Consider the following 60948-nt stretch of genomic DNA (forward strand, 5'->3'; position numbering starts at 1 on the left):
AAACCCAATCGCTCACGCTAACTTTCTCTTTTCTGTCACGGAAGAAACGTATATTATAAATACCTGATCAAAACAAAGTCAACCATCGATAGAGTAAACGCAACGCACAGGCATGCGCGACCGCGCTACGCAATCAGCTACTCGCCAATCAGCCGATTGAAAATCGTATCGCGAATGGCAATTCGACACGTCAGATGCCTTGATCGCAGCGCCCTGAGCTCACCGCTAAATTTAAGATTTATTGGTCCACGTGGAAACGAACTTCGAAATCATGCTTAATAAAAGGGAATGAAAATCCATGTAGACTCCAGTCAAACTTTTCAGTCTCGCAGTTTAAACTATTAGAGAACCTTGTCTCACCACTTCAGTAAAACCGCTCCGATAAAACCGCTTAATTCTCATACTCATTTTATATTTAATTTTTGTGACTTTTGAATAAACTTATTTTTACATTACGTTATGTGACTAAGATTTCACTCGCGTATACGTTTCCTCAAATCCTGCGCTATCGCGATACACCGCTGTCTCTCGCGAACATATATACAGGGTGTCCCATTTTACTTTTGTCAGTCAAATATCTCGATATTACTTAGAGCTAGAAAAAAATGTTTCAGACAAAAGTTGTATAGCTTGAAGGGGGCCATAAGATGGTGTCATTGGTTTGACGTTGAAAAGTCGTTTGAAGGTCACGTGAAGGTCACCTTCAATTTTTTAAATAGAACTGCCTATTTTTTATTGCATATTCTTGCAGCTCATCTCGAGAGCTTTCAAAACACTATAATAAAGTATTTTTTCGAGTACTTTTCGAGTTATGAAGCTTAAAATAATATCTTAATTTTACATAAACCGTAAAATATCTTGTAAAATATTCATTTTTCGATTATCTTACCTTAATACTTTTATGCACAAAATAATGAGAGGAATCAATTGGTGTAAAGAAAACACATAGTTATTTCGAAGAAAAAATATGTAATTTGCATTTAACAATTACATATTTTTTCTTCGAAACAACTATGTGTTTTCTTTACACCAATTGATTTCTCTCATTATTTTGTGCATAAAAGTATTAAGGTAAGATAATCGAAAAATGAATATTTTACAAGATATTTTACGGTTTATGTAAAATTAAGAAATTATTTCAAGCCTCATAACTCAAACAGTACTTAACAAAAAAGTACTTAATTATAGTGTTTTGGAAAGCTCTCGAGATAAGCTACAAGAATATGCAATGACAAATAGTAGGTTCCATTTAAGAAATTGAAGGTGACCTTCATGTGACCTTCAAATAACTCTTCAAGGTCAAACCAATGGTACCATCTTATGTCCCCCTCGAAACCATACAACTTTTGTCTGAAACATTTTTCTCTAAAATGCTTTGTTTTCGAAATAATTGCGTGCGTTAATTAAAATGGCTCACCCTGTATATGTATATATATATATGTATGTATGTATGTATGTATATATATTCATTTTTAAGAATTATACGATTTGATTTTTTAATATGAAAAGATATATCATAATATTTTCTTACGATTAGCAAATATATATAATATATTTACCAGTTATAAAAATATCTAATATAACAAGCTAAAAGAGAAAAACGTTTAACACTGTCATACGTATCGAGATATCGAGACGCAAGCAGCGTCGAAAATTTATATGCTCGTTATGTATCGAGCGGAAAGAATGAATTGTCAACTAACAGCGTAGCGCAGTGAGTAAGGCGCCTGATTAGTACGCTGCCTGTCGCTGGTTCAAATCTTACCTTTGAGTTTTTTTTATCTTATTATTGTGCTATATATTTTTATTATTTTAACAGACAAATTAGTATTTTAATTATAAAATATATTTAAAAATCATTGAATTAATATTTTTTTATGAAATAAACATTTATTTATAGTTCTCATTGCATAGCAAATAAATTATTTCAATGATTTTTAAATATATTTTATAATTAAAATACTAATTTGTCTGTTAAAATAATAAAAATATATAGCACAATAATAAGATAAAAAAAACTCAATGGTAAAATTTGAACCAGCGACAGGCAGCGTACTGATCAGGCGCCTTACCCACTGCGCTACGCTGTCAGTTGACAATTCGTTCTTTCCGCTCGATACATATCGAGCATATAAATTTTCGACGCTGCTTACGTTTCGATATCTCGATACGTACGACAGCGTTAAACGTTTTTCTCTTTTAGCTTGTTACATTAGATATTTTTATAACTGGTAAATATATTATATATAATATATTTGCTAATCGTAAGAAAATATTATGATATATCTTTTCATATTAAAAAACCAAATCGTATAATTCTTAAAAATGAGTATATATACATATACAGGGTGACCCATTTTAACTTAGGCAGCCAAATAACTCGAAAAATAAGCAAGATAGAGAAAAATGTTTTAGACAAAAGTTGTATGGTTTCGAGGGGGCCATAAGATGGTATCATTGGTTTGACCTTGAAGAGTCATTTGAAGGTCACGTGAAGGTCAATTCAATTTTTTTAAATGGAACATCCTATATATTTTTGTACATTCTTGTAGCTCATCTCGAGAGCTTTCCAAAACACTATAATTAAGTACATTTTCGTTAAGTACTTTTTGAGTTATGAGGCTTGAAATAATTTCTTAATTTTACATAAACCGTAAAATATCTTGTAAAATATTCATTTTTCGATTACCTTACCTTAATAGTTTTATGTACAAAATAATGAGAGGAATCAACTGGTGTAAAGAAAACACATAGTTGTTTCGAAGAAAAAATATGTAATTTGCAATTAACAATTCCATATTTTTTCTTAAAAACAACTATGTGTTTTCTTTACACCAATTGATTCCTCTCATTATTTTGTACATAAAAGTATTAAGGTAAGATAATCGAAAAATGAATATTTTACGGTTTATGTAAAATTAAGAAATTATTTCAAGCATCATAACTCAAAAAGTACTTAACGGAAAGGTACTTAATTATAGTGTTTTGGAAAGCTCTCGAAATAAGCTACAAGAATGTACAAAAATATATAGAGTATTCCATTTAAAAAAATTGAAGTGACCTTCACGTGACCTTCAAATGACTCTTCAAGGTCAAACCAATGATACCATCTTATGGCCCCCTCGAAACCATACAACTTTTGTCTAAAACATTTTTCTCTATCTTGCTTATTTTTCGAGTTATTTGGCTGCCTAAGTTAAAATGGGTCACCCTGTATATATATATATATATACACACATTTGTTTATAAGAATTATGTCATTTAATTTTTCACATGAAAAAATATATCGATATTTTCTTACAACTGATAAATGTATAATATATTTATCAGTTAAAAAATATATTAAATAGATTAAGGCCCTACGCACAATAGGAAAAATATTAAATATTAAATATTAAATAATAAATTTATAGAACGAGAGAAAGAGAAAGGAACTCTTCTCTTCTCTTTTTCTCTTTCTATAAATTTATTATTTAATATTTAATATTTTTCCTATTGTGCGCAGGGCCTAATATTTATTAGTTAAAAAATATGTGTATAATATAAAAAGCTATAAGGGAAAAACATTTAACGTTGTCGCACGCATTGAGATATCGAGAAGCGAGCAGTGTCGCGCGTCGCCCGTCTTTCGTTGCCAGCTTGGTAGGAAGGAGACAGAAGACTGTATTCTGTCCTCTTCTACTATCCGAAGCTAGCCGAAGCGCCGAGCTCACATGTACGCTTACGCTCACATCCTCATTACCCCCTCCACGCTGTGTTGCATGTTGCTTGCAGCGGAGATCTGGCAGCTTTGGTCGGAAGCCAGCATGCAATGCACGCGAATACTTCTACCGGCACTTATTTGATCAGCGAGCGACCTTTCAAGGATCCATGGCAATCAGCATTGCATCGAGCGAGATACCGACATCGCTCTGGAGTCGCATATCACTGTGTTAAAAAACAGCATTAGGTCTGGATAGCTCAGTGGTCTAGAGCAGTTGCCCGGAAAGCGAAAGACTCGGGTTCGATTCCCGATCCAGCCACTTGCGCTTCACATATTTTTCTAGTCTGCGAATATTGCTTTCTAGCAATTATCCGTTAGGCTGAAAAATGTGTGAATGCTCTCTCCACAAGATATGCGTCAATGCCGTTGCCATGGATGGATTCTGTCGCTCGTTGATCAAATGGGCGTAAAGACACGTCCGACCACCTCCCACATACATCCCTATCTTTTTCTGGAGTTATAAGAGTTATAAGAAAATATATTTCTTTCATATAAAAAATTAAATCGTATAATGCTTATAAATGAACGCATATATATACAAGGTGTAACTGAAAAAGCGCCCACGAAGCAAATAGCGTTATACCTGATTAAAAGTCGAGTCGAAAAGTCCTGAACCATTTTTTTCTATAATACTTAATAAAGCGGTAATTTTTTAGTAAAGTTGCGCCAATAAGCACCAACCTTTAGCCTCCTTGTCGAAATTTTTTTTAAGGAAACGCTTTTAACGGAAGAAATATGATTTTTAATGCAAAATAAAGTTTCTCGCATTATAAAGACGCATAAAAATATTGTACGATAGCGACATGATATAGCGCCGTAGCGGCGGAGCGCTCACGCAAACTACCAGGCGCGCGGCTCACTACGTGCGTCCGTCTAAAGATCGGTGCTTATTGGCGCAACTTTACTCAATAATTACCGCTTTATTAAGCATTATAGAAAAAAATGGTTCAGGACTTTTCGACTCGACTTTTAATCAGGTATAACGCTATTTGCTCTGTGGGCGCTTTTTCAGTTACACCCTGTATATACAGGGTGTCGCTGACCATCCGTATCAGCTGAATATCTCAAAAACTGAGCGTGGCAGACAAAAATATTTCAGACAAAAGTTGTAAGGTTTCAAGTAACGTATTACACAGCGATATCAGTTTGACCGTAAAGAGTGTTGTCAAGGTCGCGTAAAGGTCACCTTGAATTTTGTAAATAGAAACCCCAACTTTTTATCGCATATTCTTGTAGCTTATCTCGAGAGCTTTCCAAAACACTATTATTAAGTTAGTTTTCATTAAGTACTTTCCGAGTTATGAGGCTTGAAATCGTTTCTTAATTTTACATAAACCGTAAAATATTAATTTCAATCTTGTAAAATATTCATTTTTCGATTATCTTACCTTAATACTTTTATGTACAAAATAATGAGAGGAATCAATTGGTGTAAAGAAAACACATAGTTATTTTTCAGAAAAAATATGTAATTGTTAATTGCAAATTACATATTTTTTTTCGAAACAACTATGTATTTTCTTTACATCAATTAATTCCTTCCATTATTTTGTACATAAAAGTATTAAGGTAAGATAATCGAAAAATGAATATTTTACTAGATATTTTATGGTTTATGTAAAATTAAGAAATTATTTCAAGCCTCATAACTCGGATAGTACTTAATGAAAACTAACTTAATTATAGTGTTTTGGAAAGCTCTCGAGATAAGCTACAAGAATGTCCAAAAATATATAGGGTGTTCCATTTAAGATATTCAAGTTGACCTTCATGTGACCTTCAAATAACTCTTCAAGGTCAAACCAATGGTACCGTCTTATGGCCCCCTCGAAACCAAACAACTTTTGTCTGAAATATTTTTCTCTCCCGGGCTTGGTTTTCGAGATATTCGATTGGATGGATTAAAATGGGCCACCCTGTATATATATACAGGGTGTTCGGAAATTCAATCAACAAATTTTCAGAGATTGTCGGGGGCACCATAATAATCATTTTTTGCAAATGAACCTGGGGTCGGAAACGTGTCATTACATCGCTACGGCATACGGAGTGTTCAAAAGAGTCGGGACCTCGAAATATCACAAAAAATAGAAGTTTTACAAAAAATTATTTCAAACAAAAGTTGTAGGGTGTAAAAAGGTCTATTTACTCCATACTTATCTCCATAAACAGCAATCATGTCAGCATCCTCCCCGTGGGAGTCCACCTTGTCGTGGTGGGGAGGCTTGGGGGATCTTGGTCGCTGGGAGACTGGTCGCTGGGAGACTAAGTCCGCAGTTTGCGGACCCTGGAGAGAGACCCCAGTGGTTCTCAATCCGGGGCTCCCGGCAGGCGGGATCCCGAACTAAGTGACTCCCAGGCTCTTTCCCTCCCGAATTTGGGGCTCCGGCCCCCCGGGGTGCATTGGTACGGCATTGCCGGTCTCTGCGGCCCGGGGGGGTGGGGTCCCTGGGCGGGAATGGGCATTGCACTCCCCGTCTCCGGAAGGAGATGGAAGAGGGGTTCCGCTCCCTTCGGGCGCCTTGGCCTGATGCGGATAGGGGATGGCAAACCCTGACTTCAAATGCCCGGCCCACCGAGTGCCGTTAGGGGCGGCAAAACGCCCCGACTCATTTCTCTTCTCTCTTTCTATTCTTTCTTCTTTTTGACCCCATCTACCTTACCCGTATTCCTTCCAACTCCTGGTGAGTGAATGTGGGTGTGAATGTGTGAGTGGCGCATCTTGCGCTCCCCTCCCATCCTTGTTTCCTGCCCATTGTCCACTGTAGCCCCCCTCTTTTTTGCTTCGGGGTGGCTCCCCTCTGTCAAACAGCCAAAAAAAAAAAAAAGATCGATTATGGCAATGAACTCGGATAGCGAAAATGAACTTACGGTGTCCGAAGGTGGTCGGAGCCTTCAGTGCCGGCGTAGTGGGGATACTGTCCCGGTCTCTGCTTCGTCGATATCGGACTATCGGACTACGGACTACCCGAAATGTGCTCCGCAGGCATGACGGGTGAAAAAACGTCTGCGAGGATGGCTATGGACCCTTTGAGGAGTACTGATGAGGTTAAGAATGGTCCTGCACCTGAAAAGGAAGAGGAAGATAAAGTCTTCAGGAATGAAGATGGAGTGACTGGTGATGATGATACGGTTGTGATGTCATCTGCTGGTTCGCTGAGGGATAGTGCTGCGGAAGTTGGTCCTGTGCCTGAAAAAGGAAAGGAAAATATGTTAGCTAGTGACGTTGAAATTGATGGAGATACTTACGTGTCATCTTTGGAGGATCCGCCGACTCCAATTCCGATAGTGAGGCCTGGTTCGTCAGGTCGACGCGAGGCTGTTTCCTGCCAAGTGAGTTTGAGTCGATGTGATTCTGATGTAGATGTAGTTGTGCCTGGTCCGAGTGGTGAAAGAAACGCGGTGATTTCTGGTCGATCAAGTGCGGATGTCGCGATTGTAGTAAACGATACGAGACTGGAAGTTGATGTGGCAAATGTGCGTTCTCGAGATAGTTGGCCGGGTAAGCCTAGGACAAAAAGAAAAGTGATTGAATCAAGCTCCGAAGCGGAGTATGTGGGTGAATTCACGGGGAGTCCTAGGAACTTAAGGCCCCGTGGTGTGAAGACATTTAGTAAGTGTGTCCGGCCCCTGAAGAAGAGGATAAAGTCGTCATATACGAGAAAAAGCTCTGACACGACGGATGAGCAGCCGTCAGATGGGCGCCAGGAGGGACATTCCCAGAAGAGTCTGCCGGATGACCATGGTACTTTGGCTGAAAAGAAAGGTAAGATGGTTAGTAGAAAACCTTTCCTAAATAAGGAAAAGGTATGTAATCGACTAGTCAAAGAGCTGAGGAGGTACCGCAAGACTTCGATGAACTGAGGGATCGTTCTACCCCAAGTCTTGGCGCTATGGCGCAGAGATGGATAAACGAAATTGATTTTATCAAAAGCAAATGTAAGACAATGCAGGGTCCTCTGATGCGACGCATTACCGAGAGAATGGTAGCACTTACAAACTTAGTACAGCTGTTGGCTGAAAGGGTGCAGGATAATGGTGATGGGAAGATCCGATGGATCCAGTTGTAATGCCTGGAAAAGAAAGGAAGAATCTAATTAAAGGTAGAAAAGACAACGGAGATACTTACCTGGATAACGAAGAGTCCATGTTGCCTGGATCGTCGATGTTGCCTGGTGAGGTCTGTATGGAGATGCCTGAAGAGGGTACTCTGTCGGAGTCCATTGATGAGTCTAAAAAAAAGAAGAGGAGAAGGATTAGGAAAGAGTAAAAGAGTACAAGAGGATACCTACCCGAAAAGAGAGAAGTTTCCGCCGCTGGGTCCGTCGCTGAGTTCGCCGCTTCCGTTGCTGGGTCCGCCGTTGAACGATGTCCGCTCTGGGATGTCCGAGAAGGATGGTCCGCTGAAGTCCCGCGATGAACCTGAAAAAGAAAAGGAAGAATTAATAAGAAAGATAATGGAAGAAGTGACGAAACAATTACAACCTACCGAAGAGAAGAGATTGTCGCCTCAAACAGTGAAGTTGGAGGATCAAGTAAGCTCTCCCCTCCCTCAGCGTACGCCGAGGGTAAGGGTGAAGAGTAATGTACAAGTGGCTCCATCTCGTGATAAGGCTCCTGCTTCTCGGCCTCTGCAGACTCCTGGTGCCCCTGGGAGCACCGGTAAGTCTGGCGGGGATGTCGAAGATACTAATAGCGAATGGAGCGTGGCTAAAAGAAGAAATAAGCGGAGGGAGAGACGAGTGGGAAGGGTGATTCCCCCATCGCTGTCATCTATAGATTCTCCGCTTAAGATTGGTACTCCTGGATCTAGCGAACGTGGGCCTCCGCTGGTGGCCTCGGGAGAAGCCCGATCCGCTGTAAACTATAGAGATAATGAGGTAAATAGTGTAAATAGTACTAATAGGAATACTGCAGGGACGCGAGAGAGGATCGACAAAAGGATCACACGTCGAAAAGCCCCCCGAGGTGCTGCAGTCGCAATCAAGGGCGTTGTGGAAGGGTTCTCATATGCCGACGCTATGCGCAAGGCGAAAGAGAACATCTCGCTAAAAGAAATGGGAATTAAAAATACAAGGATTAGGAAGACGATAGGAGGTGCGCTTCTTATAGAGGTGTCAGGTCCCGATGGTGGTGAGCAAGCTGAAAGACTAAAGAGTGAACTTACCAAAGTGTTAGGTGAAACGGCATCTATGACTCGTCCGGTTCGGCAAGGTGACTTAAGGATAATCGGAGTTGATGAGTCGGTGACGTCTGATGAGGTAGCTGCCGTAGTGGCGAATGTTGGCGGTTGCAAAATGGAGGAGGTGACGGCCAGTCCCATGAGGCCCATGAATAATGGTCTCTACATGACTTGGGTCAAGCTTCCTCTGTCTCTTGCTATTAGAGTGGCTAGTCGGAAGAAGATCCAAATTAGATGGGCTACTGCCAGAGTAGAACTTCTCGATGCTAAACCCATACAGTGCTGGAAGTGTTGGGCGTTCGGGCATAGACAGCAGAACTATAGCTCTAATATTGATCGGCATAAATTATGTTTCCGATGCAGTCTAGCGGGGCATGTGGCGAAGAATTGTTCCGCGCAACTTAAATGTGTATTGTGCGCGACGTCGGGCAGGGATGCGCAGCACCGACTGGGTGCAGTGGGCTGCGGGTCTTTGCCTGGAAAGGATAGCCTGAATCGGGGGCAGGCTGAAATGACTTCCTCAGAGAAATAAATGCGTATTATACAATGCAATTTAAATCGGAGTTGTGTTGCATATGATTTACTCATGCAACACACGAAAGAATGGAGTATCGATGTGTGCTTGATCTCTGAGCCGCCGTACAGTCTTCAGGATGGGCCTTCACTGTCCTTGTGTAAAAAAGGCTTGGCTGCTATTTGGTGGCATAACCGTGTCAACACCGGTCCGGTAAAGGTAAGGAAGAAGTGCGATGGCTTTATGGTCGTTGGTTTTAAGTCTATAGATATGATAAGTTGTTATTTACCTCCGAGCAATTCTCTACGACGAATGAGCCGAAGGCTGGATGAGATGGCGGACTTCCTTCGTTCTACTGTCTCCGAAGCAATTATAGGTGGTGATTTTAATGCCGCTTCTATACTATGGGGCGCTCGGAATGCGAATATAAGAGGAGACCACGTTGAAATCTGGGCGGCTGGTCTAGATTTAAGGATTTTGAATGTCGGTAAAGTGCCCACATGTGTACGTCCGCAAGGTTCGTCGGTGGTAGATTTGACATGGTGTACTCCGAGACTTGTAAGCAAGGTGTCGAAATGGCGGGTAGCGCTCGATACGGAGACCCTCTCAGATCATAATTACATGATGTTTGAGTTTGAGTACAGTATATCCTCGGCGCCTCCCGGTCGATCTCCACTGGGTTGGAATTGGAGGAAAATGGACGCAGATAGGTTTCAGGCTTCCCTGCTTTGGAGTTGTGCTACGTGCTAGTTATCGTTGGAAAGTAACTCTGCAGATGAATACGCGGACTGGATAGCCACCGCGATGCGTAATGCCGCGGACTGCAGTACACCTAGGCTAGTTAGACCTGTGGGTAAAAAATCTGCATACTGGTGGTGTGATGAGATTAGGAACCTGAGGTCAGAAGCTATCGCAAGTAGACGTAGGTGGTGTCGAGTCGCCACTAGGAGTGCGCGATGCCTCACAGATCAACGTGATGCCGATATTTGTCGGCAGTCTTACCGACAGGCTAAAAAGAAGTTGCGGGTGGCAATTATCGCCGCAAAGGCTCGCGTGTGGGGCGAACTGCTTAACCTCATTAACGAGGACCTCTGGGGCCTTCCTTATAAGTTGGTCCTGGGCCGCTTGCGACCGGCAACCGCTGCGCTAATGGAGACAATGGATCCACCTCTAGTGCGAACACTAATAGATGGACTCTTTTCAAATGGTACGGAGACAGATCCGCGCACAGTCTGGTCAGTCCCCTTCTGGGACGATCAGTGTACAGTCGATGTCACGGAGATATACCGCGCTATTAAAGATAGTGCTCGTAATTCGGCGCCGGGTTTGGACGGCATTCCTACGAGAGTGTTGAAGATGGCTCCTTTTGAAATGATGGAAAAGGTTGCAGAATGTTACACCACGTGTCTTAGATCAGGTACTTTTCCGCGATTGTGGAAACGAGCTAGGCTCGTGTTAATCCCGAAGGGAGTCACCCCTGAAGGTGAGGCGCCTAAGGTAAGGCCGATTTGTTTGCTTATGGATATCGCAAAATTATTGGAGCGGATTATCGCCAGTAGGATTAACGCATGGATGGTGGAATCGGAAGATGCAGCCTTATCCGAGGACCAATATGGGTTCGTAGCCGGTAGATCTACGTGTGATGCCTTGATGAGACTGAAAAATACGGCGGAAATGGCGTTTCGAGAAGGCGGTGTTGTTCTAGCTGTCAGTCTCGATATTGAAAACGCCTTTAATTCAATGCCGTGGCCAATTATCAGAGATGCGATGTCGAGAAAGGAATTTCCCGATTACTTGAAGCGGATCATCGATGGTTACTTATTTGAGAGATCTGTGGAATATGTCATATCTGGCGGCGTTGAAGTCAGGCCGATGACAGCAGGGGTTCCCCAAGGCTCTGTCCTTGGCCCCCTGCTTTGGAATATTGGCTACGATCGGATTCTTCGAGGCGGAGTTGAATATGGCTGTCAATTAATATGTTATGCCGATGATACACTTATTCTTGCGTTGGCGGATATGGTCGATACGGCAGTGAGGCGCGCTAATCTGCAGGTTGCGAGGACTCTGGATAGAATCGACTGTATCGGAATTAGAGTTGCTAGTCGGAAAACGGAAGCGGTTCTTTTGTCGAGACGCAGGGGAGTGAGATCCTACCCCGATATCCTCGATAGAGATGTCATACAGACTAAGAAATGTATGAAATACTTAGGTGTTATTATAGACGAACGGCTCAATTTTAACGAGCATTTTGTACAAGTGGCCGAAAAAGCGAGTAAAGTCATCAGAGCCCTCTGCAGATTGATGCTCAATCTCAGAGGTCCAGGCGAGGCTAAAAGGCGTTTATATGCTAACGTTGTATTATCCGTTATTCTTTATGCGGCTCCAATATGGTGCGATGCATTAAAGGCATCTGCAAAATCGCAACGGATCGTGAATAAGGTGCTCCATACGGTAGCAGTGAGGGTTATTGCAGTGTATAGAACGATATCTCTCGACGCTGCGTTGTTGCTCGCGAGGATTCCCCCGTTATCCCTCATGGCGGACGAGCGGCGAAGAACTGCCGAGCGGGTGTCGGTTCTTAGGTCGGAGGGGACCTATGACAGAAGGTGTTTGGTCGGGATACGCGTGCAGGAGAGCGACAAGACCCTTGAAAAGTGGGCCACCTATTTGGCTAGCCCGGGTCTGGCAGGTACCAGAACTATCTCGGCAATTCTTCAGTGTCTTAACGAATGGATGAATAGGAGGAGCGGAGGTCTTACTCAAGTGCTCAGTGGACACGGGTGTTTTGGATCTTATTTACATAGGATCCGACGAGTTCCTGATCCAACATGTGTGGCATGTGACTCGATACGCCTGAGCACACACTGTCCTACTGCAGTAGATGGCAGGCTGAAAGGAGTCAGCTCATTAGAAAAATAGGAAGAGCTTCTTTCATTCCGGGATCGGCCCCTGCTCCGACGTGGATACTGGGTGGCAGTCTGGTGACGGCAGATGATGACCCGGTCTTGGCTATCGGCCCGATGATGGGCTTGATTGATGACGAGGACATGGATCCCGACCTTGCTGATCCTGCGCGGCGAGCTGCGAACATGACCCTCGAGCATATGGTTGTGGTGATGCTTGGTTCTGGCGAGGCATGGCTAGCGGTGACCGAGTTTACGGAGGCCGTAATGGCCACGAAAGAAGCAGATGAAAGGGAGCGACAAGCTCAGGTTCAGCTCCTGGCGGTACCCCCTCTAGGCTTGCCTACCCAGGGTACTCCCCCCCTCCGGTGGGGAGGATTAGGAAGCGAAGGGGAAGGCCCCCGAAGACTGTTGATGATGACGATAACGTGGACGACAATGGAGTGTAGGACCAATATCGTTATCATCATCATTATCATCACTATCATTATCATCATCATCACTATCACTATCATCATCATCATTATCATTATCATTATCATTATCACCATCATCATTATCATCATCATTATCATCATCATTATTATCATCATCATTAACATCATCATCATAATCGTCATCATTATCACTATCATCATCACTAACATCATCTTCATTTATATCCTACATCCTCAACTCAATTTTCTTCTCACTTTCATCTTCATCTTCATTTAATCCCTTATGTCCTATGTGCTATGAATGATCATTGTTACTGTAGAACGTTATAAGCGCAGACTCCGCTCTCCCGGGAGAAGTAATGTGTTAAACGGTTCCTCCCGGAAGGGCGTATGGAGAAGGATGGATTACGGTGGTGACTCTCGGGTCCCCCCCCCAGGGGGGTGGTTTTAGCGGGTAACGTACGGGAAGTGAGGGTTATTACCCCCACTTTCCCATTGCACTCCGTCCCGCAGTACCCCTGGGCCGACCCAGGGGTCTCCATAAAGGATTTCCACCTCCCGGCCAGCGAAAAAAAAAAAAATCATGTCAGCATACTCGTTCCAAGAGTATCGCTCCATGTCGCATTTGGTCAGAAAGAAATAATATCAGAAATCGGAAATAAAATACTTTATTTTCTAGATGATGATTTCAATCGGATACGTGCTTTAACAACAGTGCAGTAACAGTACTGTTTGGAGTACAAACTCAAGTCTACAAAAAAATGAAGGTTTTTATTTGCTCGAATGTCTATAATAAAAAATGGCCCAAAATATCATACGCATCGGTCAGTTATAAAAGTAGATCCACCATCATTTACCACTTTTACCTTCATTCGCGGATAATAATACGATAGCTACAGTCGTCGACTTATCCGGAAAAACTTTATAACTTCAATAACTTCGAAACGGCTTACTTAAAATTGATAAAATTAGTGCGTTGAAAAGGTTTCGAGAAGGGCTACAAGAATATGCAATAAAAAATGGAGGGTTCCATTTTAAAAATTCAAGGTGGCCTTGTGATCTTGGCGACGCCATCCAAATAATGAGAGGAATCAATTGGTGTAAAGAAAACATATAGTTATTTTTAAGAAAAAAAAATGTAATTGTTAATTGCAAATTACATTTTTTTTCGAAACAATTATGTGTTTTCTTTACACCAATTGATTGCTCTCATTATTTTGTACATAAAAGTATTAAGGTAAGATAATCGAAAAATGAATGTTTTACAAGATATTTTACGGTTTATGTAAAATTAAGAAATTATTTCAAGCCTCATAACTCGGAAAGTGCTTAATGAAAACTAACTTAATTATAGTATTTTGGAAAGCTCTCGAGATGAGATACAAGAATGTGCAAAAATATATAGAATATGGGGCATTCGCCCCACGTAATCGCCTATATCGCGCCGTCCCTGCCTACCTCTTGTACTCCTTCCGTAAGTAGTTAACTATTTTCCTATATAGTTTAAAAACTAAGCTCCGGGCAAAATTTTGCAAGAGGAAAAATCGTCTTAGAATTCATTCAAGAATTTGATATTTTAAAGACAAACGTTTGTTCAGAATCTTTTATATGTATATATATATATATATATATATATATATATATATATATATAAAGGAGAAAATAAGAGCTAAAATAAACTTCCTTAATAATAATAACACAGGTCTACGAAATTTTGAGTTTAGTTAGTTACAAAAAACAGAGTAGGTGAATCTGATATTTTTTGACGCTGAAAACAAATCTGACTGCAGAATTTCTCCAGCACGCTAAATTTTTGAGTAATTTGTGGTTAAATAGTCCAAAAATGGCTATTTCAGCAAATTTTATGAATTTATTACGAGGGAACCTAATTTATTTAAATATTTCTGCCAATGGCATCGTATAGAATTAGTCTTCACCTTTCAAATCCGTTTTTGATTGCTGCCGCACGATTTTTTTTCGTTGAGATACAAGTTATAAGATTAGCATAGTGGTCCAATAAGTCATTCTAATTCAACCGTGTTACTTCTCTGTCTTATCATGAATCTGTTACAGTCCGAAAGACTAACTTTATTTTATTTTACTGTTAATATAAATGCGATAGAATGTTAGGGAACCGCATAAAACCGCCATCTTAGCGAACCACGCGCGAGTTCGCCGGAAACGCGAAAATGCTAACGAAGGGATTCGACTTTGAACTTCCTTCGTTTGCATTTGGACTTGACCGCCACGAAAATCTTCCATGACCATATATGGTCATGTCGCTAAGCGATCCCCTCCAAATACCCCTAAAAACGAGGTGTTAAAAACCGTCCACCGCGAGTCCGCGGCGGATAGTTGTTAATAAAGAATCGATTAAAGAAGAGTGCGAAACCAGGGGCTAACCGCTAATTCACGTATCGAACGCTAAAGAAATCTGTTCAAACTCGATATCTAATTTATAACGAGGCGACTTAACGGTAATAAGGGAGAAGGCTTAATTGAAATCGAGCAAATTACTATAAGTGAATATATTTGTGATAATCATAATAAAAAAATAATAAAAGGTGTAAAAATAAGTGACGGCCCGAGGCTTATTCGGAATCTCCCGGCTACCCCACATCCCGTGCCGCTCCTGGCACAACAAATCAAAATTAAAGGGTAAAGACAAATTTTTGAACGCCGCCTGTCATTTTCTGAAATTAAAAGTGGCGGATCCAATATGGCAGCAGAATCACAATAAAAAGGTATAAAATTTAGAAAAATTTATCAAAATGTGTAACAACTGTATTAGATCTATTTTTACAGGACCTTTTTGACAACCAAATTTAACATATGTAAACTTTTTCAGATTTCAAGATGGTGGCTATGCCATATTGATGTTTATGTATATAAATTTTCTTTAACATAAATTTTCTTATAACTTCAAAATTGTATATTTCAGCAAAAAAAAACGTGCAACAGCAATTGAAAATGGATTTTGAAAGGTGAAGACTAGTATTATACGATGTCATTGGCAGAAATATTTCAAACAAGGATCTTCCATAATAAATTCATGAAATTTGCCAAAAGTGTCATTTCTGAACTGTTTAACTATAATATGTTTACATATAAATGACTCGAAAACTTGTTGATAACATTCTGCGGGCAGATTCGTTTCAAACGTCAAAAAGTCTATCAGATTCACCTACTCTGCTTTTTGTAACTGATCCTCGCAAACCAGTGTAATGTAACCAATATTAATTATTTGTAATTTATTACTTACGAGACATGATACTTGTATCTAAAAAATCTCACAACTAACTGATGTTAGATTAGGTTAGAGAAACAGCAGCTTGGCTCGGATTTCGCAAATTTTCGGCTCGACTCAAGCGATTGTTTGCCTTTGAGTGAATGGAAGGGATAAGAACGTATTACGTGTATAACCTGATAACTCTGAAAAGGCACTTCAGTATCTTTCCACCCTATGAAATACAATATTCGTAGAATATTGTATAAATATTAACAGTTAATAATATATTTATACAATATTCTTCGAATATTGTGTGCTTATAGGGCATTTATTTCGTATACCGTGCATCCGTTTCGCTATTCACTTGTTTCACGCGCTTCACTTGTTAAGATAATCTTGTTGTTTTGTGCTGACGAGTATTAGTTAATATATTTTATAGTTATATAATATATTAATATATTTTATATTTTATTTTGTGTGAAATCTTGGTGTCCAAGAAGCTGAAGCAATTGCGACTGTAAGTCCTGATGGTTTAAAATTCCTAAATATTTTCATTTTCTTTAACTATCTTTTCTTTTATTCTTCTTTAATTCTTTGTTTATTTTTTGTTATACAAAAATGAGTAATGAATTAAGAAAGAAACCTAAGCGAAGCTTTTAAGAAACTTGGCTTAGTGATGATAGAATTAAGTCTTGGATACGTAAAGTATCTTCTGATGATAGCTTTTATCATTGCATTATATGTAATAAAAATATTTCGTGCAATACATAAGTAGTGATATAGGGAGAGTTTTAAGTTAGGTCCTCTCAGGGGGGATCCGGCGCGCGAGGGAGTGACGTCACGCGCGGGGAAGGGGGAACCGCGTCGCGCCGGGTGTAACGTCACGCGCGGGGAGGGGGAACCGATAGACGAGGGGTCCGTGAGGTAGAAGGGGTCCGCGAGGGCCCGCGATGCGGCCGCGTGGGAAAAGGACGGCGCGATGCGTGTGAGAAGGACAGTGCGAAGGTGCGAAAAAGACGGCACGATGCGTGGGAAAAGGACAGTGCGAAGGTGGGAGAAGCATGGCGCAAGGTAGAGCGTCAGCGTGTGACGAGGACAGTGCGAAAGTGCGAGAAGGAAGACGCAAGACGATGCATAGGACGACACAAAGGTAAGAGAGGGATAGCGTTGGACGCGAGGTAAGTGTAGCGTTGGAAAAGGACGGCGCATAGGTGTGTGAGAAGGATAGCGCGATTAGACCGTATGGCGTAAGAGAGATAGCGCGAGATTTAGGCGTAAAAGAGAGATAGCGCGAGATTTAGGCGTAAGTGAGAGAGATAGCGCGAGACTTAGGTGTAAGTGAAAGAGATAGCGCAAGGGAGAGGGGCGTAAATAATTATACATTTCTTTCCTGTTCAAATACAAAATATAAGTTTATTTAAAAACGTGTGAGTTTTACATATTGTGTGTGTGTGTGTGTGTGTGCTTAATAAATTATATAAAATTATATAAATTATATAAAATATGATAATATAAAAATATAAAAATATAAAAATATAAAAATTGAAAACAAAGTTATAAAAATAAAAGGATAAAATTATTATTAAAATATAATATTATATATCAGTGCCGCTCCTGAAACAGGAAAAACGCTACATTAATTTTAACTTAATAATTAAAAAAATAAAATTTGATACATTAGTATGCTATCACACCTCCTCCTCCTCGTAGGGTTCCTCGTAGGGCTCCTCGTAGGGCTCCATCCCGAAGAGCCGCCGCAATGCGAATACGTCGTCGTATATCCAAAGGTCCGCGTTTTCGCGGCCCTCCGAGGTGTTACCCCACAAGTCGTCTAAATCAGCTCTTTGAAAATATCTGCTATCTCTTACGCATTGTCTGTGTTCTATGTTTATGAAGCCATCAATTTTGACTTCATGCTTAAACTGTACAATACAAGTATTATAAATTTAACATATACACACAATTTTTTTTACAAACACTACTCACCTCACACATACAAGTCACTTCGTACATAATTCGATAAAGTTTATTTATAAAATCCTCTTTCGAATGCGAATTCTTACAATCTTGTACAAATTCGAAAAGACAATCCATTTTTTAATTCTTCGCACTTGTTCACTGTTGCCTCGCTCGAGACTTTGTGGTAAGAATGTTATGGTTAGGCGTCACGTAGGTCCAAGACTGTAGAGTAGGGGATACATTTTATCAGATGTATCGCTTTACAAAAACATATAAAATACAACAGTTCCTCAAAACTCTCCGCATCACTATCAAACAGCATTGAATAGCTATCGAACGATCGTTGAACGACATTGACCGACCGTTGAATCATTATCAACTCCTGATCAACCACTATCGGACCACTATTGTACTTCTATCGAACCACTATTGTACTACTATTCAACGATAAATCAACCAATTTATACATTTAAATACATTTATAGAATCTTTATCAAGCGTCATAATATATGATAAGATGGCAGACGCTGATGTCTACTGAAATATGATATTCGCTCGCATATAGAGGATATAAAAGGGGAGAGAATAGAGTTATATAATTTTAACAATTGTTTATTTAAAATTTAGACAAATCTTTATGATGATTCGACCACTAATTGAATATTTTAAATACATTTTGTAAAGCGCAATTTTTTACATGATTTTCGCAACGCATAGTATTCTTAACATCTAACTTATTTAAAGACGCTACATCCTCATAGTCTGCATCCAGAGTTTCGACAAAAACATCGTTTCTCGCATCATCACCCAGTATATCGGCTAGCCATTTTTCGTGCCCTTTAACGTATACAAGAGGTGACGCACCATCTCCTCCTCCGTCGCACTCATCACCGCCGTCATAATTAAACATTTAGATCTCCAATATGAAACGTTTCCAGCCTCCCACGACAATCCGTGGTAATTTTTAATCAGCCATGAAGCCTGAGATCTCGCAGATTTTGTGAGCGTTTGCCATGGTACGGGACTACGGATGTAAAAATATAATGTGAAAGTACAGATTCCTTTCTCAGAATCGCAGCTTCTTTCACGATAAAATTCCACCCGATAATAAATCCTTGTAAATCCACAAACGTTGGCGCAGCCATGATGACAAAATTCGATCGCAGACTGATGTCGATCGTCAAACATCTCGATTTTTATATTTTTCTTCATGTGTTTATTGGAGGGGATATTTGCTGATTTATGTAATTTTACGGACTATATTGGTCAATGGATTATATTCGACAACCCGATCGTGCAAGATGAGACAATAGGCGGTAGTATTTGCCGGTATGTTCTCTTTGCATTCAAACTCTATTTTCACGTCCACGGTAGCAGTTTTGACAGACTCGTTTTGTCAGCGAGCAATCAATGACCGCGAGAGGACCGCAATGTAGAAACTTTGGAATGGTTAGTAGCGTCGCGCCATTATCGCAATAAGATTTGCGAAAACGAGAGTACATGTCGAATAGAACGGCGAATCTATTTTTGTCAAAATCTAAATTTAAATCATCGTAAGGATAAAATTCCGAGTTTAGATAGAGTTTAACGTTGGTCAATTTGCAGTCGTCGAACAATGTAACGTCTTGCGATATCGCATTCTTTTTACTAGTTTGCAGTGCAAAGATCACGTATCGTGGTTTCTCTAGCTGGGAGGCAGCTTTCACGGTCCACGAATGCTTAGTCGTGCTATGTAACAGAGGAAATTCGTATAGATCCCAAGATCGAAAACTCATGTTCAAGTATCGTCCGCTTTCCAATACTCATAGCAATGACAATTTATTAATCTCGTTCAATATTACATGAGGCATACACCATTGTATCTTGGATAATTCAATCTCAGCTTCCGACGATGGATGTCCGAGTAGACAATTATTATCGTTGCGCGAACGTATCAGAATCAATTCGTGACAAGCGTTAATCACAACGCGTTTATAATCTTCGCAAAATACCAACATTTTGAGCGGCATGCAATAGTTGAAATAATCTTGGTCACCGTTGTACGTCAAATCCCACGCAGCGTTCTTCAAGTTTATACTTTTCTATGCGTTAGAGAGACATAATTTTTGATCGTCGAAGTTATTCTAACATTTCTGTTGTGATCAACCTCCACGCCATCGAGTTCGTATCGAAGCTCATCAAACATGAATGCAACGCAATTGTTTCCCAATACCACCTTCGTTTCGTCATTCGCTTTACGTACATTCAACTTTCCCTCGATGTAAAGAAAGCTTTCGCACGGTAACGTGTACAAATCCTGATGTTGTATAGGTATTCGTATCTCGTCGCTGTATCCAAACGTCGTATTGGCGTACGAATTGTACGTATGAGTCTCAATCTTGACGATGCGATCGTCAAAGATTGGCTCGCCTCCAATATACAAAATATCAATCATTCTTTTCGTACGATGAATCCCAATGATTTAAAAAATTCACGGTTTAAAGCATTTAGCTTCTTCTTAGCGGCTATCTTATTATTGTCACCCGATAGCGCTCGCCTTCCCGCAATAGTATTGTCCCTCATAAAAGTATTGTCTCTCGCGTGCTCCGTTTCGTTCAGCACGAGCATACTATGTTTGTCGTCGCTGTATATGCAATCTTACGGTAATTTCCTCTCCTCGAAAATCGAGCAATCGATCCTCTTTGATCCACAATGCGTATCGTTAAATCGGTAATGTTCCGTACGATGATCGGCAGGGAAATGATCAGTGCCGGCATTTCCGATATCTTATATATATATATATATATATATATATATATATATATATATATATATTCTTATACAGGGTTTGTCAAAAGTGTGGAAACCCCTAAATATCTCACAAACGGTGCATTTTAGAAAAAAATGTTTCAGGCAAAAGTTGTTTGGTTTCAAAGGGGCCATAAGACGGTACCATTGGTTTGACCTTGAAGAGTCATTTGAAGGTCACGTGAAGGTCACTTCAATTTTTTTAAATGGAATACCCTATATATTTTTGCACATTCTTGTAGCTTATCTCGAGAGCTTTCCAAAACACTATAATTAAGTACCTTTTCGTTAAGTACTTTTTGAGTTATGAGGCTTGAAATAATTTCTTAATTTTACATAAACCGTAAAATATCTTGTAAAATATTCATTTTTCGATTATCTTACCTTAATACTTTTACGTACAAAATAATGAGAGGAATCAATTGGTGTAAAGAAAACACATAGTTGTTTTTAAGAAAAAATATGGAATTGTTAATTGTAAATTACATATTTTTTCTTCAAAACAACTATGTGTTTTCTTTACACCAATTGATTCCTCTCATTATTTTGTACGTAAAAGTATTAAGGTAAGATAATCGAAAAATGAATATTTTACAAGATATTTTACGGTTTATGTAAAATTAAGAAATTATTTCAAGCCTCATAACTCAAAAAGTACTTAACGAAAAGGTACTTAATTATAGTGTTTTGGAAAGCTCTCGAGATGAGCTACAAGAGTGTGCAAAAATATATAGGGTGTTCCATTTAAAAAAATTGAAGTGACCTTCACGTGACCTTCAAATGACTCTTCAAGGTCAAACCGACCTTAAACCGTTTTATGGCCCCTTTGAAACCAAACAACTTTTGCCTGAAACATTTTTTTCTAAAATGCACCGTTTGTGAGATATTTAGGGGTTTCCACACTTTTGACAAACCCTGTATATCCTGGCGGTACACTCGGTGAAAATTCATGTATCGTGTGTACGCGCATGTCATTGCTGTACGCACCAGTGGTCACGTTACATTCTATACGAATAATATTCACGTTTATAATATTAACCGATTCGTCTGATTCGTACCACTTGCGAGGTTGCAATATACGATTCGACGAGAATCCAAGCAATGATCCTACATTGTCGGGTTTGGTAAAGTTTGCTCTGTAGGTGCATTTGATTTCGCTCTTTAGCGTACTATGATTGGCGCGGAGCACAATTGGATATTCCTCATCATCGTTTTCAATGTCTTTGAAAACGCGTTTATCTTGCAAAATTGCACGTTTGAGATAGTCATTTATAGCGTGCAATTCGTACGAGCCTTCAGGAATCGTAATTTTTTTGTCGTCGTCAAAGTAAAATTTATTATTCGAAAAATTTACGTTCGGAATCGTATGATAAGTTTCAAAGTCTGTTAAACCGAGCTTGTAATCGGCATCGGTCAAATCTATAGCGGGAAAATAGCTTACAGCGAAAACGCTGCTTCTGCCAGTCAACGTAAGTGTCAGTGACATGTCAAACGAATACTAAGTCGTGACGGTGGATTGTCAGGCTTTAAATTGATCGTCGACTGTTTGAAAAAATTTTAAACACAACTGTCCACAAATATTCTGATTGTAATTTTGATATGACGTGTAATTGTATTCAATTTTCACTCGCCCGAAATATCGCGCAAGTTCCCTGGATGGTCGAAGATTTCCAAAACTGTCGAAATATACGACACGATTTCCTCTCTTTGCGTACGCTATCCAATGAGTACCGGGACCATCAACGTCATCCAAATTAACGATATCGCTCTCGTTTCGTCGTACGCCGCTTATCGGTAAATTATTACGCATGAAAACACCTCTAAAGAAAGGTATGCGCATATGTCTCGCCAATTGTTCCAATTGCACGTTAGTTGTCGCACCTGTAGGCACTTTTAATCTTTTCTCGACGTTCTTTTTTCTCTTAGACTTCCCGATGCATCGTTCCGATTCCCGGCAATGCCATCCGCCGGAAGCTGCCGCCCGGCAGAACACCCGCCGGGCAGAGGCAGGGGCGCGGTGCGCCCACCCTTTTAATCCGTTAATCGTTTAATTAACGGTCCAGAGCCGTTAAGGTCTCAAATCGGCCGAATACCGCCGATCATAGCCGACGGGGCTCGAACCGCCGACCGGCGAAAACCCGCGTTCGGCGCACAACCCGAACCCCTCCGAACGGGCCCGACCGCACCGTTTCCGAAAAACCGTTCGGAAGGGGTTATACCGCGCGCGCCGACGCGGGCAATTAGCCGGTATAAAAAGGGCTCATTTCGGCATCTAAGTACCATTCTCCTGATCCGCTCTTAGCTGTACGCTACAGAGAAAACCTGAGAATTCCTACCGAGCACCAAATACCACGGACGAAAGGTGGAGAGAACTCCGTCTTGGCCGAGTGATCTCGATTCTACGGTACAGGTGCATCCGCCCAATCCTGCAGCTGGGGCTATCACGGAAGGTGGAGCTCAGAGCCGCCCCGGATCGAGTGCTCTCGACCCAGCTGCAACGCGAATCCGATCCTTCGCGACGCGATCCTGTTACGCGCAAAAGAAACACCGCAAGCGCATCGCGCAATCCGCAATCACGGCCTCGACCGCCGTTGACAAAGCGCATCACGCAGATATTTACCGCGGCCCCCGCCGCCGCCGTACAAGCGCATTCCGTTGCCACGGCCTCCGCCGCCGTTAAAGCGCATTCTCTTATCGCGGCCTCCATCGCCGCCGTTAACGCGCTCTTGATTATCGCGGCCTCCGCCGCCGTTGTTAAAGCACACCGATTGTAATCCACGAACACGGACTTTAAATTGTAGCGTCGGAAAATAAATAGTTCCGCGAAAGCGACCGACGATCCCGAGAAACTGAGGATTCCTGGAAACGCCGGAATTCCTCGCGGAAAAAGCGCAGCAAAAACACGCGCTGTCTCACGCGTCGTAAACACGCACAGCTGTTCGTAACCGAGATCGGATCTCGAGCCAAATTGCATTCGGGACGATTTCCGATTACCGCGTGGAATATTATTGTTCAGCGAAATTAACACACACACACACACACACACCCACACACACTCTGTACATTTTTACATCACATTTATACACGATTGCAAATACATACTTTCAGTCACACACACATCGCGTATTTTCTTATTACGAACCTTTCACCGGCGATCTATCCACAGCACGAAAACGACCGAAAATACGACCGTTACACTCTAATCGAGTTCCCGGGCCGCAAAATTGATAACCGGGAATATGTAATTCAATAGGGAGCGCGTTTATCGCACGATTTAAGAGACCGCTGTCTCTTACGATTCTCACCGACATTCGTCACAATCTTTTATCAATGGTGGTGGACCGTCGATGTGCGTTCGCTGCCACGGCAAATTATAATGTCGTATGCACCGACGATATTGTCGAACCTCCGAATCAACCTTTATGCATTCGGAAAGCTTGTCCCACAATAATTCCATGTAATTACCAAAATTTTGCAGTAAAACAATCTTTGGGATATACTGCAGTTGTTCGGCGGTAAGCCAGAGAATGTCTCTTTTATCCGACAGAAGGAGAAACATTTTTGATACTGAGCGGTTTCGAGTCGATACACCTCTATAATAGGCCTCTCCCCATTATGGCTCATTTGCAAAATTGAATCGAGAGAAAAAACATGCGATTCGTGCGATAAGCACGGATAATCAAAGTATCAAATTTCGATGATAAACTAATGTCGGAGAAAGAAGTACGCAAACATGGAAACATGCTGCCGACTACTATACGCGGTATCGTTTGCGGTCTTTCAAACTGTGGTAAGACAAACGTGTTGGTTAGCTTGATAGAAAGTTCGTACGGTGTACGTTTCGAGAACGTGTACGTATACTCGAAATCGCTTCAACAACCAAAATATAGATACTTGGAAAATTTACTAGCACTTATAGACGAAATTGGTTATTTTACATTCTCTAATAACAGCGATGTTATTCCACCGAGCGAGGCGCTTTCGAATTCCATCTTTATCTTTGATGATGTGGCATGCGACAAGCAAGACACGATAAGAGAATACTTTACAATGGGACGACATTCGAGCGTCGACTGTTTCTATCTCTGTCAAACGTACGCCAAGATACCCAAGCATCTTATACGCGATAATGCGAATCTTTTGATTTTATCTAAACAAGACGGCACGAACTTGAAACACGTGTACAACGATCATGTAAATACCGACATGTTTTATGATGATTTCCGCGCATTGTGTCAGAAATGTTGGCAACACAAGTATGGATTCGTAGTGATCGATAAAGACAGTTCGCAGACCAATGGACGATATAGAAGAGGATTTAACGATTTCGCAATACCGTAAAGCGGTTAGTCGCTATCGACACATCATTCGAGCAATGTCATCCAAGCGCAGTATGAAGACGATCAACAATGATGAGGACCGTGAGAAGATTGCGAGGGAGATTGCAAAAACGAGCGAATCAATTCGCTAAAAATATCACGCTTTAAAAACTGGTAAAATGGAGGAAGATGTCATATTGGAAAGACAATTTAAACCAATTACCGAACCTTTAAAACAGCTTGTCGAAAATACCATTAGTATCGAATCTGATACGCCAAAAATCGAGCCATTGAGTACGCTCGGAGAAAAGCATGAGGAGAAAAAAGAGTCAAAACGTGCAATAAAGCGAACATGGTCAAACATAATGAATGATTCACTAATAACTTCTACACCGAAACATAAACGAATGGAACAATTACCGAATGTATCTAGTCCGATACAAGTACAACCGTGTCAAACAATGCCATCCCCGTACGTCAAAGAAATTTCCGAAAGCACGCCGGACTCGCTTATAACGACGGTCCGACGCGAATTAGAAACATCCGAAGGTCAAAAAACATTGCGAGATCATTTTGATCCACTAGCGCAAAAGTATATAGAAGTTATTATGAGCGGTGATAAAAATAAGAGTATGGATTACGTCTATAGTGTTAAGTTTACCAACGAAGGAATGATGCTCGGTGATAAACGTTTCGATGTGGACAAGAACGATAATATATTCATCGATGAGGTAAAATACGTGGGAACGCCGGGTCTCTACGAGTTAATTTTCAAGAGATTGCCCGACGATACCGTGTACACTGAAGATGATAAGCATAAATATAAAAGTATATTAAAAGCAACAAATGCGCATAGGCGCGGCAACATTATGCATAATCCTATTTTGGGTAACAAAGGATACAAGTATAAATATATAATTGCGCCATTATTCGCTGGTAAAATGGTGGGGAAAGGTATAGATGTGCCGCGTACTATGACGCTAAACGACAACAAGATCGATTACGTACATTGGAACGATCCCAACGAGTTGGTAGATCGTTTGCGATTGCTGAACGCTTCGCGTCCAGCCGGTAACAATGCTCACGACAATGAAATCTTGTCAATTATCGAAGAACTTCGCGAGGCTGGCATTATTATATAAATTAAACTATGCGTATATGACGATATGTATTTGGTCAATGTTCTCGGTACCGAAATGTCGATTAATAAATTTGGTTTATCGCTCGGAACGTCGAATAATTCGTACTATCAATGAAATGAATTATTCAGAAATTATATACGCGATAATGCTCTGTGTCTGACTGCCAATAATTTTGACGCAAGATTGCGTAAGATTCAACCCCTAGCGCAACCGGAAACTGATACCGATGCCGTGAACAAACAATACGTGGAAAAACTTGTGAAAGATCAATGGGAAGAAATCGAGCAAAAAATAATCGCGCTCGAAACAAACGTGCAGGTGCTGCAAATAATGATAGACGAGATAAAGAAAATACTGAGATATGCAACATCTGACTCGACGCAGTAGGCGAGACATACGGATATACTATTATCGCATTAATTATGTTTCGGTCAAACGTGCGAGAGAAAAAAAACGTCTCCGAAAAGAGAAAACTAGTCACCTGTGTGAAGTTAGCCCCGCACTTTTTGAATTTTATATTTTTATTAATTGTGCTACATTGTGCTACGTTTGTGCTGATTTGTGCCGCAAACCGTAGCTTAATAATTTAAACCATTTTTTAGAAAATCAAAAAAAACGAAATTTGCGGCAGCCCCGCACTTTTCGAATTTTAAATTTTTATTGATTGTGCTGTATTGTGCTACGATTGTGCTAATGTGTGCCGCAAACCGCAACTCAATAACTTGAACCATATTCGAGAAAATTACCATATTCGAAATAATTCGAGAAAAAAAAAAAATTACTAGCCCCGCACTTTGTCCCAATCGAGTTCAATTTTTTTTAACAAATTGGCATAAGTTTGTGCCGTATTGTGCCGTTAAGCAAACTTTGTTATCTTATTCCATTTAGCTAAAAAAAATTCGTAAAGTTAAAAACAATAATAATACATAAATCATTTTTTATAGCATTAATTAAATTTCTATTAATTGTGCTATATTGTCCTCATAATTATAAAGTATAAACAGATAAAAAAATATAGGTAATTATACAGTTTGATTAAATATCAATTAAAAAGGGGTGGGCGTGAAAAAAAATTTAACATTTTTTATTTTTTTTCCCCTTTGTGCCAGATTGTGCTAGACGAGTACAACAACTTTTCCTAATGACAAAATACCGTCAGATTATTAGTTTTTGTTGTGGAACAGAAATTAGAAACGAATTTTTAAGAATACAAAATTTTACATGCATGTATTTTTCAAACTATAACAGATAATCTGGTTTTGCAAGTTGTGCTATGTTGTGCTACCAAAGACGAACAAATAACAAGCAAAAGATGCATCAACAATCCCAGGGATTGATTAAATATCGATTAAAAGGGGGTGGGGTAAAAAAATTTAACATTTTTTATTTTTTTTCTCTTGTGCCAGATTGTGCTACACGAGTACAACTTTTTCTAATCACAAAATTTTCTCAGATCGTTAAATTGCGTAGCACATACGAAATTAGAAATCGGACGTTAGGAAATTTTAGGAATGAAAAATTTTAAACTCGCGTAACTTACAAACTCGCGTTACTTCGATAATCGAATTTCGCGAATTATACTGATGTGTGCTGTTGAAGATATGTAGTTAATCGCATTTTACTTGTCAAGACTGTACGTCGAAACAAACTACTGATAAGACTGTACAGGCGCGCTCATCCGAGTAACCGAGTCAAGCCGAGGATAATTAGGGTTCGTTCGGGCGTAGAGGTAGTCGACGAGCAGAGTCGCCCAGTCGAAGTGTACCACGCGTATAGAGCACCACGTGCAAACGTCCATTAGAATAAAGAAACGCTATATTGAAAAACGACTTTGCTTTTACTGTGTTGAACCTGACTCTCTCCAAGCTCTTTCTCTACCAAAACTATTATGTTTCATCAGGTTATGGGCCCAGTCGCCATTCCTGTGCAATAGTTGTGGTAGAATCGGAGAGAGGTTCGAAAGGTTTCGCGAGATACAAAACCGGAAGTCGGCGGTTTTCGGAGTGACACGTGGTTGCGGTATCGGGTGCGGATGTGCAAGAGATTTGCATCCGTGATGTCCGTGGGAATCTCAGCAAAAGGGATTAAGAACTTTGACGGAACGAACTTTCAAGGCTGGAAAGCTCAGATTAACGCATTATTTTTGATGAATGATGTTCTCGACGTGGTCGATGGCACGACCACGATGCCGGCAGACGGAGCAGCGCATGCCGTCGCAAGGAAGAAGTTCGTTAAAGACAATGCGACTGCCAGATTTATCATGCTATCGGCAATGGAAGAGTCGCAACAAGTGTATGTTCGTGTGAAACCGCTAAAGAAATGTGGGACAAATTGTGTCTCATACACGAGCAAAAGTCTGTGACGAACAAACTAGGACTACTCCAAAAGTTCCACGCGTATCGCATGAGTGAGGAAGACACGGCAGTGCAACACGTAGCAAGAATTACGAACATGGCGGGTCAGCTCAAGGACGTCGGCGAGGAGGTTTCTGATGCAACAATCATGGCAAAGATTTTAGCGAGTCTAACCTCACGGTTTAGTACGTTACAAATCGCATGGGATAGTGTCGATCCGGCGCGGCAAACGCTGGATAACCTGCAAGAGAGACTCATCAGGGAAGATCAACGACTCAGTGCGGGTGACGACGCAGCGACTGCGTTGGCCGCAACGAAAAAGGTACGTGATAAAAACAATAAACCGCGTAAACCTAAAAAGGACATCGAGTGCTACAAGTGCCACGAGATGGGACATTTCGCGAAGGAATGTAAAAACGCGCGCCGGAAGAAAGATGGCGGCGAGTCGTCTCGCGACTGCGCGTTCGTGGTGGAGACCAGTGAGAAGCGTGTTCCGAAGCGCCAAGTGGAATCCACGTGCAATCAAATTCGACAGCTAATGTCCGCAAAACAAAGCGAAGTGTGGCTGATTGATAGTGGCGCGTCGCGACATCTGACTTTCCGACGGGAATGGCTGACCGACTACCGAGTGAATAAATGTGGTGGAACTATCTCACTTGGCGATAATCAAATCTGTGATATCGTAGGAGAAGGAACAGTGCATATTAAAAGGTTGATTGACGGTGTGTGGCGCGATGCGCGCATCGAAAATGTGCTATACGTTCCAAAGCTGCGCAAAAATTTATTCTCGGTAGGCGTGTGCACAAATATCGGTTTTGAAGTACGTTTTCGCGAAGAATACGTCGAAGTAGTGCGCGATAATAACAATGTCGTCGCGTCCGGAAGAAAACAAGGCAACGACGTCTGTCGCATGCTGTTTAAAGTAGCGAAACCGGGGAGTGTTGAAGAGGCGAACGTTGCGTCGACGAATCTAAACGTGTGGCATGAACGGTTAGGACATGTGGGTAAACGCGCGATATGTCAACTAGCAAAAAAGGGTCTGGTTACCGGAATATCGCTGACCGATAAAACAGATGTTTTCTGTGAACCGTGCCAACTCGGGAAATCGCATAAGCTGCCGTTTAAAAGAAATTTAAAGAAGGTGTCGACGAAGCCCGGCGAAGTCATACACATAGATGTATGTGGGCCGATGTCGGTAAACTCTCCCGGTGGATCGCGATACTTTTTGACATTCAAAGACGACGCGAGCGGGTATCGGCACGTATACTTCCTAAAATCAAAATCGCAGGTGTTTGAAAAGTTTCAAGTATTTGAGAAAATGATTTCAAATAAATTCGGGCGCGCAATGAAAATCCTGAGATCGGACAACGGCCGCGAATTTTGTAATAAAGAAATGGACAATTATCTCGCGTCGCGCGGAATCACTCGTGAAACAACTGCACCTTACACCCCGGAGCAAAACGGGAAGGCTGAGCGGGACAACCGTACAATAGTTGAAAGCGCGCGTACGATGATACATACAAAGAGTTTGCCCCTGAATCTTTGGGCTGAAGCAGTGAGCTGTGCGATCTACGTCTTAAACAGAACCGTGTGGTCAACAAATGATGTAACACCTTACGAGATGTGGGTGGGTAAGCCTCCGGATTTAAGACATTTGAGAATATTCGGATCAGAAGCATTCGTACATATCCCAAAACAATTCACTCAAAAACTCGATGCTCGCGCGAAGAAGGTGATCTTTGTCGGATACAAAGAAAACTCTCCGAACTATCGTCTGTACGATCCCGTGACAAAAAAGGTTAGTGAAGCGAGGAATGTTGTTTTCAACGAGCGAATTGGCAAAGTATCGACAAAAATGGCACCGCACGAAGAAGAAGACGAAAACGAGATCAGCCTTCCAGGACGTAGAGAGGAACGAGAAGAAGAACAAATAATAGAGGTCTAGAGCAGCAGCGAGGAAGAAGCAGAGGAAGAACCTAGTAACGACGACGAAGAACCGAGGGATGAAGCTGCTGAGAGAGCGGCTGAAGATGCAGGAGGAGCGGTCGAGACCGCAGGAGGAGCGACGAACGCTCAGGGTACTCCAAATCGTGCACTTCGAGATCGAAAAGGTATCAAAACTCCGTACAAGTACAGGTTCAACGCGAATGTAGTTGAATATATAATTCCCAACACGTATCAGGAAGCAACAAATAGTACAGAAGCCGCGCAGTGGGCAGATGCTATAAAAGAAGAACTCAAGGCACACGAGAAAAACCACACGTGGTCACTTGTGTCGAAGACTCCAGGTATGAAATTAATCAATTCCAAGTGGGTTTTTCGAGTGAAGACGGACGCAGCGAAAAAGAAACATCAATTCAAGGCTCGCCTGTGTGCAAGAGGATTCTTGCAACGCGAGGGCATCGATTACACCGAAACGTTTGCTCCAGTGATCAGATACGATTCGCTGCGAGTATTTCTGGCGATGGTTGCAACGAAAGACCTCGAATTGATGCAGTTCGATGTGCAGACTGCCTTCCTCTATGGAAAATTGGACGAGACGATCTTCATGGAGGTTCCTGAGGGACTCAACGTGGGAGCAGACGCAGGACGTGTGGTGTGCAAGCTCGAGAGATCACTGTATGGTCTGAAACAGGCTCCGAGATATTGGAACCGGAGGTTCACGAATTTCTTAAACGAATTTAAATTCAAAGAGTGCGAGGCCGACAAGTGCATTTTTGTCGGAGAATTAGAGACTGAAATAGTTTATTTAGCGTTATTTGTAGATGACGGGCTGATCGCAGCAAATACCAAAGAGACGCTAGAGCTTATTGTTAAGAGACTAAGCGATACTTTTAAGATAACAATCGGCGATTCCGGAACGTTCGTCGGTGTGCAAATATCACGGGACAAAAAAAAGAGATCTTTGATCATTCATCAGAGCGCCTACACTCGGAAAATAATCGAAAAGTTTCGGATGACCGACGCGAAAGCTTTAAGCGTGCCGGCGGATCCACATGTAGTATTATCTCCGTGCGAGATAGGCGAGGAAAAATCGAAAGATGTGCCTTACCGGGAGGCAGTAGGATCACTCGTGTTTCTGGCGACTGTATCGCGACCGGACATTGCCTACGCGGTAAATTCGGTTAGCAAATACTTAAGCAATCATAATCACGAGCATTGGCGTGCGGTAAAAAGAATTTACGCGTATCTATGCGGTACAATCGATCACGGTATCGAGTACAAAAGCGGCGGTAGCGAACCAGGATTGATCGGCTTTTCGGATGCCGATTACGCGGGTGATATCGAGACCAGAAGGTCAACAACGGGCTACGTTTTCTGCCTGGCGAATGGAGCGGTCACATGGTCTTCGCAAAGACAAAAATTAGTGACTCTAAGTACGACAGAGGCAGAATATGTGTCTGTATCAACGGCAACACGCGAGCTCGTTTGGCTACGAAAACTTCTGGAGGATGTTGGATGTCCATGTGCAAAAGAGACGACCTTGTTCGTCGACAATCAAAGTGCTATACAGCTAGTCAAAAATCCTGTATATCACAAAAGAACAAAGCACATTGACATTCATTATCACTTCGTTCGAGAAAAGGCGAATGATAAAATCGTAGCCGTGCAATATGTTCCATCCGAAGAACAGCGCGCGGATATATTCACCAAGGCTGTGCCTCGGGATCAGTTTAGAAAAATGTGCGACAAGCTAAACGTGGGATCAACACAAGCGAAACGCTCAAACGGCGGTAGTGTTGAAGATATTGTAGTTAATCGCATTTTACTTGTCAAGACTGTACGTCGAAACAAACTACTGATAAGACTGTACAGGCGCGCTCATCCGAGTAACCGAGTCAAGCCGAGGATAATTCGGGTTCGTTCGGGCGTAGAGGTAGTCGACGAGCAGAGTCGCCCAGTCGAAGTGTACCACGCGTATAGAGCACCACGTGCAAACGTCCATTAGAATAAAGAAACGCTATATTGAAAAACGACTTTGCTTTTACTGTGTTGAACCTGACTCTCTCCAAGCTCTTTCTCTACCAAAACTATTATGTTTCATCATGTGCTAACAATAAGTATGACGAACAAACTCGAAAAAGGTAGAAAAAAATTAAAGGGATTGAGGAAATCTAACAAAATTAGTGGGGAGTGAAAAATATTTGATCAAAGTTCCACCTAGTGTGGGGGACTGTGTGCTGGCACAACTTTTCTTGATAATTGAAAGTCGCGTTTTGCATTACCCGGAACCAACGACGTGGACGTAGCGAAATTTCCTAACGTCCGATTTCTAATTTCGTATGTGCTACGCAATTTAACGATTTGAGAAAATTTTGTCATTAGGAAAAGTTGTTGTATTCGTCTAGCACAATCTGGCACAAGAAAAAAAAAATTAAAAAATGTTAAATCTTTTTTCACCCCATCCCCTTTTAATCGATATTTAACCAATCCCTGGGATTGTTGATGCATCTTTTGCTTGTTATTTCTTCGTCTTTGGTAACACAATATAGCACAACTTGCAAAACCAGATTATCTGTTATAGTTTGAAAAATACATGCATGTAAAATTTTGTATTCCTAAAAATTCGTTTCTAATTTCTGTTCCACAACAAAAACTAATGATCTGACGGCATTTTGTCATTAGGAAAAGTTGTTGTACTCGTCTAGCACAATCTGGTATAAGAGAAAAAAAATAAAAAATGTTAAATCTTTTTTCACCCCCACCCCTTTTAACCGATATATAATCAATCCCTGGGATTGTTGATGCATCTTTTGCTTGTTATTTCTTCGTCTTTGGTGGCACAATATAGCACAACTTGCAGAATCAGATTATCTGTTATAGTTTGAAAAATACATGCATGTAAAATTTTGTATTCCTAAAAATTCGTTTCTAATTTCTATTCCACAACAAAAACTAATGATCTGACGGCATTTTGTCATTAGGAAAAGTTGTTGTACTCGTCTAGCACAATCTGGTACAAAAGAAAAAAAAGAAAAAATTAAATTTTTTTTCACCCCCCCTCCTTTTCATTAAATATTTAATCAAACTTTATAATTACCTACATTTTTTTCTGTTTATCCTTTCCAATTATGAGGACAATATAACACAATTGATAGAAATTCAATTAATGCTATAAAAAATGATTGATGTATTATTATTTTTAACTTTACGAATTTTTTTTAGCTAAATGGAATAAGATAACAAAGTTTGCTTAACAGCACAATACGGCACAAACTTATGCCAATTTATTTAAAAAAATTGAACTGGATTGGGACAAAGTGCGGGGCTAGTAATTTTTTTTTTATTTTCTCGAATATGGTTCGAGTTATTGAGTTGCGATTTGCGGCACACATTAGCACAAACGTAGCACAATACAGCACAATCAATAAAAATTCAAAATTTGAAAAGTGCGGGGCTGCTGCAAATTTCGTTTTTTTTAATTTTTTATAAAATGGTTTAACTTATTAAGCTACGGTTTGCGGCACAAATCAGCACAAACGTAGCATAATGCAGCACAATGAATAAAAATATAAAATTCAAAAAGTGCGGGGCTAACTTCACACAGGTCAACTAGTCGAGGAATTACATGCTCCGGCGAGAAGAAATTTTTCGCGAAGACGCGTCATTGTACGCGGATACGATGATCTGTGGCAGGCGGACGTGGTCGACATGCGTCCATACTCTCGACTCAACAAAGGTCATAAGTACATACAGTTATCGATATATTGAACAAGTATGCGTGGGCCGTACCACTCAAAAGTAAGAGCGGAAACTAAATGGCCGAAACGATCGCAAAGATAATTCGTGACGATGAAAGATGCCCGAAAAATGTTCAAACCGACAGAGGAAAAGAATTTTACAACGCGAGTGTGCAGAAACTCATGAAGAAGCACAACATTAATCATTATTCGATGTATTCCGTTATGAAAGCCTCGATCGTAGAACGATTCAACCGTACTTTAAAAAATAATATGTGAAAAATGTTTACGTTCAACGGAAATTACAAATGGATCGACGAGCTATCTCGACTCGTTGCAGAGTACAATACGAAAACATCGCACCATCGGTATGAAACCTATAGATGTTACTCCGGCGATCGCTAAAAAACTTTTAAATACGGTGTACAGCGATATAAAAATTACGGCTCCCGCAAGATTCGAAATAGGCGACTCGGTACGCGTGAGTAAATACAAGACTATCTTTGAAAAAGGTTTCACGCCAAATTGGACGACCGAAATATTTAAGATTATCGAGGTACAGAAAACTAACCCCGCGACATTCATACTCGAAGATTCGCACAGAAATCCTATAGCTGGAGGATTCTACGAATACAAACTACAACGCGTCGCTAATCCCGACGTATATCTCGTGGAAAAGATTTTGCGGAAAAAGGGTGATGACGTATATGTGAAATGGTTGGGATTGGATAAATCGCACAACTCTTGGATACATAAAAATAATATTTTATAAACATTAATTAAAATGTATTTTAAAAAATATACATGGTTATTATCTATATGTATACATATAAAATTAATTTAAATACACAATTATTTTACAAAATAAATAACTATTATTTACAAAAATAAATTAAAAAACTAAAAAAAAATGGCATAAGAGCCAACGCGCGGTAGTTGGAGCGCAGAGAAGCAACAACACTTCTTTCTTTTTTCAATATTAGTTTATTAAAAATATTAGTTTCAATATTAGTTTATTAAAAAACACATTATAATAACAAAAAGCGAACGTTTCGGATCATCTTTTGATCCTTCTTCAGTACGATGTTAATAATTTATGTTACAAATAGTGACGCGTTACATTAAACGAATTTGTTCTCGACGCCTAGGTGACGCTAAATTGCATCTCGCGGAGGTCTAGTAAGCGCTCTGCTTCCAACAGTCAAGTAAAAATACTATAGTTATGCTATGCGACGTCACAGCAGATCAGATTCCGCGCTTTTTACAATTAATAATATAGTACAATTAATAATATAGAGCGCTTCGTCACCTACGCGTCGAGAACAAATTCGTTTAATGTAACGCGTCACTATTTGTAACATAAATTATTAACATCGCACTGAAGAAGGATCAAAAGATGATCCAAAACGTTCGTTTTTTGTTATTATAATGTGTTTTTTAATATACTAATATTGAAAAAAAAAAAAGTATTGTTGCTTCTCTGCGCTCCAACTACCGCGCGTTGGCTCTTATGCCATTTTCTTTTTAATTTTTTGATTACTTGAGCCAAATCTTTAATTATTAAAAATAAATTATTTATATCCTGTAATGTCCCCATGGTAGCGTGTCCGTGGGTACGATATACCGCTTGTCGTCGTACGGACTCAGAGCAATTTTTGTCTCGTGAATTGTATATACTTGATGCAATTTCGATCTTATACACGATTACTGACGCGTCATTTCAATCTCTTCTTTCAAACACCGCGTGTAATCGTCGAACGTTATCGTTCTCACGACAACGTTATTCTTGACGCCTTTAACCTTCTTCGTATCCTTTTTCCCATCCACTCACAACGCGTACATTTTTGCTCTGAGCCCGACAAATTCGGTCATTATCGCACCGTTATTTTCATCCTTCATCAGGCCCGGTACCTTTTTATTTACAAACGGTATACCATACGCATTGTCTACCGCATAATCACTCGTATCATATCTGCTGAGGTCGCGTTTCATGTTTTCATACACATCGACGCACTCGATGTGATATATCAAACTGTGGGTGTCGGTATACATGATCTTATATTTGTCGCGATATATTGGCACCATGTACTCGTGATGAAATTCGTACAGACATTCTTTCGATATGTCGAGTATGCACATACCCACGTAAATCGGTTTATAAAATTTTACTTCCAGTTTGCGCAATTCTACGGCGATTAAGTTTTCCGAAAAGACGCTTCGACTATGGAAATTTCGAATTTGGTTTTGCGATCATTGCTTCTGCGCCGTATCGTCCGTCCCACTTTGTCAATAATTTTACATCTACATGATTACGCACATTTTCCATCGTTTTGCCAAATACCGCATTGTTCATTAATTTGTAAAAATTTTTTTCGAAATCGTTTTTTGCTAATGTTCTAAACTGTGTATTTAATTCGATATAATTGCGAAACCGGAGATTGCGTAAATTGTAATACGCGATGTATTTTTGTAACGCGAAGGCCGTGTCGCGTACATTGGTGGAGGTTACGGTAGTGTATCACGTAACACTTCTTATCATATAATGTTGCGAGCAGCTTGTCTTGCCGCTTGCCGGGCGGCTTGTCGCGTATCGGACAAAACGGAAATGTGCGTATCGTGGAGATGTTGCGGATACTCGAGATCGATTTCGAGAATATAGCCTGTAGGCGAATCTAGCGCGATCGATGATTCAAAATTCGATACATCGTCGTCCCATCGAAAATCGGCGTAAAGCAACGGTTGACACATTGCCTATCCGTATAAATTATTAACGTCAAAATACATCAAATTGGACGATGGTTTCGATGGATCGTACGATTGCATGTACTTGTTATTAGCACGAGCGTATCTATTGGTGTTGTGGCTGTATGAACAGCGCATGCATCACTCTAGCGAGCGACACGAGAGACGGTGGCGCATCACTATAATTATTAGATACGAAGTGTGCTTGCCAAAAATTGTATTGCATTGTAATACAAATATACATTCTAATAAAATATACAACATGGCGCAGTCGTAAAATAACAATAAATGTTATAATTAAGTGTATAACAAAAAGAAAAAATTGGCAAAGAACGAGTAAAGGTAGTAAAAAATAAGAGGTTAAAAGCACGCAAACGAGTAGCAACAGCACAATGGAACTCTACTGTAAACCACCGCAAGGACTAAATCTAAATGGAAACATTAGTGAAAATTGACGCAAATTTAAACAAAGTTTTGAGATATTTCTGAAGGCGTCAGGCAGTATAGAGAAATCAGACGATATTAAAGTTGCCATACTACTAAATAATGTTGGCGAAGAAGGCATTGAATTATATAATACATTCAATCTGCAAGAAGCGGACAGAAATAATTTAACAAGAGTCTTACAATGTTTTGAAGAGTATTGTGTTCCAAAAAAGAACATTGTATATGAGACATTCAAGTTTTCTAATAGAATACAACAAGAAGGCGAGAAATTTGACAGCTTTCTGGCGGAAATTAAGAAGCTTAGTCAAACTTGTGAATTTGGGACAATAATAGACAGAATGGTACGTGACAAGATTGTACTAGGAATAAATGACAAGGTGCTACAAGAAAGACTACTGAGAATAGAAGACCTCAATTTGCAAAAAGCAATTGATTATAAAACGGAAATAAACAGTCTACATAAAAGGAAACAGCAGAAGTATAACAAAGCTAAAGGATCAGAAGCATCAAAATTTGACTGCAGAAGGTGCGGAACAAAACATGATCCACGAGAATGTCCGGCTTATGGGAAAAAATGTAAAAAATGCGGTAAATTAAATCATTTTGCGGTTAGTTGTAAAGTTAAAAAAGTAAAAGAATTAACAGAACAAACTGATGCATCATCAAAAGAAAGTTCATTTTGTATTGATTATGTAGAAGTTGAAAATATTAATACTAGATGGTTTGAAACGGTACAAATAGAGAATAATAACCCCAGTAAGCAAAATGTTAGCAGGTTGGCAGCAGATTGGCAGCAAATTCGATCAGAATCCCACACCAGAACCGTAGCCATCTGTGTCCGCATTAAGCTTTTGTTTTGGCGACAGAGTCTGTAAAACATAACCTGTCAACAAACTGTCGGCAGAAACCGAGCAGGATCTGCGCGATGCAATTTGATGTTAGATTGCCAGCAGAAACCGAGCAGAATCTGCGCATGCAACCTGATGGCAAATTGACAGCAGAAACTGCACAAGATTTGCGCTTACTTTTATTAATATTATATAAATGCAACAAAATTGATTATTACAAGTGCTAAATAAGAATATTATCGGCAAGTTAATTACAATTTTCTCCTAAAATGACATATATGTCATATGTTATATCGTAATATATGTTAATGTAATATATGTTATATCGTAGTTATATCTCATATAGCGAAGGACTAATTTAATTTAATTAAATTAATAATAAAGTAAATGATAAAAGTAAATGTAACTTGTAAAACTGGAGATGTAATTTATTTAGAATTAAATTCTTGCTTTATGCCACAAATAGGCAGTACATGAATAATTTTCCATTTATCATATTGATTCCAATCAGTTTAATATTCTGAATCTCATCTGCTTGTATCAGATATCAGAAATTAAAGTGATAGAAATTAAAATGATAATTACTATATTTTTAGTCTTTTATTCATATTCGCGACTTTATATATATTTCTGACAGAAATTAGATTACGAGAAAGTACAGCTCACGTAGCGGTAAGTGAAGGAACTATCGAATCATGCAAACTCTGTTCCGTTTCTGCCGTCAATCTGCTATCAGAGATTGTGTGCGCAGATTCTACTCGATTTTTGTTATCAATTTGCTATCAAATTGCGCCTCACAGATCCTGTTAAATTTCTGCCATCAATCTACCATCAGTTATATCAGCAGGCTCTACTCGATATCTGCCGAGAATTTGATATCAAATTTTATTGCGCAGATCCTGCTCGGTTTCTGCAACCAATCTGATATCAAACTGTGTTGCGCAGATCTTGCTCGATTTCTGCCACCAATCTGCTATGATAATTTTAAACAAATCCTGTTCAGTTTCTACTATCAAATTATGTCAGCAGGTTTTGTAACATTTCTGCTGACATTCTGTTATCATTATTTGATATAACAAATTTTTTATACAATCTGCAATCTTACTGTCGACAAAAATTTGTAGCAGAAATTGACAAAATCTGTTTGAACAGACTTTGCTGACTGGGACATTAAGTTTAAGATAGATACAGGATCAGATGTAAATGTTTTACCGTTGAGTATATGTAATAAAATTAAAAAAGGCAAAGACAAAACTAGAGCACACTAATATAATCTTAGAAAGTTTTGGCGGTAACAAAATGAAACCAATAGGGATAATTGATTTGAAATGTTTGATTAAAAATATAGAGAAAAAACAAAGATTTGTAATTGTTAAAGCAAAAGTAATGCCATTATTAGGGTTACAGACTTGTCGAGAATTTAATTTAATTAAAAGGATACATGTGATTGAAGGTCATAGTTCAAAGGATATGTTTATAGCAGAAAACATTGATGTTTTTGAAGGTAGTGGTACATTCAAAAAAACGTGTAAAATTGAAATAGATGAAAAGAGTACATCAGTTGCTTGTCCGCCTAGGAGAATTCCCTACACAGTTCGTGATAAACTAAAAAGTACACTGATAAAAATGGTACGTGATGGAATAATAACAAAAGTAGAGAATCCTCAGGGTTGGATCAGCAACTTGGTAATAGTTGAAAAAACAGATGGTAAAATAAGACTATGTCTTGACCCAAGAGATTTAAATAAGGTAATTAAGAGGCCTAAGGATGTGCTAATATCAACAATCGATGAGCTAACAGAAAAGTTGGCTAATAAACGTTATTTTACAGTACTAGATTTGAAAAATGGATTTTGGCATGTTAAGTTAGATGATAAGTCGAATGAACTATGTACATTTTCGACGCCCTTTGGTTGTTATAAGTTTAATAGATTACCTTTTGGACTAAATATGGCGCTTGAATATTTTCAAAAAATAAATGCTGAGAATTTTAGTGACATAGAAGGTGTAATAGTATACTTTGATGATTTACTAATTGCGTCAGATACGGAAAAAGATCATGATATTACAGTCAAAAAAGTTATTGAAAGGGCTAGAAGTAGGGGCGTTAAGTTTAATAAAAATAAAGTTCAATATAAAGTCAGCTCAGTGAAGTACTTAGGTAATATTTTCAGTGTTGAAGGAATGACAATAGATCCGAATAGAGTCCGAGCGATACTAGCTATAGAAAGTCCAACGAATATAACAAAATTACAAAGTATAATAGGCATGATTAATTTTTTGCGAAGTTTTATACCGAATCTATCGGGAAAAATAGCGCCATTTAGAGAACTACTCAAAAAAAATGTACAATTTCAATGGTTGCCAGTACATGAAAACTGTTTAAATAAGATAAAGCAGGAAATAATGAATGCGCCCGTATTGGCAAATTTCGATATGAGTAAAGAAATTACAATACAAGCAGATGCGTCACAAAACGGTTTAGGCTGCTGCTTGTTGCAAAATGGAAAACCAGTTAGTTTTGCGTCTAAAAGTCTTACTAAAAGTGAGGAAAACATGGCTCAAATTGAGAAAGAGTTATTAAGTATTGTTTTTGCTACACAGAAATTCCATAATTATATCTATGGCAGAAAAATAAATGTAATCACTTATCATAAACCACTAATTAGAATAATTAACAAAAAGATTTCAGAAATTCCTTCCACTCGTTTGCAAAGAATGAGAATTAAATTACTGAAATATCAAATAGAGATATCATTCAAGCCAGGAAAAGAAATGCATATCACAGACCTATTATCAAGATCGTTTATTAATGAAACAAACACGGATGATACGTGGTTACAAGAAGTAGTACACTCTATTGACACGGGTCTTAATATTGTAGATGCTAAGAAGCAAGAACTTAAAAAAGCAACTAGTGCAGATCCAACATTATCAAAGCTCAAATACTATCATTTTAATGGACTGAGGGGGGATGGAGCGTTTATCGAGGTGACAGGTGTGGAGGTGAGGGCCGATAGGAGAAGGAAAAGAGGATGGTTGGAAGAGGAGATGAGAGTTGGGAGCGGAGGAGGAGGCGGAGGTATATCGGGGGAGTGGATGGACGTGGAGGCGGAGTTGGAGAGAAAAAGGTTAGAGAGTTTTTTGGAAGAGAAAAGCTGATGGAAAAAGTGCTGAGTTAGGAAATGGCGGATGGAGGGAGAGGCGGGAAGAGTGACGGAGATGGAGAGTGAAGATGGCGCTGGAAGCAGAAGGAAGGAGCGAGTGGAGCGGCGGAGATGGAGAGTAGAGATGGCGCCAGAGGCTGGAGGAAGGAAGCGAACGGTAGATGGATGGCGCTAGGGGCTGGAAGAAGGAGGCGGGGGATAATGAAATCGATGCGTAGATCGATTGAGGGGATATGGAGAGTGCGAGATCGATAGTGAACAAGCAAACGAAGGACAGCAGGATGGAAGGTGGAGAGTTGATGGAGGAAATCAGAGAGCTGAGGAAGGTGATGGTGGAGATGGTATTGGTGCTGAGGAGGTTGGTAAGGGGGATGGAGAAGAGAGGGGAGGACGATCGGGAGAGCGTGGGAGCTGAGGTTAGGAAGGAGAGGGAAGGCGCAGGAGAAGAGAGCAGAGTGGAAGGTGAAAGGAGAGAAAAGGAAGAAGGAGAAGGAAGAGAGGAAGGTAGAAAGGTGGAGGAGTTAAGGATGGGGAATGGAAAAACAACAGAGGGGAGAAAGGGGAGGAAGGAGACAAGAGAGAAGAAAGCGGAAGACGGAGAGAGGAGGAGCAAGCGGAGTGAGGGGGAGGATGACAGAAGAGGAGTAGATGAGGAGAAAGAAAAGGAGAAGGCAAAAGATGGAGAGGGGAAAGAAAGGAAGCGGGGGGAGAGGAAACGGATGGAAGAGGTAGGCGGGGAAAAGGAGGGACGGGGGGCAGAGAGAGAAAGAGAGAGTGGAGGAGAAGGGAGTATAGAAGATGGGGAGAGGGAGGAAGATGGTGGAAGAGGAACAGAAGGAAAGAAGGAAGAAGAGGAAGGCTGGGATGGGAGAAGGAGAGGAGAAAGGAGATGATTTAGGAGAGGAGGGCAAGAGGACAACAGGAGAGAACGTTTGGAGGAAGTTTGAAGAGAGGAGGGAGAGAGAGAGAGAAGGGAGTTAGAGAGGAAGGAAAGAGAGAGAGGGGGAGAGGCAGGAAAGAAGGAGGAATGTAGTGTGGAGAGGTGTAGAGGGGGGCAGTGCGGAGGAAAGGAAGAGGCTGATAGAGGGGATCGTGAGGGAGGAACTGGGGAGAAGGGTGGAAATTAGGGAGGTTCGGAAAAAGAGGGGGAGCGTGGGAATGGTGTTAATTGCAAAGATGGGGAAAGTGAAAGATAAGAAAGAGTTGTTGGAGAGGGGATGGGAAATAAGGAGGAATTGGGGGGTGGGGGTAGATGAGGATCTGACGATGGAGGAGAGAAGGGTGCGGTGGAAGTTTGTAGAGAGGGCTAGGTCGGAGAGGGCGAGGGGGAGGGTAGTAGTAACTACGAATAGAAGGATTTGGATAGACGGAAGGGCTTGGGGATGGGACTTGGAGAGAGATAAATGGTACGAGGAGACAGAGGAAACAGAGGAGGAAAGTGATGAGTAGAAGGAAAGGGTGAGAGGGGAAAGAGGGTGAAGAAGGTAGGGAACGGAGAGAGGGAAGGGGAGGAGGAGGAAGGGGGGACGAGTAGGGACATGGGGGAAAGAATAGGGATAGAGGATGAAAGGTAGGAAAAGATGGGAGAGAGGGTTGAAGGGAAGTGGAAGAAGTGGAGGGCGTGGAGAGGAGGAGTCGATAGCCGCTGTGATTTTGAATAATTTTGTTCTGTCTGGTTTTACAGTTATGTTCGGTGCAGGAAGGAAAAGGGAAAGGAGAGGATGAGAGCGGAAGGAATAAATACGAAAAAAGAAGGGAGATAGGACGGAGGAAGCAAGGGACAGGAGAAAGAGAGAAGAGGGAGAAGTGGAGAGAAAGCGGACAACCACGAAAGGAAGCACAGTGTGGGAGAAGGAGGGTCAGGAGTCAGGTGGGAGGAAGAGGGGGATGTGGGAGGGAGAGCAAGGAGGGGGAAGATGCGTAGGGAGGATGAGGGTAATTAGTGTGTAATGGTCGCACAAGGGCCAGGTCGGGGGGGACAAGTTGTTTTCTTTTTGGTTTGTAAGAGGTTCGGATACGCTCCTCAAAAAAGCGCCTTCAATCCCCAAGAGGACGAATAAAGATTACATACATACTATCATTTTAATGGATGGCCTAAAATAAAAAAAGATGTAGACGATAGAGTCAAACATTATTTTAATTTACAGGATCAAATCACAATAGAAGATGATTTAGTATATCTTAACTTTAAATTAATAATTCCAATAGAATTTCGAAAATACATTTTACAGTTATTGCATGAATCACATTTTGGTATAACTAAAACTAAAGCTCGAGCAAATCAAGTTATATATTGGCCGGGTATAAGCAAAGATATAGAAGAAGTGATACTTAAATGTGCAATATGTGAAAAGTACAGTAACTCAAACACTAAAGAACCGCTAATAAATCACGAAATACCAAAACTTCCTTTCGAAAAAATAGCTAGTAATATTTTTCAATTTAAAGAAGAAAATTGTTTGGTAATACAAGATTACTATTCTAAATGGCTAGAGATTATAAAATTAAAAAATAAAACAGGAACAGAAATTATTAATAAGATGAAAACTGTTTTTGCTACACATGGAATACCAAATATACTTGTATGTGATAATCAACCTTATGATTCATACGAATGCAAGGAATTTGCTAATAAATGGCATTTCAAAATAGTAACTAGCTCACCAAATTATCCACGTAGTAATGGTTTAGCTGAGCGTGCAGTACAAACAGCTAAGAAATTAGTAATAAAAAGCAAGCAAGAAAATATAGATATGGAAATAGCTCTTTTAGAATATCGAAATATGCCAATACCGGGATTAAATGTATCACCTGCACAAATTATGTTCAACAGGCGTGTCAAAACTAAAATTCCGATACATACCAAATTATTACAACCAAACATACCCCAAAATATACACAAAAAATTGATTGATAAGCAAAAACAGGTAAAAAATTATCATGATATCCATGCAAAGGAGCGTGAACAATTTCGAGAGGGAGAGAATGTGCTAGTAAAGACAGGAAAAACGTGGGAACCGGCTAAGATACTTTCCAAACATAAAACTCCGCGATCTTATATTATTATTAACAATAATGGTAACATTATTTGAAGAAATTCGAGACATCTAAAGAAAACAAAAACAAAGTCTAGAGTTGATGATTATGATGATTATGGTGAAAATAATGAGAATAATGGACAGGTTAAAAAGAATGCTATAAATGCTAGTCGTGAAGGTTCCTCGGTATCCGAAAATGTTAATGCGGAACAACAACAAACAGTAAAATTAACTCGCAGTGGACGAACTGTTAAGGCCAGTCTACAATGGCAGTAAGCGGTACAGAGTATGGAGTAAGATTTTTCGAATTACTTCACCTCTGTCTACAATGACGGTGCAATGCAAGTAAAGACTCTACCAATCAACGAACAGACCATCAGATCTAGAGTTGTAGAATAGTGAAGAACATACAAAATGTGCGAGGTTATGAATATTGATACACTGGATATCGCGCTTGTGACATTATTTTTGCTAGCATGGCATAAAATGTTAGGCCTACAATTCCATGTACTAAAACGTGAGGCCTACAATCCCATGTACTAAAAATGAAATATTCTGGTCGGCGGTGGTGGGTACGCCCTGTCAATCGGAAAAAAAATTCTCAAGGTTTTTATGTTAACCTTGTAAAGGAACTGAAAAAAACGGATCACGAAGAATTTTTTTCATTATTTCGAATGTCACCCGAATATTTTGAAATTCTGGTTGATCTGGTCAAACCGTACTTACAAGTAACACTAGGGAAGTGCCATACGGCGATTTTCCTGAAACTTGGCATACAAGTAGTACATGGAAAACTATTGGACACGTATATTGTTATATCGGCCCGAAAGCCGTTTGAAGGGTAGAAATCACCCTTATCGATTTTGGGGGTAGGTTCGATTATTTTACGAATTATTTTTACGATTGTTGCGAAATCAGGTTTAATTCAACCGCTGGACGTTTACACTTTTAGACCTTGAAAGAATTTTTTAAGACAATTTTCTGATATTGTCATGCTGTATAACTGTGATGTAAATTTACATTTAAGGAATAACATCCTCAAAATACAGTCTTTAATACATAACCAGTTTTCCTCGCCCAGATTTAAGAATATATTTCGATACGCTTGGTGGAAGTGTGGGTATATTGCAGAAAAACCCGACAAATGCAAAGCCCCTGCAGATTTCTGTTTGAAAAACTGCAATGGCACATGTGAACTCTGCAATGATATTGCAATAATTAAATGTGCTTGGTGTATGACATCAATGTGCATGCAGCACTTCTTTGCCGTAACAAACGCTAACTCTCCACATTACTGCACTAAATTTAAAGTGTAAGTCGAAAAGCACCCCGATTCGTGAGAGGCAAGGGGACTCACGTTCAAAAAGCACCCCAATGGGATGAGAACCCTATCACGTCCACGTCGTTCATCCTGGATAGCGCTAAGGAGGGATTGATTTTTAGATGCATCACTACTTGTAGGGATGGTTTTCGATGTTTCGTTACTGTTAGGGGTAGTTTTCGATTAGGACCTTTTTGCTACAAATTCGCCTCAAAGTTATGCTCATTTCTTACTTTTTTGCAATTTTCGCACTTTTTGACAGGGTGTAAAACTTTTGAAAAAATGCGACCGCCATATTGGATCCATTTTGAATTCTTAAAAACGGACTTCAGATTCGTTATCAGCGACCCCAAAAACCCTTAGTTACCTGATTTCGCAACAATCGTAAAAATAATTCGTAAAATAGTCGAACCTACCCCCAAAATCGATAAGGGTGATTTCTACCCTTCAAACGGCTTTCGGGCCGATATAACAATATACGTGTCCAACAGTTTTCCATGTACTACTTGTATGCCAAGTTTCAGGAAAATCGCCGTATGGCACTTCCCTAGTGTTACTTGTTAGTAAAGAGAAGCATTCGTTCACCACTTCCAACAGAACTGCGGCTTGCTGTCACATTAATGTGAGTAGTAAAAAATGTATAGATATATTTTATTTCTCTATATCAGAGTTAATGTCATTTATGCTGCTTACAGGTATCTTGCTCAAGGTGATAGTGCCAGGTCGAAACATTTGGAATTTAGACTTGGAAAATCCACTGTGCATTCCATCATTAATGAAACATGCCGAGCACTATGGTTTGCATTAAGTCCTGTTGTGTTGAAACCCGTAAATCGTTTCGGCTGGGAGTTGATCAGTGAGGAATTTATGGCGAATTGGCAATTCCCAAACTGCTTGGGAGCAATAGATGGAAGACATATGCGTATTCAAGCTCCTCGTAACTCAGGATCTACCTTCTATAATTACAAGCAATTTTTTAGTATCGTGTTACTTGCAACATGCCAAATATAAATTTACTTGGATTGATATTGGCCAGTATGGTAAGTTCATAGAAATTGTAAGTATTGGGAAGTATACGTAATATCTCCTCCTGTGATGAATTAATGTGGTGGTTTACAGGTTCCATCAGCGATGGTGGCATTTGGGCAAATACAGATTTTGCACAAGATTTACAGAATGGAGCCATTGATCTGCCCATTCCAAGACCACTCCCTGAGAGAGACATACCTTTTCCATTTGTGTTTGTGGCAGATGAGGCATTTCCTCTAACTACCTATCTTATGCGCCCATATTCACGTAAAAATAGTAGTCACTTCTCAATCGATATACGTATTTTTAATTATAGATTATCTCGTTGTCGCAGAACAATTGAAAATACTTTTGGAATTCTCACGGCACGTTGGCAGATCCTACATAAGCCTCTTTGTATGTCTCTAGAGAATAGTGAAATGTTATTTAAAACACTCGTATGTCTGCACAATTTTGTAATGATGTGTGAGGAAGAATTGCCTACGCATATTAGACGTTACTGTCCACCAGACTATGTTGATCGAGAAGAAAATTACGTTGTACAAGAAGGACGTTGGAGAGAGCAACATTCAGCCTACTTTAAGGATTTGGGTAGAGTAGGAGCAAATCGAGCTGGGACTGTCGCAGAAGGTTTACGAAATTATTTGCGAGATTACTTTATCTCTCCTACTGGAGAATCTCAAGTACCTTGGCAATACGAAGCTGCTCTTGGAACTGTACGAATTAATCCACCTGCTCGCTAATTTAGATATAAAGATTTTGTCTTTCGTTTCTTTCATTAAGACTTACAAATTAATATATATAGAATAGATATAGAATATATAGATAATATATATAGAAAAGATATATAGATAAGAAAAATAACATAAGACTGATTTATTTGGTATACAGGTCGTGCTCGTTAAATATTATTTATATTCTATGTATATGATTTGAATTTACTTTATTAAATATATTTTTTTACATAATATTGCATTTTCTTTATTAAAAAGTAACTCTCATATCTAATTATCTTATATATATAATAAAATACATAAGACTCAGCTATAGTTACAAAAGAAATAACACAAAAAAATACAAAATTGAAAAATTGACAAAGCTCATAATAGAAAAAGAATAGTATATATATAGAAAAGAAATATATTATTTTTTTTTAATGAAACATTACTAAATATAGAAAAGAAATATATCATTTTTTTAAATAAAATATTACTCTTATTCTCATATGCATATATAGAGACAGATTGATACATATCTATATCTAATAATTATAAAATTATGCTTGTTTTTTGGACTACTAGCAATGTATTACAAAAAAAAAGAAACAGTTGTACATATGACTAAAATATTACACACTGCAAATATATTAACATTATAATCTTTGGACATTTCTCATCTTTCAATATATTGCATAAAACTTTGAAGTTTTTTCTTATAGCACATACCACGCGGCACAATCAAATGTAATTGTAATTGTTCAGACTTAAGTGTATGTGTATAAGCACATCTATGCGAAGGTACATATAATAAATTCTATTAGAATATAATTTTAATTTATGATTGAGTCTTTTTTTCATCATCACATATGCATTGCCCTCGGAGAATTTCTATTAAATCTCCTGATTTTGTTCACTAGTCAAAAATAATAGAAAAAACGTTTCTCTTTGTATAACAAAAGTTAAAAAAATAATCTTGTAATGTGTAACATAAGTAAATCTATTTCTAAATGTGCAAAAATAAATGTAAAAAATGAAACTAATATATATGAAATAAAACTAATCCCTACTCTTGTGACTCATCAGTCTTCACATAATTGTCATTGATGTATTGCAGAATACCTAACATGCAGTGAAATTTGTTTGCTTCCTTTACTTTTGTCAGTGCCATTTGAATAGCTCCTAACATGGGATCTAGAGCTGCTGCAGGAGTAAGTGTTGGATTTTGCTTCGCTACCAATGCTTGCGAAATTTGCACAGCCAGATTATTTAATCCATCAGACTGCTTTATGTATGCCTCTGTCAGATCATTATCCATTTTCTTTTTCTTCTTACAAAAATTATCAGGTGAAGGAACTTTCGTCACTGTAGCTCGATTCATTTTTTGCAACATCTCTTTTGCAACACTTGTTTTGTCTCTTGATGACACTGGTACGATTTGACTTACAGATAGAGATGGTGTTTGAAACTGTGCCTGTATTGACGACTGAACCGATGTTTCTGTGCACTCAAAAGTGGTAGAATCAGATGTCGTATCATTACCTAAAAATGCATCTCATTGTAACTATATGTATATATAATATGTAACACATTTGTTAAATCATTTAGCATATGATGCAATATGCAATACATACTGGATAATGATGATTCATTGAAATTTGATATCCACTTGGTATTAGGAATCTGCATAGGTGTGATGACATGGTTAACTAGATGAGTCTTGACATTTTGTGATGGTACAATTATTTTAAATTGAGTGAGAGGGGAAGTTGCTACTTCATTTGATGTCGTTGTTGCAGGTGTAGTATTTTTGATATAGCTGCTAGAAGTTCTGCACACAATATTGCTTTATTAATATAAATAATTATTGTAAATACAAACAATATCGTCTTTTATTTTGTTTTTTTTATTATTGAAACTTTTTATAAATAATTGTACTTTTTTAAATTTACTTTTTTTATTTTAATTGAGGAAAGTCAACATACTTTCGTGGTATGATAATGTCACGCAGAAAACTATCACATGATTCATACAATTCCCATCCAGGAACATATATGAGCTGGGCACCCTGTCCAGATTTTCCTTTTAATGACATAATAACTTTTCGTCGTTCCTTTCCATACCTTTGTCGAATTTTATAAAATTCTTTCTCAGCATCTAAATCTGCAAATAAATATCAATCATGTTTTTAATCATAATCTCACAACTATCATAACCTCAGTTTCCGTTAGATAGATACTTACCAGCAATATTTTTTAACATTGCATTCACAGAGGCCCAGGCACATTCTTTATTATGAACATTCTTATATCCTTTTTGTCTTTTGTCCCATAGTATCGGGTTTGCTTTTACAATAGCAATTAATTCTTTTTGATAAGTTATTATTTCATTTTCAATATCTTCATTTACTTTGTTTTCCAAATTATCATATTCCACGTTATCATAGCTTTCTACATAATATTCTTCAGCCATTATAATATAAAAATATATATAAATAATATATGAAAATCACAATAATTTCGCAATAAATTGTCCACGAGAGTTCACTTTCAGCACATCGATACACTTTTTAATTTCGCGCCTTAACACCCTCTTGGGAGACAGTAAGAATGTAGGGAGTATGAAATGGGAATTGGCCATTTCATTACTCCCGGTCTTTACTGCCCTTAAAACAGTTTACTACCTACTCTAAAATCCATCTTACTGCCATTGTAGACTGGCCTTTAGAACTCCAGCTAAGTTAAAGGATTACGTTATGTAATGTTATATTTGATAGAGCGTTTTATCTAATTTTAATTTCAATAAGACTGATTTAAAAAAAAAATAGGAAGATGTGGCTGTATGAACAGCGCATGCGTCACTCTAGCGAGCGACACGAGAGACGATGGCGCATCACTATAATTATTAGATACGAAGTGTGCTTGCCAAAAATTGTATTGCATTGTAATACAAATATACATTCTAATAAAATATACAACAATTGGAACATTGACTTAGACCACCACGTATACCGCGTTGGATAAACTTGACCATGTCGATATCTGTAAGCAATTCGAACCCAATCTTTGTATGTTTCAACATGGCGTCTCACGTGTATCCGGGAAGAGTATAATAATACGCGGGGTCGAGTCCGTAACTTTCGATACATTTATCGCGAGTTTTCAAAAATATCGGCTAATAACAAGACATCGATTTTCAGGTACAAATCGCTATATTTGCCCAGCGTTCGAATGGAGAATCGCGTCCAGATGTTCTCGGCGTGCACGTAATCACTCTCGGATATAGTATCACCGGTCAAGGAACTGTAAAACGATTCGCGCGATGGTAAACACGTATCTTGCAATCTGTCCACAAAGTCGATGTATTCGTACAAAAAGACGCCTTTCCGTGTTAATAAATTGAAATTTTCGGAAGACAAATTTTGAAATTCCGATTATAAAATTTTGAGTTTGTCTTTGTCTAGATAAGATGCCAATTTGTCGATACTTGATGTAAGAAATTTGTACGAATCGATGAAGCGTAATTTTATGTGATTTCTCGATTTTTCTTCCGTAATTTTTGGTAAACGAAATATATATTTCCTTGGTTATCGGAAGTAGCTCGATTCTCCCTTTGAACGCTGTGGCTATTTCCTTAATTATGAAATGCGAATCGTAACCGGATAAATTGTGAAAAACTATCGGAATGCGAAAAGATTCTTTATAATTTAGATTGCAATTTGAATGCGCGGGACCTCTGTACCGTCCGGTCAGATGGCAATGATCGCGTACACGTGTATCGTCTTGCGCGAACGGTTTTTCACATATATGACAATGTGTCGCGTTATTAAATTTTTTCCACTCTTTGAGCGTTAAATCTACCATGGGGACATTGGTCGACAAAATATTTTTTACACGCAGTGCTAAATTTTTAAGATCTTCGACGAACCATGCTATACAATCGGTACTGCGACGAGAATGGTACGCGGATAATGATTCGTCGTACGAGCAATGTATATAATAAGCTATACTGAATACCCTATGGTGCTGGTATGCGTTTTTCTCTTAGTCCATCTTGGTCAACATACACTTTAAGTCGGCGTATACGATGAATGGAAGTCGCTATTTCCGAAAGTTGTTGAACTTGAGCCACTTGTCGTTATCGCTCGGCAATCAGATAGCGCAGTCGTTCATCTCTCGACAGTCGACAGTATGTGACTACAAATTGTCGTTCGAACTAAAGTAATGCAGGCATCTGTGAAAGAAAATTTTTTAATTAAAGATTTATATAAATACAATTTGCTATATAACTTATAATTATACGTACCGATCACAGATATATCTTTGACAGTTGTGTTTGCTCAGTTGCGAGCTCACAAGACGGGATAAAGTCTTAATCCAAGCGAAATGCCCGACGTTGTTGCCGTCTTCCACGTACAACAAGTTGACATGCTTATCCCGCTTCTGCTCCATAAGACGTATCGTGCCCTCATTTTCAATGCTGTACACATTTATGAAAACGTCGTTGGCAAGTTCAAATTTTTTAATCTAATTTAAAGTCACTGGAAACTCAATGTCCCAGAGATTCAGCACTGTCGCGTAATGCGGGTACGATGATTCCCGTTCCGCGTTCCTTTCGACGGGATATAGAGCGGCGACCATTGCCCACGCGAAACACGCATTATCTTTTGATTGCACGTTAATCACCGCTCTCTTCATCATAATCTCCCGCGGCAATTTGATATGACATCCCGCGCGCATAGGATTATACTTATTTATATTTACAGTCAAACTTAATATTCGCGATAGTGCCCACCCGTTGTCGCGTTCCTGAAACTCTTCGAGCGATGCTAGGGTGAGCTCGATAACGCGCCGTTCATACCACTCGCGTAAATCAGACGTGCGAAAGAGTTCATAGTTTCTCGTATTGGTACTTTTATTCGCGCGTCTATCTCCGGTCACAAACTCACCGTTGAATATAGTGTTCACTTTCACATTATAGTGTTTTTTCATAACGTCTTGCACTTGCTCGAGCACAATGTCTTTGGCGTCCTCGAGAAATTGGCGAAGTTCGATGTGATTATAGTTTATCACCGCGCCAGTCAATATACGACTCTCGAACGCCGTATCAATCTCGCGCCACACAAGTCCCTTTTGATGCGTGTTACATCCGGCACCCGCGTGTACGAAACGTCCGCGTAGCGAATTTTTTAAACCTTCGAGGCGCGCGATTCGAGCAATCAGTGACTGTCGAGTTCCGATCGATAATCGCGGTCGTTTAAGCCGACTTTGCTCTTCCAGCGACTCGATATACTCGTCGCATTGTTGCTCCCACGCAATGTAATCTTCCACCGAATTCACTAAGGCTGCGTGCTCATACAGATCTTGCTCCGCCATTTTTTTTTACAAAGTGACTGCTGTTACTCTGGCAAATATACTGATAGTATGTGTGCCTCTTTATTACGATTTATATACTGTCTCATGCATCGCATTTGCCTCACGTTTTGTCATGGAACATCTAGGTCCCTATAGGCTGATAACAAATGGTTTCAAGTTTTCTGGGTATGCATTTATAGTACATTCAGTTAAATCTTACACTTGAGAGTATGATTATCCGAATATCGGATCGCCTTTTAACCTTGATAATTTTACGTTTTGTCACGTATATCTTGGAAATTTTTATTGCACTCAGCTAAATCTCACGCCTGGGGGTTAGATCATCCCAAATAGTAGACGTACATTCAGCTAAATCTTACACCTCAGAGTAAGATTACTCGAATAGCAGCCGTATATCGGATTACCTTTCAACCTTGATAATTTCACGTTTTGTCATGTATATCTTGGAAATTTTTTATTGCACTCAGCTAAATCTCACGCCTGGGAGTGATTAGATCATCCCGAATAGCAGACGTACATTCAGCTAAATTTTACACCTTAGAGTAAGATAATCTCGAATAGCAGCCATCGGTGCGTACATCGGTACTTCAAAAAATTAGAGGAAATGAAAATATCGCATCAGCAATAATAATCTCCTCCACATTGCAATTTGCGATACTATTTGAATTAATAATAATTCTAATACGATCAGTATTGCGTCGATTGCACATGTGAAAGATTCACTGCTGAAGAAAACAACATGAATTTTTACGTTCCGATCGAAGAGAGTGATGTTGCGTGTGAGGAGCAAAAATGCAACACGTAAGATTCGATTATTTAAAAAACTTCTTTTTTATTAATTTTTTAATATTATGGTCTAATTATTTATATTTTTATAGCATTCAGCCTTGTCGTGCAGCTTTCATACTTGGAAGAAGATACGCTCTAACCCCGACGTCGTACAAATATTTGGACATTGGAATAAGCGTTGGAGCTATATCGTATGTGGAATTGGTTCTCGGTGACAATCGTGGCAATCAAATAGTATTGCCTATTTCAACGTGGAATTTGTTAATGCAAAAACGTGCAGACATTGAACGATTTCTACAATCGACTGCTCCCCCATTAAGGATTGGAAATCTAACGATCGAAGTGCTTGTTATGCATCAATCGAAAATTGTGAAACTCACATTATGCGAAAATTCTTTGTACATGAAGCCACCAACATTATTATATCTATTTAATTTTGAAAATTGTATCGATCATATGGTTATGCAAGAATACCTATTTTGTAAATGAAAAATTTAAACAATTTGTAACCGTTTTACAACGTAACAATATTACTAATGTATGCGATGTTGTAAAAACGATACGCGAGAGTGATGTCTTTAACGAGCGGGATCCGTTAGCGCACGGTGCGATAGCGTACCAACCCGATAGCACACGAAAAATTGAACACAATTCCCGATAGCCCACGTCCCTTTAGCACATATCCCGATAGCACACAAAGTAAATCGCGCACAATCCCGATAGCACACCAATGAGAAAGTACACGCACAGACTGCACACCCGCCCCCCGCCCCCACCCCGTTGCAAACCCATGTGGAAGCTTGTGTGCTATCGGGATGTGTGCCAAAGGGACGTGGGCTATCGGGAATTGTGTTCAATTTTTCGTGTGCTATCGGGTTGGTGCGCTATCGCACCGTGCGCTAACGGGACCCTCCCGTCTTTAACAGCGAATCATTAATTAATTGCGAATTATTAACATGTGCTGTAAATGATATTCTTCACGATGCGTGCAATAAATAAATAAATAATTTTTATTCCGTCTATAATTTTAATTTTTTTTTCCTTCCATCTGAATAAGAACATCATAATGCATAATCGGTATATTTTAATCTTCTTGTTCTCAACGTACTCTGTCGAAGATGTAGAGAAAATGCTGAGGTGGATGAAACATAATGCTCTAGTTAGAAGAAGACAAGAGATATTAAAAGATATATAATGAAGAGGTGCAGCATTATAGTATCGTCCACGTTCTTAATGAGTACACAATGGCTGAAGATGAAGACGTTATTATGATCGAAGATGATAATTTAATGAGAGTGGACAATAATCAGGATGAATCATCCGACGAGGATCGCGTACTCTAGGAGGATTCAGATTACGACAGTGATTGTAGTGAAAATTTTGCAGAAATAACGAGATTTAGACCGTGCTGAAATTAACACCATAAACATTCTGACAAAAATGTGTTGTATATACTTTTATTATCACACTGAAGGCAATGTAAAGTTTTGCACATGTAGTTTTCTACGAATATCGGGCTTATTTTCTCGTACTGTGCGAGAACATGAAACCACGAGTTACGCTTTGATCCTTGGATTGTACTGTAAAGAATGTAGAAACCCTCTACATCAAATATTGCCGTGCGACATGTGCCCCGTTTGCACAAATTAAATTGTTAATCATATAAACATTTAAAAGTATAAAAAACTTGGACTTGTGTATGAATGTGATTGTAATATATGAACAATTAAAAGTATTGAATAAAAATAATATTTTAATTTAAATTAATTAATTAAAAGACAATTTTATTAATATGTGTTACTATAGTATATTAAATAATATCACAACAATGGATCTGGAAATACGTATAGAGGAATGGAGGCGCATAATCACCCTTCTCTGAGATGACAATAATAGTGCGATGGAAAAATCGAACACTAAACAGATGTCGATAACACAATATGTGCGCGATCGAGAATTAGGCATACGAGGTATGCGTAAGTAACGTTTCGTCAAAGAAGTCGAAGTTACTATGTATGAAGATGGTTATACAGAATGGCCCGATCATGTACAACGGAAATTTTTCGTGAAATTTGGAAAACGCATGTCTCAACCCATACAGCACAGAAGCTTGCATCAACATTGCTGCAATGTTACAATATTGCTCACTGCAGTGTAATGTTGCAAAAATAATGCAGAGACATTATTTTGTAATATTACTTTGGCAATGTTGCAGCAACGTTCTAACATAGCGAAAATGTATAACATGTGTTTCTTTACTTGCCGCTACGCGGCGACACCAAATTTAACTAACTCGTATTCGAATTCATCTAAAGTGGATATAAAGTCTACAAAGGACTAATGTAGTAATTATATTTCTTGTCTTGTGTCAGTTTAATTTCTGATAAACTGACTTAGTTTATTTAATATTCTGAATCCTAATGAGGGATCTAGATTATTAAACAAATAATTTGTTTAATAATCTGGATCCCTCATTGGATTTTAGAATATTAAACAGATTTTTCTCAATTGAATGGGTAAATAGGAAATAGTTCATTTGCGTATTAAAATATTCTGGTGTCGAATGTATGTAAAATAATTGTATGTATATTAATGAGATAAATATTTAAGAAACATCTAATAAAAAACATTAATAGATGTTTTTTAAAGGCATTTTTCCCTATCTTTTTTAAACATTTCTTTATATTTTCAAAGTTTATTTATTAAATTTAAAACGGTGTCTGCATTTGTAGCAAAACGCGTTTTAATACTACAAATACGTTGCACCGTAACATTGCTACAATCTTACATTGCAATATTCCTAAAAGCGGACATTTTAACGTTGCTGCAATCCCACAACAATGGTGCAGCAACATTTTGCAGTGAATTTGCAACGTTGCAATATTGCGGTGAAAGATTGCTGCAATGTGTATGCAATCTTTGTGTGCTGTATGGGAATTGATGAAGACTCTCATTTCGGTGGCGAACGTAAAATTACTCGATTCATAGACTCAGATAATGTTTGGATGTGCCAATGTATAACGATGCACCCCTTGCACCCCCTTTCAAGCATCGTTTTCCCGGCAATGCGATCCGCCGGAAGCTGCCGCCCGGCAGAACACCCGCCGAGCATAGGCAGGGGCGCGGTGCGCCCACATTTTTTAAACAACCGCACATACGGCTTTAAGCCGTTAGGCTAAAATCAGCCGAACACCGCCGACCGTAGCCGATGTGGCCCGAACCGCCGACCGGTGAAAGCCCGCGTTCGGCACATCACCCGAGCCCCTCCGAAGGGGCCCGACCGCACCGTTTCCGAAAACTCGTTCGGAAGGGGTGATACCGTTGCGCGCCGACGCGGACAATTAGCCGATATAAAAAGGCCACATTTCGGCACCTAATTACCCATTTTCCGATTCCGCTCACGCAAGTGAACAGTCTCCGAAAACCTAGACCGCTCCTAGCAAACAGCCAATATTCAAGACAGGAGGTGGAGAGAACTCCTCCTCCACCGAGCGCTCTCGATTCTTGACACGGCTCATTCCATTTAATCACTCTCCGACCGAAAGGAAGAACCAGAGCGAACTCCGGTTCAATCGAGTGATTTCGAATATCGGTCAGAATATCCGACCGCCTAACGCCGGTGCATAAAACCTCGAGGTAAAAAGGAGAGCTACCTCGGACGAGCCGTTCTCGTCGGCACGGCGTTCCCGGAAACATCCTGTCTAGAACCGGGAATTAGAAGTACGTTTCCGAGAATAATACGCTCACGATCCGCATACAAACGGAGCTAGATCGATAGTCCAGACGCGCGACAAAAACGCGACACGCGCTACGTCAAACGGTTATCGACCGCGCACGATTGTAAACACACGCGCTATACGCGCATTCCAACATGCGAACCCACTTCGAGATATATCGAAGCGCGGTCTAATTGTGCAACTCGCTGCGCTTACACACATATACACACGCCTGCGACCCATTGCGCTCACGCGACACACACGCACACACGCACGCACGCACGCACACACTGTAACACGCAATAAACTTGTATTTTTCTTCTATCGATACACGCTCTCGTTATTTCCGCTCGCCTACCGAACTCTGATCCCGACTCCGACTATCCGACGGCAAAACGCGTAGAAGTCGTCCGTGACATTGGCGCCCGAACAGTTTAAGGATCGGAATACGAGGAAGCGTGTGAGTGAGAAAGATGAAAGCATGGATATATAAGCTGAATAAAGAACAGTTAATCGCAATGGCGAAAGCGCTTAATTTAGAAGACGCGGGGTACTTTGGAGGAACTTCGCAAACGAATAAGCCGATTCGCGGAGGAACATCCCGAACAAGCTAACGCATTCGAGGCGTACGCGGGGGAGTTAGGCGCCCAAGAGGCGGTACCTCGCCTGATAGTACCGACACCAACGAACATAGAATTTCGGACACCCACCGCCACGAATATGGCATTTCCATACGAAGGGAAAACCATTAACCAAATACGCAAATGGGGATACCACTTTGATGGCCGAGACCCTGCCGCATTTTTAGAAAGAGTATGGGAGTTGAGGCAGGCATACGGGTTCACACCAGCTCAACTCTTACAAGGGCTCCCAGAATTATTGAAATGGGTTACCCTCTTGTGGTTCAGGAATTATCGAGATTCTTGGGAAACCTGGAACGAGTTCGAACGCGATTTCCGGAGACAATTCTTCCCACGCTGGTACGCGGCCACATTACGTCGGGAAATTATGGGGCGACACCAACAATCGACGGAAAAATTTGCACAGTACGTCACGGTAATGATGACACTGATGCGTCGGGCCGGGGGATACTCGCGAGACGAGCAGCTCGACGTGATTTACGAAAATATGAACTCGGCCTATAAACATTACGTGAGAATCGATGACACAATATAGCGGACTTACAAACACGGGCCGCGGAATTCGAAAATATACTCCAAGAACAAAAAGAGGCAACGAAGCGAGAGAAAGACACCGCAGTTCCGTCAGTAACGGCGGTGTACAATAAAAAAGATTGTTGCTGGCGGTGCAAGCAGAGAGGGCACACACGCGCGCAGTGCCGCACAGTCGGAGAAATCGGGAAATTGCGGCCAAAAATAGGTTCTTAACAACATTTTTATTTTACATAATAATTAACAAAATTTGTTATATAACATTCCAAAGTATTTGATAACTATTAAACATATTAAGTATTTGAAAATTTCAATGAGATTCTGTGTATACAAAAGTAGTACAATTTTTATTATTTTTTTATGTACATTTTTTATAAAGCTTGAGGTGCTCTTAAAAATTATCTAATTGGGATTTATTTTATGAGTAAATTGAATTCATTGCATATTTATGTGCATAGAATCTACAAAAAAAAATAGCAAGCCAATAACTTACATGTTTGTTTTTTATACGGTTCCTGAATGCGAAACTGATTTGAAGGTTCATATATGAAAAAAGGTCTTACTTTCAACATATTTTTTATACTGATAGACAAGAATAGACAAGTTCTGTTTCAGATAGAACTTTTCCTTAAGATCCCCCCTAAGAGTTAATGAAAATCCCGTTTGCAGATATTTGCAGATGTGAAAATTACGCATGATATAAGAAGTCATCTTTTCGTAACTTATGACGGCAATGACTCAACGAGCGCATCCGGACTAGCTGCCGTGCACAATCGTGGCCGGCGCGCGCAGTTAAAGATAATCATCTTTTAAATTTTTTAAATGTATTTCAATAATTAACTTTGTCCGCTAGGTGGCGGAATTCTCGTAGTAAAAAACAAAACAGCGTTGAACGAGGTAGCGAGATAGCGAGGCATTACTGCAGTTAGTATATATAGGTTAGTTCATAAAGTTTGTGATATATATATATATATATATATATATATATATTTATATACACTCACCCGCAAAAAAAGCGGTACACCTAAAATTTGAGAAAATTTCATCAAATTTTAAATGATCATAACTTGGTAAATAATGATGATAAAAATATGTTTAAAAAAACAAAATGAAGGCTGTAATGTCCACTTTAAGAATATTTAAGTGGCAATTATGCTCAGCCATTGTTTTCAAAATGGCGGATAAGGAAGTGAAAGGATGTAAAATTGATTATTAAAGGATCGAGTTTGGGACGGTGCACGGCGTAAATCAGGTAACGCAGCCCAATGAGACCAAATGCTCGTGAAAGTGTGGAGTGTTATCTTTAAAATGTTTTTTTACCGAGCTCGATACGATGATTTTTCGCTGAGTTATTCCGAATTTAATTAAAAACGCTCTTTTTTCTTCTTCAATTTGCAGCTCAGCGAATAATTATCGTATCGAGCTCGGTAAAAAAGCATTGTAAAGGTGATACTCCACACTTTCACATGCATTTCGTCCCATTGGGCTGCGATACCTGATTCACGCCACGCACTGGAGCAAAGCGGGAACCTTTATTTATCGGTTTTGTATGCTTTCATTTATCCGCTATTTTGAAAAAAAATGGTTGCACATAATTTCAATTTAATTTAGGTGTGTGTGTGTGTGCTCGTTTGTATACCACAAGGATAAGGACCCCGTGGTTCGTCAGCTCCACAGTATTTAAAGACTCCAAACCCTCCTTGTGGCGTGTGTGTGTGTGTGTGTGTGTGTGTGTGTGTGTGCTCGTTTGTATACCACAAGGATAAGGACCCCGTGGTTCGTCAGCTCCACAGTATTTAAAGACTCCAAACCCTCCTTGTGGCGTGTGTGTTTGTGTGTGTGTGTGTGTGTGTGTATGTGTGTGTGTGTGTGTGTACGGGCGCACGCATGTGTGTATTAATAGTGGGTATGACCTCCTCGTGCGCGTATTACCTCATTCATACGATCAGGCATACTCTGTATTAGTCTTTTTATTTCATCCTGCGTAATTGCATCCCATGCATTTTGAAGAACTCTTTGAAGTTCTTGCAGTGACTGAGGTGCAGGTACGTGATTTCGTACTTTCTTGCCGAGATTGTCCCACAAATGCTCAATGGGATTTAAATCCGGACTACTTGCTGGCCAAACAAGTCGATTTATGCCAACTTCATCGAGGAAATCAAACACTCTTCTCGCAGTGTGTGATCGAGCATTGTCTTGCATAAACAAGAAGTTCTCTCCGATAAAGGGTGCATACGGAACAACATACGGAAGGAGTATGTCTTCCACGTATACATCTGCGTTCATGTTCCTGTCAAAAAAGTGCAAATCTGTATAAG

General features: G+C 39.6%; 2 protein-coding genes and 1 pseudogene across 2 annotated transcripts; all 3 read left to right on the plus strand.

The window, feature by feature from the left end:
* Positions 1-9531: 9531 nt before the first annotated feature.
* LOC145963215 (uncharacterized) lies at positions 9532-10209 on the plus strand. Its single transcript, XM_083084936.1, has one exon. It carries the CDS (start codon positions 9532-9534, stop codon positions 10207-10209), a length of 678 nt encoding a protein of 225 aa, XP_082941062.1.
* A 15063-nt stretch (positions 10210-25272) lies between these two features.
* Positions 25273-26235, plus strand: LOC145963216 (uncharacterized). Its single transcript, XM_083084937.1, has one exon. It carries the CDS (start codon positions 25273-25275, stop codon positions 26233-26235), a length of 963 nt encoding a protein of 320 aa, XP_082941063.1.
* Positions 26236-45057: 18822 nt separating this feature from the next.
* On the plus strand, positions 45058-47605 carry LOC145963217 (uncharacterized; annotated as a pseudogene).
* Positions 47606-60948: the final 13343 nt, after the last annotated feature.

This window comes from Camponotus vicinus, unplaced genomic scaffold (assembly GCF_025532165.1).
Source record: "Camponotus vicinus isolate PSW18456_S1 unplaced genomic scaffold, iyCamVici1.0 SCAF_12, whole genome shotgun sequence".
NCBI classification, from domain to species: domain Eukaryota; kingdom Metazoa; phylum Arthropoda; class Insecta; order Hymenoptera; family Formicidae; genus Camponotus; species Camponotus vicinus.

Bases quoted from the DNA above. Each gene is read 5' to 3' on its own strand.
- LOC145963216 (XM_083084937.1), top strand. From the start codon at position 25,273: ATGGAGGAAGATGTCATATTGGAAAGACAATTTAAACCAATTACCGAA.
- LOC145963215 (XM_083084936.1), top strand. From the start codon at position 9,532: ATGCAACACACGAAAGAATGGAGTATCGATGTGTGCTTGATCTCTGAG.